The following is a 72,089-nucleotide window of genomic DNA, read 5'->3' as shown; positions in this document are numbered from 1 at the left end:
TCTTTGAGAATTTCTCCCAAAGCATGAGAAATCCTTGATGGACCTCTATCAATACATGGATATCATCCAATTAGATACATCTATTCTAAACAATCAGGAAATCAACAAATCAAGTGATGAAAGTCACAAAATTGATGAACATCTGTTCAATCAATCAAGCAATCAATCACATCTCATATTGAAATTCAATCAACAAGCTTCATATCAGGCCTCATTTCAAAAATCACATACCATTTTAATGACCAAGTTCCATATCGAAAATCAATCTCAAAAACCAATCAAACAAGTTTTAATCAATCCAGACTCATATCGTAGATCAATCAAGCAATCAAATCAGTCCCATAATGACTTTGACCCATATCGACCAACACCAAACAACCCATATCAAAAACATACCCATATCAAAAAAATAATTTACTCATATCGAAATAAGACCCATAACGATATTAGTCCCATAATGAATTTGACCCATATCAAAAATTGATCCATATCGACCAACACCAAATAATCCATATCAAAAACTTGACCCATATCAAATAATGACAAGTTGACTCATAACGACAAATTGACCCATAACGAAGAGCAACAAAAAACTCATATTGAACATTGACCATTATCAAAACCAAACTCATATCGACTTTGAACCATATTGACTTTGGCCAAACTTGATCCAAACCAACATTCGAACTGACACAACAAACTCATAATGACAAAACATCAATTATAGACCAAAATCAACACATTTGATCCAAACTGACACTTTGACAAGGTGTAAAACTTCACAACGAATCCAAAAATCAAAATTACACATGTCAAAACTTTTCCAAAAATTAAATATTTCCTCATTTCATATGCGCGATAATAGTCATAAAATGCATAATTTTATATGTGTTATTTAATCCATCATATGCGCAATCAAAATCATCATATGCACTATAAAAACATTCAAATGTGCTACGTGTTTCACGAATGCACTAAAATCAACATCATATGTTCTATTCTACAAATCAAATGCACTATCTAAAAAATCCTATGCACAACAATAAAAATCAAATGCGCTACGAAAAATTTCAAAAGTGCTAAAAGAAACATCGTATGCGCTAAATGCAAAATTGTATACGCGACAACAAATCAAAAAAGTAAAAAATGCGAAAAAACCCTAATTAGCTCGAAAAAATCAAAATCCACCAAAAATGCCTAAAAACTAAATTCACAAAGCGGGTTAGAACATCAACTCACCGGTGGTCCATACTCTGTTGGCCTCTCAAATCGGCAAACTCACTCAAAATAGTGATAGTGGTAGGGGGTTCCGTCTCTCCTCTCTTCTCCAAGCTCCAATTCTCTGAAGACAAGTGTGCAAATGAGGTGGAAATTGTCCCTTGGATGCTTATATATCCCTTGCTGACACAAGTGGTTGTAATGCCTCGGTGTACGTGTGGGGCATGTACATGCTATCCCCACATAGTCTTCACCCCATTTTTCAATATCATTTTTAATAAATCCATTGGGCGATAAATTTTAAAAAGTCCAAACAAATCAATTTAAAAAAAAAAAATCAATTTTTTAAAAAAAAATCCCACAATTGCACAAATTTCTACAATCGCACAAAATTCTAAACATCGTCGTACTTTGTGCTGCCCCCTCAAAACAACATAATTTTTCTCAATTTATCGCCCGAGGGGGCATATCATCATTATCATATCAACATTTCTATATCGGCTTCATCATCAGCCTCATATCGACATTAGTTTCATATCAACATATTATATCGAAATCAATTTTCATATCCAGGGAATCAAATCGACGACTTTGGCAACATCATATTAACTTTTTTTAATGACAAATCGAGCATTTTTCTTTGAATCAACATGTGGGCACACATTAACTCAAAGAGGGGCAAAATGTAGACACCTAAAAGTTGCACAACAAATTAAGTGAATTTTAGTCATTTAATTATCCCTATTTCTTCAAATTAATTAAATTGAGATATAATTAATATCCCTATTCTTCTAATTATCCTATTAATCAAATTAAAGATTTGATCAATATTTCCCTTCTTCTATCTAAACCATTTTAATTAAATTTACAGTTAATTATATCCCCCCTCTAGCCATTTTAATTAAATCTCCCCTCTAGACATTTTAATTAAATTCATATTTAATTAAAATCTCTCCTCTAGCCATTTTAATTAATTCTACATATAATTAAAACCCCTTTTGCATTTAAATAAATTTAAATTTATTTAAATATCCCCCCACTTGCAAAATCCTACAAATGCAAGTTGCATCCCCTATTTTGGCTAAATCAAAACATTTTAATTTACCAAAATTACCTATTTTCCATCACCCACTTGCATTTTCCTAAACCTCCCACTTTCCTCCTAAACATCTTCTAGAGCCTTCTAGATTCTTCTAAGCCATCTTAATTAGCCTAATCAACTCCTAATCATGTCCTTTCCCTAAATTTGAGGAGGTCACTTGTCAAATTTGGAAGAAAGTCTTCTAAATGCATTTAAGGCTTTATTTTCTTCAACAAGCTAACTTGTTGAGTTCCCCCAAATTTGGAAGGACTCTTACAAATTTGTCCCCAAAGTCTTCCAAACCATTAATGGTTAACTCAACCGTCTAACTTAACCCTCATCTAACCCAAGGGTCTCATCAAGCACTCATGGCTTTGACCCTGGTTATCCTATTAACCCTTGCACAAGAGTTTATCCTTTGGGTAAAGGCTTTATCCACTGGTTATTAACTTACCTAACCACAACCTTACCTCCTAAGGTAACCACCATGTCTCCTCAGGAATTTAATGCCTCTTACATATCCTCTCAAGCCCTCTCAAGATGACACTTGTCAACTTGGGATTGGATTGAATCCCTCACATGGATTAATAAATTTCAATCCTATCCCTTCTTGAGATTATTCAATCTCAACCCTTCATTGCCCGATTTTCCCTATAAATAGAGCTCTCATTCTTCATTCTCATATCAAGTCTTTTGTGCATCTAATTTATAGTCTCATTTCATCAAGCATTGTTTTGATTAAGTAAAAATAGGTTTTTGAACGGAACCCAAACCTTTTACATATCAGGAAGAAGAGAAAGCATTTGAACTTAACAGAACCGAGCCTGATCACTCCATCAAAAAAAAACTGATCCCTCTCCAATCCAAAATGGGATCACAAAACACAAAGCACATAGATCTACATAAAGACAACAAAAAGAAAGAAAAAGGACAACACAAAGACAGAGACAGAGACTGAGACAACTAGATATTTTTTATAATGTCTTCAACATGAACCACCATCTGCATCATGTTGTTCGCAGAGTTCTTCAAATCATCCATCTCTTGTCCCTTGATGTCACCCTGGTTCCTGGTGTTGGCTCTAGTCCTCTTATCCAACTGGTCCTTGTTGCCCTATTTATCTTTGATGTTATCAAATCTATTAATTAGAATGTTCATGTTGTCCATAGAGGCTTTGAGAATCTGGAAATTCTGTTCTGCAATCTTCTTCACAATTTGTTCCATCTTGTCGACTCTTTTGCCCAGATTATTCATGGTAATTTTCAGCCCATTCGCCTCTCTATTTTGTTCCATTTCCTTGACCTTCTTTTCAGTTTAAAGAATTTTACTAACCATGTTTTCAATGGCTTCTGCATTATTGATTGCCACCGCCAATTCTTTAATGTTTTCAGAAAGGGGTTTGTTGCCTATCATGGTTTTTTTGATAACATTCATTTCATTCTTCAAACTGTCGATGTCTTTCACCATTCTGCTAACTATATCACAATATCCCTTAATACTCTCATTATCCCCAAGACAATCATTGGGTTTTCCCCTATTATCCTCTTGGTCATCTTTCTGCAGAACTTGAGTATTCAACTCCTCATTACTACTCACAACTGGGATTTCATCCCCCTCCTTGCCCTACACATTGTCATTTTTTCCCTCCTCTGCCTCATTATCAAAAGCAATCAAAATTTGATTTATATCTTTGTTAACTCCCTTGTTGTTGTTCTTCTTCCTCTGGGTCTATTTTCCGGTCCTTTTACCTTTCCTACTTTTGATGAATTTTCCATCGAAGGACTCTTCATCGAAATCTGAGATATCAGAATCAATCAATATCCTCTTTCTCTTCCCCTCATTCCTCCCCTTTTTGCTTAGCTCCTCTGACTCACCTTCAGTTTTTGAGTCAAAGTTGATACCACTATCCTCACTCTCCGTTTCCTCATCCCTGACATTTTTTCCTCTAATTGGTTTATCAATGCATTTCTCTTTCAGCAATTTATACACTAAAACCATAAGACCCTGATGAAGAGCATGGTCACACTTAGGGTATTTCTGCATATCTTTAATAGTGTGATCAATGGAACAAGCAAGATAACAAGGCAAGCTTACCTTTTCACCATGGCAAAAAATAGTTGAGCAAAACAAAATGGTGCTCGTAAGCTCTCGTAAATCTCCCATCCACATAATGTAGGTAATTGTAGCAAACAAAATGAGCCTCCATGGTCTATAGATGTGTTTTGGGGAGTGATAGGAATTATCAACCTTCACCATTTTCTTCTTCTCACCATCCGTGATAGGAAATTTGTCTGCTGCCTTATTAGAGATGCTATGATCTCTATATAACTTAATGCCCTCTGTCACCATCCCCATGGCTTCTGCAATAATATCCTCATCTATTGTCATCATCTGGGTGCCCACCAACACTTTGCCACTCTTCCAATTCTTTATAAAGTGCTTAGTGACAGCTGGATCTTTACCACTAAGCCTCTCCATGAACACACTTAAGCCCCCCTCATGTAGAATCTCCCAAACCTCTCTGTTCTTCTTCCAATCCGAACATGAGGTTGGTTCAAACCTTTTTTTGTTCCCTCCCATTTTTCCTTCACAATCTCTAAAATTACTAATCTATGCTTTGATTTTTCTTCTCTAGTTTCTTTTTTTGCTTTGAAAAACAACCTTGAATCCATGCCTAGTTAATATGATAAGAGACTTAAATAGATGCTCATCACTGCCACTGAGGGCCTTCATCGAAATAAGTGGGAGAAGCATTTAGGAATTATGATTGATGACACCATGTTGCCTCATCTGGATACGGTCTAGATCGAACAAGGATTTCACCTCACATGCAAGATCACTCTCTCCATAAATAGTAATGATTTCCTTAGTTCAACAGGCCAGGTTGGCTGCCCAGTCAGCACACGAATTATCTTCCCTGTACACATGTGTAAAAACACACATATCAAAGGTTTTGGTAATTAACTTCGCTGCTTTAATTGCATTGTTTATTGACCAAGAAGGCGGGAACACCTTATTCAAACAGTTTATGATATTCAACGAGTCACCTTCACACCAAACTCTGGTACACTTGGCTTCCTTTGCTAGCACCATCCCATGATAAGCCACCATAGCCTCAACAACATGATTAGTTTGATTTCCAATAGGAATACATTTAATTATTTTGCATTTTCCACATTCATCCCTTAAAACCACACCACATCCCGCATTACAAGGGTTACCCTTTGAAGTACCATCAAAGTTGATTTTCATCCAATCGTGGGGAGGAAATTCCCATTTCACACCTTCTCTAGGATTTATCTAAAATATATCTCTTCCCTTTAATCTCTAGTTTTTGAAGATTATATGATCATCCTTATCTTGGGGATTAGCAATTCCACCTATGATATTAATATTTTCCATAATATTACATTTTATTTTCTCAAAAACAATTTAGGCCTTAGAAACCTTCGCTCTAAACACTCTTTCATTTCTCTCTTTCCATATTCCCTAGCAGACATGAGGTAAAGCCATTTTCCATAACACAACTATAGACTTATTCCTTGAGGGATGATGCCAAGAATTAAAAACCTCTTGGATAGAATCCGGGAAATTCCAACTGATATTGAAGTGATCCAGACATCTTCCCTAGATATCAGCAGAGAAGGGACAATCAAAGAACAATTGGCTAGTAGTCTCCTCATTTTGCATACAAAGAAAACACACACTAGGCATACAAATACCTCTTTTCTAAGGTTATCAATAGTTAGAATTTTATCTTGGAGTGCAGTCCAAAAAAAGATATTAATTTTTGGAATTAGGCCTTTCACCCAAGCCTTAGCCCAGCAAGGACTCTCCATTTTAGAAAATTGCTGATTATAAAGAGAGGCCATAGAAAATTTACCATTTGAAGTAAGTTTCCAGATTAGTTGATCTTCATCATCCACCACCACCATGGAGTTCATAATTTTGTTCATACTACCAAGGGAGTGATCAACTTGGGATAATTCCTTCCATTGTCCATCATTCCAGTAGTCACCCACCATAAAGCCATATTTTTCCTTGCATTGATTCTGAAATTTACCCCAGTTAGGACTTTCACTCAACGGGGAGTCAATCAACTAGGAATCTTCCCAAAATTTAATGAGGTTACCTTTCCCCATCTTCCATTTCACACCTTTAGCAATAATATCTCTTGTTCTTGAAACATTTTTCCAGATATTAGAGCCTATTGGGATTTCTTCCGCATTGAGGAAGCTTAGAAGTGTAGGAAATTGTCTTTTATACTTGTTGTCCCATATCAATTTCCATTCTCCTTGGGTATTATAACCTCTCCAAATCTTCTTAGCCATAAGAAAATCATTCATGTCTCTTATTCTTCTAAGGCCAAGACCTCCCTTTCTTATGGGTTTACAAACCTTATCCCAAGCAATCAAGTTTATTCTCTTCTTCTCCTCAACCCCTATCCACATAAAAGTTCTTTGAATTTTTTCAATAGCCTCCACAAACTTGGCGGGAATTGTGAAAAGGCTGAAGGCAGAAAGAGGAATACTCTAAAGAGTAGATTTCAAAATCTAAACTTTACCAGCTTGGTTGAGAAGAGATCCTTTCCAACCAACTAACTTCTTATGAAATTTATCCACAAGAGCTCCCCAAAAAGTATCAGGAGGATCAAGCATTGTTAGCCTCTCTTTGATAATAGCATTTTAGATCATCTTAGCATAGATTTCACCATGTTAGTAATATCATGTTAGATTCATCTATATGTTAGTTTAATGTCATTTTAATACCATTTTCATGTTAGTGTTAGCTTTATATCAATATCTTGAACCATATCACCATCAAGTTTTATATCTAAATCATTCATTAGAATCATAGTTTCATTCATTTTGATCCTAAAATCCTCTAAATCTCGTTCTGTAGGTTGTCATCCAAGAGATCAAGTTCTCTTCCAAGTGAGGGTTACCTTGAATCTCGAGGATATTTAGAGATAGAGGAGCATGAAATAATTTTAAAGAGTTTAGTTTCATTTAACTTGTTTTATTGATTTCTAACTTCTAATGCAATGTTCCATGTATGTGTTTGAGTTGTTTCCCTTGCAATGCAGGTTGATCCCACATTTCCAGCACACATGTGTAGGTGTACATATATCATGGATTATGATATGCACGACATAAAAAATAATTCACATTATGGAGTCATGAACTATGGTAGAAAGAAGTGTATCATCGAGCTTAGCATCACTAGCTCTATGGGGAGTCTTGTGTTTGTACATCCCAATCAAGTTGTAATTGTGCTACTTTGATAATATTGTTACTTAGGAAAGGGATCAAACTCACAAATTGAAAGGATGCGTGTGATTCATTTACTTGGAAAAAAGTCAAAAGAATAAAAAAGTTATTTTTCTTATTTTTTAACATGACCCAATATATTTTTTATTGTTTTGTTTTTTTAAAACTAGAGCAAGGTTGTAAGGTAGTTGACCATGATATGGTTTAGGTGCATTGCTCTTCATGAGGTCTAGGGTTAGTTCTCCTATCATACTTCCTATTGTGATATAGGTTGTGGTTAGGTTTCATAATTTTATATTCTTTAACCAATCTCCAAGGGCCCTCTAAAACCCTTTGAAAAAAATTTAACTTTCATGCTTTTAGTTATGAGTTTTTTTAAAAAAGATTTCACATATTAATTGAGTCTCAATGATAGTATTTGTTTGGTTCAATGAGTCTAGTATACTCAAAATGTTTGACTAGACTTGTTGGGTATTGATGTCCCAAGTCTTTGTGCCTGCATTAGGACTCATTAAATATAGATTAGTATTGGCAATTCTTTTAATTATGGCAAAGTCTATGATAAATGAATCTCCTTGTGGCATCCATTAAGAAGGTCCAATACATCAAATTGGTGTCTCACTTGAAAATGATATAAAAATTGCCTTTACCTTTTAAAACATTTTAAAATATATTAGGTTAAAGGAGTAAAGTAGAATTTCAAGGGGCCTCAAAACCCTTACATAATGAAACTATAGCCAAACTATAATGAAACCAAACAAAGGGACCTCAAACCCATAAATAAAAGAATAAAATGTCAACAACATCCAATATCAACAAGCAAACAACCCTAAACAATGCTTGTCATTTTTCCATAGATCCTCTCCCCATAAACCTAGGAATGGATTCTAAATTTGATTAAGGAAGGCCTCTAAATATAGTTTTAGATGTTAATAGTTACCTTATATAAAGGATTACAACATAATAAAAAAATGATTTTTTGTTTTGTTTTGATTATTAGATTACTTATATGTATGGAAATGAGATCCTAGCCTAAGAATGCAAACTAAGATCTCAAAAAGACATTATATAACATTAGGAACCATAAAATAGGCTCAACTATACTCCAAAAAGAGATTTGAACATGATAGCTCTGAAAACTGTTTGCATGAAATTTTCAATTTTAAGCTCAAATTTTGATTTTCTGGTTTTATTTTAAATTCTCTGTCAAGGTCCAAGGTCTAGGGTTTATCAAAGTTTTTTATGTTTTGTGAAGAAAACCCTAGCAATGATATATTGCGTGATTACCTTTTTCCCACTTAAAGCCAAGGGTTGTTTACCATGGGCGGGGCCATTTTATTCCTTAAGTATTAAGTGGTGGTCAATTGGTTTATGAAATATAATTTTCCTAAGTCCAAAAGTCCTAAGTATTTCGGTCGGTTGCTAAAGACATGATGAATTTGATGGTGCACGCTTCCCCATGGTCAAAAGTGCAAGGATGATAAAGACCGCGACATCACGAGATGAAGCCATGTGTTTTCAATGGAAAATGACAAGATGGCAATGTAATCGGTTGAGGCATTGTGTTACCGGTTCTCAGGTGGTAAAAACCAGTTCACTAATAGTCTTATCAATTTGCACGTGTTCAAAATAAACGGTGATCTTATGTCCTGAGGTAAAAGGTGCTCGATTTTTAATTCTGGAGGAGTTAACGGGCATTGTGCAAAATAGTAAAGCGTAAACAGATTTGATGACAACCATATCCCCGCGATGGAAGTTGCAAGGAAGTTACAGACCGCGACATCATGAGATCATGCCATGTGTCCTGGGTTGACCAGGAAGACTTACAGTGGGGCCACTGACAGAGTCTGGTTGAAAGATGATATGGTGTTGATTAGTCGGGACTTGGTGGGTTCGCAAATACAGAAGAAGGGTTCAAATTTTTGGGGAATGCTTTGTAGGTTCAATTTTTCTTTGTTCCTTGGGGTTTTTCCTAGTCCGTTTTTGGTTGTGAGTCTAGGTGAAGCTAACAAGTTGTAAAGCTTTTTACAAAGCAAATAAAGAAATATTTTTGTGTCAAGTTTTGCACAGATTCTTGAAGGAGTTATATGTAAATTTTTATCTTGTGATAGAGATAACATTTTGTTTAAATAAAATAGAATTCTGAGTCTTTTTTCTCCATTGCATGATTCTATCAAATTTTAAAGGAAATAAATCAAGGGTTTATTTCATTTAGTGCATTGTTATGATTTATGTAGCTTTCTATTTATGTTTCGGCCCAAGGGGTCAATTAAATTGCTAAAATAGAGTTGCAGAATGATAGAGTTTGTGCAAGGATTCTAGATAAGTAGTTTTAGGTTGGAGTCACAAATGAGATATATTGTAAAGCAGTATCATCTTAGATTTTATGTTATCAGATCAAATCATGTCGCATTTTCAAGTTTATGTTTTATATCTTTCAGGTGTCCAATGGATTAAAGCACTAATCTTGATGCTTGTAACCGGATTTATTTATCAGCCTTGTTTTACTTTCTACTGATGAATCTCTACAAATATTTTAAAATCTCAGAATATCTCATTGAGTTTTATGTATTTTCTAAAAGTTATCCCACCCATCTCATGCTCTAGCCCGAGGTCGAGGTTCATTGAAGGATTTTCCATCCTTGAGCATTTTCCCTTTCTGTTGAGTCCTTTTATGAGATAATTTGCTTTGTTTTCAGTAAATTCCTGAGTATCGTTGTAGAGAGCAGGAAGTTTACTAAAGGGATCACCCTCCCAGGTTCTGCAGAGCTTGAAGTGTAGAAGGATCTTGTATCCTTGTTAAAGTTGGTCCAAGCTTGATGGATATTGATAGTTGGAGGTGGCTTTCCATAGATATTTGGAGGAATCAATTTGGTTTTTGTCTTGTGGCAGTGTAAACTTGTTCATTTTTGGGAACCAACAAAAATGGCGACTCTGCTGGGGATGTTGCATAAAGTTGTCTGGGTTTTATGTGATTTGATGGTTGAGCATTGCTCCCTCATCACATGACTAAAATCTTGCCCATAGAGTGAAGAGTTTATTGACCCGTTCCTTGTTGGTTTGAGTCAATTCTCATAAATGTTGGTGGAGAATCTACTACAGTTCATCTTTTGTAAAGAGTTTCATCCAAATCTGTTCGTTTTTCAAGATTATTTGTAATACCTCACAAGTTGTGAGTGGCGACTCTGAGACTTTTGAGATCTATGCACTAGTGTGCATCTGTGGAAAGAACCAAGGAATTTGTAGAAAAGAAGAAACATACTTGAGCTTTTATGATGAAGTACCTCGACAAGTTAAGGACGCAATCTATATAATGCCATTTTGATGATAAGGGAGTGTTGCGGTACTGTGTTGAAACAAATCTGACCAGTGAAGGAATTCCAGTTGTTTGAGTATTTGTCCTCTACAAGGAGGTGGCGACTCTATCAAAGCTCAACGTTAAATATTTAAAGGATTGAAGGTGATTTTGCAAGTCCCAGGTTAAAGAAGGCAGCAACAGCTTCAACATTTTCAGATATTATGATTTTCATGAAAATTATGTGTGAAAAAATGTTCCCTAAAAAGTGAAAGAAGCACTAAGGAAGGGATTATTTTATATACTCTTGTGATTCAGTTTTCATAGTTTGTGTGAGATTAGATGGAGTATGTTTTGAGCCATGTAATGTAATAGTTTAAGATTTACAACAAAAGGAAAAGAAATAGGGAAATGGATGAAAATATGTATTATGTGCCTATGCTTCCATATGAAATGTAAAATATAAATGTGTAAAAGATTTCTTTATGGAAAGGTATAAGCCATTGAATTTTAATGGTATCCAAGGTTTCCCAAATCCCGTTCCTGTAAAGGTTAGGGAACAATTACCAGAATTCAGTGGGAAAAGGTCAAAATCAACACGACAACATTTGAAGGAATTTTCTTAATTAATGGAATATTTTGAGATAAATCAAGAAGATGTTTTCATGAAGTTGTTTGTTCAGTCTTTGAAGGAAAATGCCAGAGACTGGTTTTCTTACATGCCAGTATGTTCTATCTCGTCATGGGATGAGGTAAAGCTAGCATTCATGGAATAGTTTGGTGAAAGAATTAATCCAAGCTCAGTTATGAAAATATTCATGGGTATCTAGAAGGAAGAAGATGAGTTAGTACCTGCTTTTAATCTCAGGTTTGCTAGGGCATTGGATGACATTCCTGGCAGTTATAGACTAAATGATGTAGTGTGCTTAGTTGTTTATTTGGCTGCATTTGATGAGGAAGAGAGGTATTTGCTGAGAGATAAGGATCCTAAAACCTTGGATCAGTCTTATAGGATAGCAATGGATATTGAAAATAACTTGAAGTATAGAATCCCTAAGGGTTATATATTTGCAAGGGTATGTTATCCTAAAATATTAGAGGTTAAAGAAAGGAATGAGTTAGAAGATAAAGATCTGTATCAAGGTCTTTACGTCCCTGTTTATCACATTATCCCTGTTATTGATTATGATTTAAATAAAAATGTGAGTGAAGAGAACTTGTCTCAGATAGTGGTTATTCCTTATATTGATGAAGAAAAGGTTAATGAGAAATTATCTGACATATTGGATATAGAGATGGATGTGGTGTCAATCACTTTACTAAAAGATAGCAACAATAGTTGCTCCAGGAAGGACATCTCACAAGATATTTGTCTGCAATCTTATGTTTCAGATAGATCCAACAGTGAGTATGAAGAATTGGAAGGTGTTATGTCTGGTATAGATGCAAGAATGCAAGATTTTGATGATACGAATTCAGTCTCTCAAGAATTGGTTATATATGATAATGAAAATTTAGATGATAAGATACCACCAATTTTAGTGAATAATATTATTGGGATGAAAAGTTGCATGATGTGTACAAATGAGGAAATTGTCTTAGAACAAGCCATTTCTAACATTGAGGACCAGACTGTTTTAAATTTCTCTCATTACCAAAATGACCCAGAATTGACTTGTATGTTTGAGAGGAATCTAGTTTAAAAGAATCAGAATAATCATGGTAGCTTTGCTGGGGCTTATGAACACCTTAACATGGAATATTCATATTGTGAGGATTATATTGTTGGGTGTTGCTCCAGTTTAGATTCTGATTCCTTGATTCTTGATGAGCCTGAAGATAAGATAAGTAATGGTTTTAGTGAAAATATCAATGCATTATTTGATGAAGATGCAGATGAAGATCAATTGGTGCTTTGTTATAATGTTTTTGAGAAGGTTTTTCATATTGTTCTCAACCCTTTGTATGAAGAAACAAGTGAGAATCTGGACACTATGGCATCAAATTTTGAAATGGAATGTTATAAAGATAAAGGTATAATACTTGAAATAATGATAAGTAACAATGATCAGTTTTCTCCTGTTGTTGATATTATTGACATTAAATTGGATACAGAGCAAGAGGGTGAAGTATTTGTTCGGTTTGATGATTTGCAATTACATGAAGGGGTTATCTCTGATCCTTTTCCTCCTCTTGATAATAGTTTACTTGTTATGATCAGTAAGAAAGTGGATTTTTCAAGGAGTCCCTATTTCAATAAACAGGCTGATGTTGCAAGTGAGACATGTTTTCTCTGTTACATGCCAGAATATGAGATTTTCCTTTTTCAACTGGATGATGTCTTTACAAAATGGGATATTGGTTGTAGTCAGGATGTGTGCTATTTTCAATACAACACATATGTGTTACATAATAAAAAATATTCTATATCATTGCATAAGTTTTAGATTTTTAGCAGTAATTGCAATGATAAATTTAAGCATAATGGTTGGATGAAAATAGCCAGCAGGTTTGAAAAAATGGTTTCCCACTTATGGGTGAACTCACAATACTGGTTCCCACTTTTTGAGCAACTTTGACACTTAGATGAACATTTTGCAAAAAATCTTCACTTTTTGACACCTATAACTTTTAAACCATTAATAATTTGAGGATGATGTAAACTAGTGATTTGTAACATCTTTTTTGTAGATTCTAAATATAGTTTTTTCAATTTTTTTTGAATAAAATTTTATTGATTTTTCCATCTCCCTGAAAAGTAGTTTTTTATAGCAAACAACATTTTTTAAGAGTGATGAGCATCCCGAAACGTATAAATTTTTTTCTATAAATGATAAAAACTTATCTCTTTCAAATTTTGGTTTATAACATCAATACCCAGGGCTTTGAAGTTTGGTGAATTATAATTTAAATATAGGTGTACGTTTGAACACATAACTTGTTCTATATATATCAAAATTCAGTTTTTTTTTTGGTTAGAAAGAAGACATCAATACCTAGTGCATAGATATTTTTCAGAATTTTTTTGAATTATTTTACTATTTTTCCCAATGCATTGAACAAAGAAGTTCATGTTCAGTGAAAAAATTACATTCATGAAAAATAAAATAAAAATATATTAATGAAATTAAATATACTAAAAATTATACTATTTGGAAAGCTTATAATAAGGACTAAATCCTTAAGAAAACAAACCTTCTAAATGAATTCATTTGACCCCTCAAAAGCTAATGTAAAATTGATTTTTTATCAGCATTTGACAGATGCAAAGGAGACTCCATTGCAATTATGATTTAGAAGTAGAGAGGTTCTATCCAAGAAATTTTGATTTAAGAGCCTTTGATCTAACTCTCTTCAATTAATTACTTCAAATGGGACCTCTTAAAGCTTAAATCATTATATTTTTTTAAAAATGTATGATTTCAGCAAAAATCAGGATGTACCAAAAAGTGGGAACCAGCTTTGTGAGTTCACCCTTATGTTATTAAATTACATTTGATGTTTTCAGAAGAAAATCATGTTTATGACAGAGGAAAGCACTGGTTGACATTGGTAGATGGTATTGGGCCATCATATGTGGTTTGATCCTACAGGCCACAAATATTTTGGGGTAGAGTAAGTTCTTTTGACTATATGCCCAAGGGAGTGATTAATAATTTTCCTCTTGAATTGTCTATTCATGGATAATTTTTGAGGTTCTACTTTTCTTAAAGTAGCTGTTATCCATGAGCATTAGTTAGGTTTTCTTTGGTAGTGTAGTTTCCTTTTCTATTGAAGTTACCCTATCCAGGTAATTTATTTTTGGTCTACTTCTGTGGTTGGTCTGCTTCACCCAAAGATTCTAGTTTCTCGCCTCATTCTTGTGAAATGAGCATCCCCAACTAGAGCCATTGATAGATCTGAAAACTGATTGCATGAAATTTTCAATTTTAAGCTCAAATTTTGATTTTCTGGTTTTATTTTTCATTCTTGGTTAAGGTCTAGGGTTTAGGGTTTATCAAAGTTTCTTATGTTTTGTGAAGAAAACCCTAGCAATGATATATTGCATGATTACCTTTTCCCACTTAAAGCCAAGGGTTGCTTACCATGGGTGGGGCCATTTTATTCCTTAAGTATTAAGTGGTGGTCAACCGGTTTATGAAATATAATTTTCCTAAGTCTGAGTCACAAATGAGATATATTGTAAAGCAGTATCATATTAGATTTTATGTTATCAGATCAAATTCTGTCACATTTTCAAGTTTATGTTTTATATCTTTTAGGTGCCCAATGGATTAAGACACTAATTAATGCTTGTAACTGACTTTATTTATCAGCTTTGTTTTTCTTTTTACTGATGAATCTCTACAAATCTTTTAAAATCTCAGAATATCTCATTGAGTTTTATGTATTTTCTGAAAGTTGTCCCACCCATCTCATGCTCCAGCCTAAGGTCGAGGTTTGCTAAAGGATTTTCCATCCTTGAGCATTCTCCATTTCTGTCGAGTCCTTTTATGAGATAATCTGCTTTGTTTTTAGTAAATTCTTGAGTATTGTTGCAGAGAGCAGGAAGTTTACTGAAGGGATCTCCCTCCCGGGTTTTGCAGAGCCTGAAGTGTAGAAGGATCTTGTATCCTTGTTAAAGTTGGTCCAAGCCTGACATATATTGATAGTTGGAGGTGGATTTCCATAGATATTTGGAGGAATCAGCTTGGTCTTTGCCTTGTGGCACTGTAAACCCGTTCATTTTTGGGAACCAACAAAACACTTGTGGGTTTATGATTCCTTTTTGTGTTGCAATGGATTTGACATTGTATATGGAGGTCAATGATAGCAAATGATAACTTTTAGCATAAATAATAAGATACAAAATTGGAAATCAATGTAATAGCTCAGATTTGGAAATGGGAGATAGAGAAGAACCTGTAGTTACAATTTGAAGCAAAAAATGATAGATAGGTTTGGAGGGTGCCCCGATTTGAGAGTGTCTGATCCAACAAAAAGTTCTAGATTCCCAATTAAAAGGATTTGTAGATATCTCTTTGTAAAAAATAGCTAAAAGGTATCAGACATGGTTTGAGGGTTCCCTTGTGCAAGGGTTTCCACCTATTCAAAGTTTGAGATCATTTGTTGTTGTCTACTCTACACACCTATAACACTCTTTGTAGACATATTTTTTGTGTTGTATAGGGGATTGCCTAAGTCGAACCCTGTGTTGGTTTTTCCACCTTCACAAAAGTAATGTTTGATGGAAAGAGAGCTTGTCCTTAGAAAGGACAAAGGTTAAAACATTAATGGAAATGCTTGAAATGGCATATGTTACCATTGATATGAGACCTTTGACTTGAGGTTTCACATAAGGCTTTATATTGATTAATTGATGCTAATGCATGCCTCATGGAGGAACACATAAAAATTGATCATGATTGTTTAAACTTGAATACTTGAATCCTTGATTGAAGACCTATACTCAATTATTCTTGATAGGAATTGATAATAGCTTGAAATGAAAGAGGGAGTTGTAGTCATAGGGACTTTTTTGCCACTTGAAAATTCGATTGTTCTTATTTTGAATATAGAGCCAAACTACTTGGATAGGGGCATTAGGCACCCTAGTCCACTAGGACATGGGTTTTGGGTACCTTATTCCCAATAGTTTGAGCTAGAACAAAGGTAATTGAGTAGAGGATTGCACAAACCTTCCAAAAATGATCCTAAAATTGAGCACAATTAGATATGAATCATGTACATAAGGCACAATCATCAACGTTACATTTTCATCTAGTAGTTTACATTTTTCTCGTCTTTTCTCTTATAATTCTAGCCATATTTTTTCTTAATTCCATAAATTCTTCTTCATGTTCATTTTTCTCTTTCTTAACTCTTTATCCTATTTTCCTCATTGAGACGAACAATTTAAACTCACCTAGGTCGCTTGATTTTTTTATAGCTCTATTTACCTTCCGTCTGCAACTTCACACGCCTGTGTTCTTCAAATTCTTTTATTGTAGTAACTGTTCCTTCAATAGCTAAAACTATTATGTGTCTAAATATTGTGTCAATCATTAAATAAAACAAAGCAACACATAAATGAGACAAATATTAAAATAGAAAACAAATTAAAGTTTAAGAAATGCAAACTTTGCTCTCTTTGTGATGTCTCATTTTCCTCTTATCCCAAGGACTTTGTGAATATTTTGATGTGGCCCTCAGTAGTAGCATGATCACAAAATGACTACCTAGGATATGAGTAGCTACATGGTATTATAATTCGAATGTAATTATAATTTGTTTAATTTTTTTGTAATGTCTTTATTTACAAATTTTAAATTTGGTTTTGATATTTAATTATTTTTATCAACGTATTTATGCAGTGGTTTACATTCCTTGAGTTGCCATTGACGAGCTAGGAGACCCTTCCTCGATCATTTGTCTGCCTTTGATGGTTGACCTACATCCCTCTCACACTCGACAAGGTCGTCAGATCATTATGATAAAAATAATATCAAATTTCATCATCACATAATTAACATCATGTTAAAAAAATGTCGTTGACATCATTAAATAGCTTCATAAAAATCACTTAATTAACATCATCACATAATTAATATTATATTAAAATGTCAATCAACATGTCAAAATTCATCATATTAAAATGTCATTAATAGCATCATAATGTCGTCATACACTTCAAATATCAAAATGTTGTCTATTTTAAGGTAAAATTACTAATCCAAATTTTGGGTCGTGACAATTATACTCATTAATTCTAGTAATTAAGAATTTTACAATTATATAAGTTATTGAATCATCCCAGAATGGTAGGAACTCTCTTTGAAAATCAAAACCTTTGCAATCCTAATCTTAAAGTCATGTAATTTCTACAGTCCATAATATTAACAGTATTGATTTCTGAATTGCACTATGTCAAATTTTTCATCATCAACATTTCAGATCATGCTACATGATCCTAGCTATTGCTTTCTTCCTGATGATGGATCATATAATATGATCCGAAACGTTCATTATGAAAAAATTGACACAGTGCAATCCAAAAATAATATTGTTCATCCTAATTTTAGGAAGAATTATTAGATCGACCAACTAATTGATCTAGTTAAGTAGTCAATAGATTCTTCACCATTCGAGGACTTTACCATTGCATGCATAAATAGCTCCATTCCATCAACACGGGATTTATGCTTGGCTTCCTTCCTTTGACATTAATATATTAATCTGTGCTTCCAAGAAAATCAATTTGAATCCATTTTTATGTCCTCAAAATTAGTCCACACTACAATCTTTTTGAGCGATTTGGAAGAGCGCTGATCCAACCAAGCGGAAATGTTCGCGGAAGAGTGGTCTTCTGTCATTATGGTCCGGCCTAGACATACCTTGCAATTTCGCACAGGACGCAAAATTTCCGCACTTCTTCCCTTGATTGACAAGTCCAACTTTCTTCCTGTGTTCGGCGATACATACAGAGCATCCATTCACCCAGACCAAACGTAAAGAAGAGAAAGGAAGGAGAGAAAGCCATTGATTTTGAGTATTGCAGTGCATATCCAATTTTTCAAGCTTGTCATGGCTTCTGTGTTTGCAAGGTTAATAAATTTATGACCATTTCATTTCACGTCTTGATGTTTTTTGCAACCCTGTACGAAAGTTTTTAGATCATAGATGTTTCAATTATAGTTTATGTAGTTTTGACTTCATTAACAAATTTGTGGAAAATTTTGATCTGTAACGTTCTAAACAAGAAAACCCACTTGGATAGATTCTGTATCCAGGGGGCTTCTGAGTCTTCCTTTGTCTCATATTAGTATTGTTTACTCCTTTGTATTTATTTCTGTTGAATTTGTTCTTGTGGGTGTTGAGTGCAGGTTTGGAGGACCAGAAACTATCAGGAGGGCAAGTTGTGCTGCTTAAAACAATGCTAATGGATATGTTTCGCAAGATTTTGCAAATAACAGAGTTTGCGTAGCCTTCTCGGGTTCTCTAGATTCCAGTGCCTTTGGTCGAATAGACAATAAATTTGGAGTTTGCAAGATCAATGAGAATAATGATTGTTTTGAGTCCATGGTGGATGGGACTACAAGAAAGGAGCCCCGGGAGCGAGCCACTGTCTACAGCGAGGCTCTCACCAAATTTTTAGGTCTTTGGAACAACATCAAAGCCCAGATTTGTATATTATTTCTAGACTGGATCGATCAGATCTGACTACGAAGGGGAATATAAATGTATTAACGTGTTTTGAGTCTGTAAATGTGAAGTCTAAACTCACGTCTAAGAAAAATTGCAGCTTTTAGAAATCTACCCAGCTTTAGAATCTGTTTGACATGTGTAAGTGGAGGGTTTTGAAAGCTGGGGAGGTTTCTCTATGGATTTGGGCTCTCTGGGCAGGAGAAAAATTCAACCAATCAAAAGTTTGTATTTGCTCAGTTAGAATCTAAGATAGAGTCCACATATTGTGTTACACCTGTGCAGTTCTTATGAAGGGGCGTTAAAAATTGAGGTCTATCCCTGTTCTTACGGAGGAGAGCAGTCAAAGGAAATTTTCCCTCTGCTATTGTCCTCTTTTCTCGATAGCTGCTCGCTTTTTTGTGGTTTTCTCCTGTGGTAATTAAACTGTCTGGGTTTTTGGGCATCATTAAAATCTCCATCTATTTATTCGCCTAAAAGCCTAACAGGTCTCAGGCCTGTTATGTGGATTTATTTTTTTCCCTTGTCTTACGCCAGGCCTATCTGAGAATGAATAGACTTGACTGGGCTAGATTATCGTTACTATAGATCAGTTCATATTCAATCCTACCTGTTTTCAGTAAATCTACTCAGGTTCATCCATGTGCCTAAGTAGTCTGATACGTTTAGGCGAGGAGGAGGATTACCATACCATCAGCAGGAATCTTTACTTTCTCCTAACAGAATAGAAACAGAGGCTAGGAGGAGGATTACCATACCATCAGCAGGAATCTTTACTTTCTCCAAACAGAACAGAAACGGAGGCTATTAACGTTACAATGAGGTCTTGAAGGGTTCCAAAATCTAAGTTTTGCCTGACAAAACTGATGGGTCAACGTGGATTTGGGTGGTTCTCTGGAGAGTCAGAGATGGTAGACTATACACAGACGCAGCCAAAGCCAAACCCATTTTGATTCATATTCTTTAATCATGTATAATCTATCTATTGAGCCAAACCCAGGAAGGAAAAAGGAGGAATTTTGGAACTATATAAACAAAAAGCCCTTTCACTTCCAGATCTATAAATCTAACACTCTCACGTTGGTTGAGTGTCCTTCGTCCCTGAGAGCTCTTAGATCTCAAAATCCAAGAGTCCCCCTTTAGCCATTGCGTAGCCCTCCTTCGAGACAGGGCCTTTTTAAAGTGCTCTGTAGTCAAGGAGCCTTTTATGTATCTATTCGGCCAAACATTACTTCTTATTTTATGATTTATATTCAGTGTTAGATTCCATGTGGTTTTGCACTTGAAATTAAGAAACTCTTATTTTGTTCTTGCAGGTTGGAGAGGCACTTGGAACAGGAAAAACTGTTGTGTTTACAGGCCATTCCATTGGAGGTGGGATTGCTACTTTGGCCACACTTGCTAGTTTGGAGAAATCTGGTAAGGGCGCCTCTGTTTTCGCCATCACATTTGGTTTTCCCCTGATTGGAGATGAAATTCTCGCCAGAGTAGTTCGTAGGCAGGGGTGGGCCAATCATTTCTATAACGATGTTTCAAAGAATGATGTTTTTGCCTGAAGCCTGCAGTGAAGTTAAGCCCTTACAGGCCATTTGGGTACTATTTGTTCTGCTCAGAGGAGGGAGGTTTTTTTGTTGAAAACAATGAGGCTGTGCTGCCCATCCTATTTTATTCCTTGGCTAGTGCTCAAGGTCAGGCTTCCAGTCTTCAATTCCCACACAAACGTCGTCAATTTGGAAGGGCTTCAAAATCTTCCATTGTCTCAAGGTGCACCACAATCTTCTGCCATGGAAATCCAACTGAATGCTCTTGGAATCGGCATTCAGGTAAGCATATTAACATCGCTCATCTTAGTTTTTTATTATCCAAACAAAAAAACTATATATTTTTATATTTTTATATATTTTATAAAATTAATTATAGATTGATTAAGATCAATTTCGAAGAGCATGTTTATATAAAAATAATGGAATTGCGTTCCTCTTAATTTTTTGTGCCTGCCTAAACTTTTAGGATCGATTCGTACATCTGTTCTATTATTAGTTATATAGAAATTAATTGTGTCTTTTTATGAATAATTTTTTTTATTAAAAAATCTATATGAATTAAAATGTTTTTACTGATATTTTTCATATATTATAATTTCCAGTTTAATATTTATTTATTTATGTAATAAATGTTGAATTATCTTACAATATAAAATATTTGAATTAAGGTTAATTAAATTTACATAAGATATCATACTCTTTAGATTATGTAATAAACTAATAAATAGTACTGATATTCACTTGCTTGGGTCAACTGAATAATAGAATTTAAATATTATTTCACTCAGCTGAACACTACAGATTACTTACCAATAGATTACTTCAATTTATATTAGCTATCTTAATAATCATTTTATAGTAATGATATTATTTAATTTATATTTTTTTGAATTTTTTTAAAACTTAATTTAAGTTAGTTTAATAAAAAAATCATTCGTTAAAATAAGAAAATTTTGTTGATTTAATAAGAAATTTCTAAATTTAAATATTTTAATTCAAGAAATTAAAAATAGATATATGATTGAATATACTTTTAGATAAGGATAATGATGTTACATAGGTAAATATAAATTAAGATATTGATAAGTATAAATAGAGAGTAAGAAATCTAATTTTTAATAAAATTCAATTTATTTATCAATATGTTTATGTACTAAAACACTACGAATAAATGATAAATAATATAGGTATGCAAATTTCATATTGCATTTTGTCTCCACCTTATGGTATATGTGAAACCTAAAATGATCATTGTAGATGTATACAAATGAACATACTCCTAAAATGAATATTTTATGTTCATTCCTCTATTTAATTAAATCTAATTTAATTAAAATTACCTACATTCTTCTATTTTATTAAGTAAATTATTCAATTTACTTAGTTATATTCACTTATGTCATTTAATTGACTAAATCATTTATTCAATTAAACCCCTTCTCTCTACTTTTAATTAAATTTATATTTAATTAATAGTTTACCCCAAATTGCAACTAAATTGAAATAAAACATTTTATTTTAATTAAATCATTTTATTCCTCATCCACTTGCAAAATCCTACATCTCCCACTTGCCTCCTAAACCCCCTTCTAGACTCTTCTAATCACTTCTAAATTAGCCTAACCCATCTCCTAAATATTGTCACATCCCTAAGCAAGGGGAAGTCACTTCTCAAACCCTCAAAGTCTTTGAAAACCATTAAAGGCTTCAACAACTTAATTTTGAAAGTCTTCCAAACCATTAATGGTTAACTCAACCCTCCAGCATGATTAGAAAATTTCTCTAAACTCAACCCACATCTAACCCAGGGGTCTCTTCAAGCATTCATTGCTTTGACCATGGTTATCCCTTTAACCCTTGCACAAGAGTTTATCCTTTGGGTAAAAGCTTTATCCAATGGATAATCTTAACCTAACCTTAACCCTTACCCCCTAGGGTAACCATGAGGTCTTCTCAACCATTTAATGCGTCCTACCTCTCCTCTCAACTGGTCTTATGTTGACAATTGTCACCATTTCATTGGTGAAAATTGTAAACATGGTTTGCCAACTTTCAAACTTGACCCTTGATTAACTCTTTCAATCTTGGCCATCCACTGCCCTATTTTCACTATAAATAGAGCTCTCCTTCCTCCATTTTAAGGATCCATGCAAGCTTTAGTATCTCATTTATGCTCAATTTTATCAACACATTTAGCCTCTTTTGTATTAGGAAATAATCTAAATAAGCATTTTTAGAGTATTTTCTTTATCATTATCTTAGAACATCAACTAGTATATCATGTTAGGATAGTGTTTCTACTAATCTTGTCATCTTATAATCTAGTTTGTTGCATTTGTAGAATCATGCATACCTTAGGATGCATTTCCATAACTAAATCAATCTAAAGCATCCCTCGTTCTTGCATTAGCCATCCCTAAGTCACTTTTCTTAGTGATCTGAGAGCAAAGGCATTGAATTGAGGGATCTTGTGAGATAGAGAACTATGGAACCAACCTTGGGAAGTTGAGTCATTCTTCATGACTCCATAACTTGCACCAAGATGGGTGTGTGAGCAAGCCTCTTTGAGACCACTTTTTCACATTTTGAGTTTCATAGACCTGCTTTTCCCACACACATTTTTGGTGCCCACCATGGGGCTCAAACCCATGATTCCATTAATCAAATCAGTTTTCAAATATAAGCACTTTTGCAGGTATGCGAGAAACAAGAATCAGCGCATGGAGAATATTATTTAGCGCATCTCGCTAACATTATAGCGCATCCCGTACACTCTTTAGCACGTGGGGTTTATACTCTAGCGTGTCAAGTACTTAGTTTAGCGCATCATCTTAACTGGCCTTTTGCTATAGGTCTCAGCGCAGAAGGAAAACAGAGCAGCGCATCCAGAAAACAGAGCAGCGCATTCGAAAAACAGAGCCACGCATTGGGTCTATTTGATAGCGCATCCAACTCATCCTGTAGCGTGTACAGTTTGTCCCTATAGCGCATAACAGATAAAAAACAAAAATGAAATTGTAACCGAACTTAAATTTAGACTTGTAGAAGTCCACCAAAACCCAGATTTTTCTAACTGTTTGATTGGAACTTTTGCAGGACTCTGACAATTTCTTGTAGGTAGAGCTGGATTTTATTTGTAAAATTAAAATAGTTTTAAATTTTACTAACTTAGTTAAGTTAGTTAAAATTTAGAGTCATTCTTTTTGTTTTTTTTGGATAAGATTGAACTCACCTTACTTTGGGCTGTAAGACAAACCACAACAACAATCTTTTGTTGCTTTTCTAGGAGAAAAATTCTCAAATTGGGTTCTAAAAAGAACAAAACAAATTTTCATTTTTGCAAAATCAAAGGGCTTAAAAAGAATTTCACCATCCTTTGGTGTATAAAAGGATCCATTTTAGGTTTTAGCAAAGTAAAGAATCACACAAAGTCCCAAGGTCGTTTGCAACCAAAGAGGGAAGATCTTCCCTTTTGGATCGATTTATTTTGTTGACCAACAATTGATTTATTTTGTTGACGAAATGTCGGATTTACTTTGTTGACCCTTTCTTTTCAAATAGATCAGAAAATCATTGCCATGAAAGGTTGAAATAAACACCATGTTTTGTGGAGCAACATCTCCATTTAGATCTTACAAAATCATTGACTTGAAAGGTAAAAAGAACCTTGTTTGCCTTGTCTCGAAAGTAGAAGGTATATGCTCTCCCCTTAATTGGGTGATCAAAAAGCCAGACTACTCTTACGCTTTTAGTCACACAACATTTAAATCCTTTAGCAGGCCTGCCTTCTCGAGGGGTTGAAAAACTCTTAAAGCCATTTTTGGCTGGTGTAAAGGGAATGACCTAAGAGGGAAATGACTTTGATGCCAAGTGTTCCAACCCACTATAATCAAATGTGGAAAGCGACGAAAGTCCTTTTCAACGGTTGTGCGCAACAATTAGCCTTCCCCCAGTATCCTTAAGATACGTAAAGTCTTTGTTCTAAAGGTTGGGAAGCCTCCTGAGGCAGTTTATCACTGACGGCTGAACAGGAAGCTTGATTATGAATCTTAGCATAGAAAATTTGAGCCGAGTTAGTAACCAGAAATTTGTAATATCATAGTGCAAGGGTGGAGAAGAATCCGCCCCCAAAATCACTCACCATATATCTCCCAAGATAACTACTCAATTGTGAAGCAATTCACTTTGAGTTAATTTCTGGCAAAAGGCAAAAAAACGGGCGCCCCCTAGGGGGTGACACGGCTGTTTGAGCTGACGGAGTATTGAGACTAGTGGGCTATGATATTTATTATGGCCTTTGAATAAAGAGTCTTTTTGAAGTGTATTCTTTGTATCCGAAACCTGTTAAAAACATTGGGGATTTGAACACATCCTCACAGAACATACACTTATTATTTAGATTAAGAAAAAATGGTTGTCTCTTTGGTGTCGTGCTTTCATTTGTTATCTCAGAAAATCATCTATCACTGAAAAACTCAAGGCAAAAACTCTAAAATTGCATAAAACAACCAAGTCAATATTTTCAGGGCAGTTTTAGCACGTAAGAGCAACTTCTTAACGCATAGGAACCATCTCTTAGTGCATAAACCATTCTCTTTAGCACATCAAGTCTTAATAGTGACGCTGCATCAAAAATCTAAACTCAAAAGTGTAGCGTCGTAAATTGTACACACTTGCTAGGGTGGTACAATTTCACACCTAGTTTAGCACCCGCCTTAGCGCATTTTGCATTTTGCATTGCATTTCCCCTTTAGCACTTAATTAATTAAATTAATTAGGTCTAAGGTCCTATTTTATCATCTCCCACATCATAAAGTTGGGCCCTTTCATTAAAGTGTGCCCTTTTCATTTTATTCCTCCTATACATCATTTAATCAAAAACCCTAATTAGGTCCTATTTTGAACTTGGGGGCTTGATTTCGAGGGTCAAAACATCTCAAAATCACCTATAACTTCGGGATTCTCTCTAAAATCATCATATCCGACGGCCCTGAAAATTTGGTGAAAAGTTGTCGGGACCATGGCGCCCAGAGAGGACCATGGCGCTCGGAGTGCACATGGTCCCGGACATTTTTCCTGAAATTTTAGGAGCACGATCCAATCATAAAATAAAGCTTAACCCCAAGAAATTGGCGGGATATTCAATCTCTAGGTCGGCCAAAAGTCGAAATTAAGACCTAGGGTTTCATATATAAGAGCTCTCTTTCTTCATTTGAAAGGATCCGAATTTTGGCTTTCGAGGACCTTCTATGCAGCGAAAGAGCAGATCTTTGAAGACTTCAACAACATTCAACATCCATCTATCAAGCATTTATCAATTTCATTCATCTATTTAGGGCTTGGAAGACATTGAAGAACAATAGGAGATTACCGACTGAAGATTGGCTTGTACTCCTCCCTTGGGGGTTGGGTATGATTTCATGTTGTTTTCATGTCTTTGCATAAGATTCAATATATCCTTTATTCATGCTTTAGATCACTTTGCATCTTGATTTAGAGCATTTACATTATCATTTACAAGCAATTAGGGTTTACTTTCTAGGTTGCTCTAGTTTGCTTTCTTGCATTTAAGGACCTTGCACACACACTAGGTCTGCACACACAATACATTTTACAATACAACTTGGCTATTCGTGGAGGTGGAAATCACTGAAGTGGGGGTTTGACTAAGGCAAAACCCTATATAGCCGCCCACCACACCTTTTTCAGATATAAGTGCAGGTTTCAGAATTCGGACGACGCCGCAAGTTACAGATTCGGAAGAAGCAGACGGAGACCGAACTTCACACCAAATTTCAGAGCGAAAGACCAGGACAAGGGCATGGGGCGCCTTGGTCCTGCTAGGACAGGGGCGCTGGGTGCCCTGGTCCCTGGGACAGGGGCGCTGGGCGCCCTGGTCCTCCTGACAGACAGCATCTTCAGCACTTTTTGACAGTTTTCTAGGTTGCAAAACAACAGTTTCCAGAGTAGTTTCAGGTGCAAAATCAGGACAGTGGTGCCTGCGCCCCCGTCTCGAACATTTTCAGTCAGATTTTAACTCCGGGTACGCATTTGCATTCTTGTCTTGTCCTTGTGTTTACAACTTTCCATTGTTTAAGTTCAATTCTGCAATCTTGTTATTAGTTCATACTTGCACTTTGGGGTTAGGGATTGAACTTGCATCATTTCATCTTTCAATTGCAACAAAGGAATAGAAATCCTAATAGGTAGCCCATGGCTCTCTCTTTCACAAGAAGAAGTAGCCAATTGTGTGACACCTCTAGGCTCTTTCGTATTCCACAAGTGTGTGGTTGAAAGTGAGATTAGGGCATGCTTGCTTAGTCTCGCTTTTTCCCCTACACAAAAAGTAACAGTTAGCACGTTCTGAAAACAGTGTAGCGCATGGTAGCATTAGCTTAGCGCGTTGAAGTCAACCTTTAGCGCCTAAAGTTTAACTGTTAGCACGTAGAAGGCCCATATTAGCGCATGACCATCTGAGCAGAAACTGAAACAAAGTTAAACAGTATAAATCAGTTAGCACGTAGAAGGGGGCATCATAGCACGTAAGATCTTTTCATTAGCACATTGAGAACTTTCTATAGCGCATCGTGTCTCAGTTTTAGCACGTGACAAAAACTAGGAAAACAGGGGGCAAAATAGAGGTCAAATTGGAAAATTTTGAAAACATTTTCAGAAACCTCCTTTCATCAGCCTGAGCTTCGTCAAATCAGAATACAAAAAAAAAATAGAGTATCAAAAGTTATTTCCAAAGTAAGTTTCTCATCAAACAAAAGTCATCCAAAATCTAAAAATGGTCGCACGATAAGCATATCTATCCTATCAAAATCAGGAAACCTCATCGTAGATATCAAATAGGTCTTTCAATCAAATGAATTTTTATCCCAAAACATAGTTGTTCTAAAAACTCCAAGTTGTCAAACTGAGTTTCCATATTGGGAAAGCTCGTATTCCATATCGTTTGACACACTTTGTCGTGAGGGGGCATCTAAACCTTCACTTGATAAAGTAAAACTTAAGTTTCCAAAACAAGATAAATTGAATCCAAAACAACTCAAAGGAAACCATTGGTCGCTTGTGCAAGACTAATCCTCATATTCTGAGAAGAAAGAATATTTATCGTAACATTAAGTTGAAGAAACGACAACCTAATCCATCAAAACTTGCTAGAATAAATAAATTTTTATACATCAATCGTCAACTCTTCAAGTCTCATTGAAATTTCCTTCATCATGTGCGATTATATATTCAGAAAAAATCAAACAAATTTGACAAGGAACCTTTGAAGACTAGAGTATTTTGTCAAAAATCCGCATTCAGTCAACAAATAAATCGTGGAGGAAAGATTAATCCAGCATTCTTTCCTAACTAGTGCATCACTTACAACATCCCCAGATTTGAACCACAAACCCCTAAACAAAACATTGAAGAAGAGTTCATTCCTTTTGTCACAGAGAGCTTCTACTAGATGCCTGTTGTTACTCGCTCTCAACAAAACAAACAAAGTGAAATGCAATCAGAATCTAGCATGAATCGAATATTATCAAATCCTTTCGAGCATCCAAATCTAGAGGAAGCCTAAACTTTTGAAGAAATTCTTCAAGAATGTCAAGAAAGTGTTTAATTTCAAAAACTTGTGGAAAGACTCATGGAAAATGATAAAGAAAAATATCTACTCATGCTCACAAGCAAAGGGGTTAAACTTCCTGAAGACTTTGACACAGACATGTTTAGAACAAAATCTCAACATTACGAATATCAAGAATGACAACGAGAAGGAGAAACACGTGACCCTGAGCAAGATATCCTTGAACAAAACATACCTGAACAAAATGCACTAGGACAAAACATCCCTGAGCAACACATCCCCGAGCAAAACATGCTGTTCTATACACCATTTCAACCTAGAACTAATGCAAGGGAAGAACTCTTCCCTTGGCAAAATAATGCACCTTTGATTGCCCTTACTCAACAAATGCAAATGTTACAAAGACAAATGCAAGACATACAACAAGGGACAACCGTAAGGTATTCATTAAATGAAATTTGTCCTTATCCATTTGATAGAAGATTGAACATGATACCTTTTCCTCCAAACACAAACGTTCCCAAATTTGACAAATATGATGGAAAAGGTGATCCCCATGATCATGTTTGAGAATTATACACAATGAGTCTTGAATTCGCTCATGATGACACCTATTTGATGAGGTTATTCCCAAGAAGCTTGGGAGGGCAAACAATGGAATGGTTATCCAAAATCACACCTCCTGTCAGATCATTTGATGAACTAGTCAACAAATTCATAACTCAATATTCCTATAACATTCAACACGCTATCACCATGTTAGACGTCTGTAATACCAAATAGAAAAACAATGAAACATTCATGGTTTTCCTTCAACGATGGCGGTGTATGGTTTCAAGATATCCTTGAGATATCCCCGAAAAGGAGAAAATGGAAATTTTCATCGACAACTTGAATGGTGAGATGAGTTACAAACTCAAGCTCCAATGCATACCATCTTTCGCTAAATTGATTGAGAATGGAATTCAAGTGGAAGAAGCATGTGTCAAGAAAGGAACGTTAAAATTCTTCAAAGAAGGAACAAGTTCATCCCATTACAATAACCAAAACAACAACAACTTGGACAAATCCAGATTCTGGACCAGAAACAAAAACAATGGAAATGAAGGAGGCAATGAATCAAATGATCCAAAATATAAGCAGCCCGTGCTCGCATTATCGGGTAATACTCAGGCTATAAAGAATCCCAAAGGTGTTAACCCATACACTAATACTTACACACCGAATACCAATCAAGGTCAACCCAACACCAACAATGCCAACAATGCTCAAAACAATCACACAAATCGAGGGCCTAATAACAATTCACGAGGTAACACCAACAATTTTCAAAAACATGTTTACACACCACTGGGACAATCACTGGAGTTAGCATTCAGAGAACTCTTGGCAAACAAAATTATCTCTTTACCAGAAATGAGCAACTATGAACCACAAATCAAACCACCTTGGTGGAATGACTCGCACTTTTGTGATTTTCATCGCAACAAAGGTCATCAAACAAATGATTGCATGAGACTGAAAAACATTGTTCAGGACATGATTGATAGAGGTGATTTAACAGTGGATGGTCTCAAGACAAATGGTGACCATGGAGCCTTTAAGAATCCTCTTCCAAACTACAACAAGGATGGAGCTTCAACCTCAAACGATACATGTGGAGCTCGTATCAATCACATCTACAATAACACCATCAATCATATATCAGCTGAGGACAATCAAGTCAATGTCATCACAATCCGAGATCAACGTGATCATGAATCTGTCAATGTAACAAACAAAGCTCAAAAATATGTCTTAAAGGGACATACATCGACAACAAACACTGTACCCAAAATTCAATATGATCTAGTAAGCCAACTGCACAAAACTCCTGCTCAAATATCTACACTAGAGTTGTTGAAACTTTCGCCAAAACACAAAGACATATTGGAACAAGCGCTATTAGAAACGAATGTACCTCAAGATGTGGATGCTGACAAATTCCAAGCCATGGTCGCTCATATGATAGGGCCTCATAATCTCACTTTTTCTGAGCACGATAATATCTCGTTGAGTCATCAACATAATACTCCTCTCCATATTGAAGTCATAGTCTATAAACATCGAGTAAAATGAGTATTAATAGATGGAGGAGATGGACTTAATATATGTACCTTAAAACTTATCCATGCATTAGGCTTCTCGGAGGAGTCTATTGATCCACGCAAAAAGATTACTATAAAGGCATATGATGATGAAGAAAGATCCTCTAAAGGAACAGTGGTGTTTCCAATTCAAGTCGGACCGATACAAAGAGATACTATGTGCCAGGTCTTAGACATAGACCTCACATACAATATCTTATTAGGTCGACCGTGTTACTACTTATCAGATTGCCATTAGTTTTATGTCAAAGTTATACTATATACTCTAGTCAGTTATCTATTACCGAAATATTCAGTCGGTATGTACAGTCTAGTCGGTTACAGAAGAAAGTAGTCACAGAACGCAGTATATATTGAGCTGTCTACCGAGTATCATTTCATGTCTACCGAGCAGCAAAGAAGACACATCGAGTGAAACATGTTACCAGATTCAATGAACCTAGACATGCATATGAAAACGTGTTACAAGATCGAGGCACATCTAACCATTATCACATTGGAAATTGCACATAAAGATTGTGTATGATTTTGAGGTTATCTAACCAATGAAATATTCTACATAATTATTCATTCAATAAATCATGTTTGTAAGATCAAAACAATGAATTGGATCACCATCATAAGAGATCTATTTATACAGCATGAGTTAAGAGTTAAAGGTGTGTGCATGAGTGTAAGAAGACTGTTATAGAGACATAGAGGTCACCGAGAAGGTTTTTAGAGAACAGTCGAAGAACTGAGTAAACAGAAGGGTTTACCGAGTTACTATATGGGTTACCGAGGTATGCTATAAGCAAGGTAATCTATTCTGAGCACATAGAATCTGCTATAACATTTCAGATGTAAAGTTGCAGATATTTGTAATGATTTTATTGTAATATTGTGAAGTTGAAAGAGAAACCTTTAACAGGGTAAAAGACTCTAATCAAGTCTATAAATTGTAAAGCCTCTAACCAGGTGCAACATTTAGATGAAGTGTTGTAAAATCCTTTAGCAAGGTAGATCTAACAGATCTTGTTACTCCTAATAGGGTAAGCTATCATAAATAGCTAAATATGTAGCTCTAATCGAGCACTCTTTATTATTGTAGTAGTGAAGTTGTGGGTGCCATCCCCACTGCAGTTTTTCTCTCTAACCAAGAGTTTCTGCGTAACCAAAATATATGTGTTATGGAGTGAATCATGTATGATTGTTATCTATTTGTTTTAGTTTTATATTATGTTATTGCACTATTCAGTTTATGCATAATAGTAAAGATATTGTTGAAGAAATGTTTTGAAGTACTGATTCACCTCTCCCCTCTCAGTACATTAGCTTTCCATATTGGGCCTAACAATTGGTATCAGAGCTCATATCTTGGAAAAGGGTTTAACTGCCTAAAGAGAAAGATCTTATCAATGGAAGGCTACAAAAAATCTCAGAGGATTGTGTATCTGCAAGAAGAGCTGGATCATGCTAATCAAGTGATCGTAGACATGCAAAGGCAAATGCAAAAATCTCTGAAAGTGAGAAGAAGATTATTTGATGATTTGCAGGACTCTCTAGAGTTAGTGGAACAAATTGAGACATCATTTGAGAACAGTATATCTGAAGAAACTGAAGAAATGATTGGAGTATTGAAAGAAAAGATCAAAGCACTGGCTAATCAACTAAAAGCAATGAAAAGAGAACATGATCATTTCAGCACACAAATGACTGAAAATCTAGATGCATTGAGAATAGCTGAGGATAAAGTAAGAGATCTAGAAAGAGAGAAACAACAACTTGAAGTCTTAGTATCTGATAAGAATGATGAAATCACAAGGTTGACTGGAATTCAACAAAACCTATCAGATCAACTAGGTTATGCACATCATGAAGCAATTCTGAAGAATGATGAGAATCAAGCATTGAAACTTGAAGTATCAAAGTTAACCGATGAACTTGAAACAAAGAAGAAATCCAAAGAAACACTGAAGAACAAAGATGTTGGATGAGCAACTGAACACAAGACGACCCAACAAAGATGCAGGACTCGATTACAAAGGAAAAGACTCTACCGAGAAGGGAATTCATACTACCGAGAGAGGAGAATCATCAAAGCAAGCTGGAAACAGGAATAACATCAAAAGAAAGAAGCCTATTTGCAACTACTGTGGAAATCAAGGTCACACTGCCAACATATGTCAAATTAGAAAAGGTAAGAAACCAAATGTCACTAAGTCCAATGATTATTGTTACAATTGCAATAAATATGGTCACACATCTAATCAATGTAGGACAAAGTTTGTTAACAATTATCAGAAGACAAAATTCAAAGGGTTTTGTAAAAACTGCAATAGATATAGACATAGTACCGAGAAGTGCTGGTTTAAGCAAAAGAACTTTATGTGGTATGCATACTGAGCAAATGCTAGAGGTTATCGAACTCACACAGATCCTTACTGACAGTATTCTGCAGTACCATGGGATTACAATACAAGGATATGGTATGAATATTGTGGAAGATATGGACATATTAGTGCTAACTGATTTATAAGGTTTGGAATGAACAACCAAAGATCATGGAGAAATCCTGGTATGGCATGTTTTTATTGTCACAAAGTGGGACACTTAGCTGGAGATTGGAGAGATCAACTAGAAAAGACACTGAGGAAATAAAAGAAAAATTAAAGATGATTTGGAAAAAGAAGGAAATTGTGTCAAATGAAGAAAGAACCTTACCTATCGAGTTAGGTGCTCCTATTCCAAATTAATCAGTAAAGGTATGAAGGGACTGCATTCTCTAAAGGTTAAAATCTTAACAGTTCCTATTCTATTACATACTAAATTCAAAATCTGCATAGTTAAGATGTAATAGTAAGTTTGAAATTCTATCAAAGTCTTTGAAGCACTTTACAGGAAACCTGTCAAGTCGGTAAATGAAGGAAGTTTGGTTACTCAGTTAAAACAAAAAAAGGAGAGTAAATTGGTTAAAGGTGAACCAAGTGCATTTAATGTTTTTGACCTAACCCGCACAGAGCCCAATAAGGTATTTTGTGTACTTAAAAGCATTTTCGCGGTCATTTACACTTACCAAGTTTTCGAGAAAGTAGAGCAAGCAATTCAAAGGAGATCAAACCTCCTACAAAGAAAATTCAAGGTATTTACATCAAATCTCAACACATTGTTAAGCTAGTTTACCAAGCGTATCTAGTTGCCATTATCTGCTAAGTATAAAGCATCTATCGTTTGAAATCCTGAAACCCTAAGGACTCTTTGTTAGTTTTTTATCTGAAATCTTCAAATGGCGCCCAAGATCCAAGATCCCATAGTTGTCAAGAATGTAGAGAAGCCCTCACTAAAATACTCTTTGACTCCTAAAGTCGCTTCTGAACCGGATGACAAAACCGCCTTTTCACTCATCCTGGACAGAGTGTTACTAGTCGAAGATGTGAGATTCTTCACCAAATGTCGTGTTGAAGAACTCAGTCATGTTGAAATTAGAGACACCTATGAGGAGCTATGTACAAATAGTATATTGAACAGCAAGTATGAGCACATCAAAGTCAAGGGATTAACTAAAGCCCTAACCTATCCTCGTGTGTTCAAGCTCCAGTGGGTCAAGTTTGTTTTGAGCAGAGTTCACGATGATTTCATGTGGCTAGAAGAGCAACCATTCAAGATTACCAAGAAAATCATTCATCTGATTACCGGTTACCATATCTATGATCATGCCCGAGCCCAGAAGATGATATCACAGAAGGAATTGATTAGTTTAACTAGAGTGGAATTTGATTGCAGAGGATTGAAACTGAATAATGTCACTGATGAAGAATTAAAATTTGCCATTAGAGTAATAGGCTACTATTTCTTCCAATCGGCAAGAGAAAACAGTGATCCTTGTGCAGCAGTAGACTTGGCATACAAAATTGTGAAAAAGGGAATGAAAATTGACCTTTGCGAGGTATTGCTGAAGAACCCATTTGAAAATCTGAACACCATCAGGAAGCTGAAGAAGAATAACTTGGCTAATACTCTAAAGTTTGGATCACTACTGGTATGCATATTTTTCTACTTTGAAAAATTCTTTCCATTTGTCGGTAAAGTTGTTTGGCAGCTACATCGACCAATCACCCATCAGATTAATGACTTCATTAAGAAGTTAGGAGATAATTTCAATGATATCATGGATGATTACTTCAATAAATTTCAAGAGAAAATGCATAACAGATATAGGATACCACCCTAGCTAGTAGAAAAATACAAAAATGATATATGTTTCGAAGTTGACATCGATTATTGTTATGTAAATGCTGTGGAACCGAGGACTCAATCTTTGTCACCAATGGGTTACGAGATTGATTTTGACATCACTAAACAACAGATTGATGCATTTCTTACATTGCCCATACATGCTACTGAGCTAAGGTATGGTACCTATGAGGAAGTAAAAGAAAAGGTAAAGATGAATATTGTAGTACCCAAAGCTACAAGAAAGGCAACAAAGATGATTAAGGCATTGTCTGAGAAATTCGGAGAAGACTCTTCCTCTACACCTGTCAAAGGCACCATTGCCATTACCGAAGAGGAATCTGAAGCCCAAGAGGTAGCTATAACACTGAGTAGTGAATTGCCTAAGGGTAAAGTGTTAAAGAGAAAGAAACGAGACGCATCAAAAGTCTCACCGACTCCACCTCCAGTAAAACGACCTAACACTAGAGCATCTGCAACCTCACCGAGTAAGAAGACAAGGAGTGTTATTGTTCCCAAGGTAACAAAGACATACAAGAAATCTACTCGGAGACTCATTTTGACCAAAGAGTCTAGTGATACCAAATCAGAGGATGCAAGCAAATTCCAGATTGTCAAGAGCAAGAAGGTAAATGTACATAGTGTTGAAAACTTCTGTGCTAATCTGAAAGAATATGGTGGATTTGGATGATTTAGATATGTTAAGTATGAAACTAGGAACAATGATGAAAAGAGACAAATTGAAGAAGCTATCATCTGCACACTTCTAAAGTTTTGGTTAGCTCCATTAGAACTAGTTAAGTCACTTCCAAATGAACTATATCTGCATATTGATAATAGCTAGAAGTATGCAATGGACTCAGAGAAACAAATCAGAGAAAGAAGTCTAGTCCATCTCTTTCCTGATATGTCAGTAGCTGAAATAAAGGAACATCTGACAACCTACAATTCAAAGTTTCTTGTCAAACAAAGAGCCTTAAAACTGATGAATGGGCTATATATTGACGTAGAAAATGAGACAAAAGCAAAGTGGTAGGAAATCTTCAAAATCAAGGATGCCGGTGAGCAAGCTACAGTTGAAATCGTTGATGTCATTGAGCACGATCCTGATGTCACCAAGCAAGGTCTTGATGCTACCGAACAAGACCCTGCTGACACCATTCAAATAGATGAAGATGTCATGGATACAGAAGCACAAGAGCAGGAAATGATAGAAGGCACTACATATGCAAAAAATGTATCTAGTGAATCCGTCTTGGAACAAGTTCACCCTTATCCACCGATCAAGCAACCTGTCTCAACCGAAACTCCTCAAGATACAGATCAAGGCACCGGAGGTCACAAATCTGCAACAGGAGAAGGTACTACTCAAGAGCAGACATCTCAAGAACCTTATGGAACTAAGAATGTTGCAACTGAGACACCAAGTATCAAGACACCAAAGGATTCTACAGAGACTAAAAGAACCGATCAAAGTGTTGCCTCTATCGAGCAACCTACCGAGGGTAATCAAGCCTCACAAGATATTGTCTTAATTCCATCGATGAAAGACAAAGAAAAGAAAGTGAAGAAGCATAGTTTTAAACTTGATTTGTCAAAACCAATAGTGTTTCCCAATGTTGATATATCAAAATTGAAAGGGCAAGCATTCATTGATTTTGGTGAACCGTGCAAAGCAAAGGCCGAACAAGAGAAGCAAAAAGAAAAATAAGGTACTTCAGAAGGTAAAAGAATTCCTAATAGATATGCTACCTGAAGCTATAGTATCAACAGATGCAACCATCCACATTCAACTGGATGAACTCCTAATAAAGATAGAAACATCTAGAGTAGATGCATCAGGGTATTTGAGCAAGCTGAAAGACAAAGAGCTCACTGCCAAAATGGTAGAAGAGGTACAAAAAGCTATCGCTATTGGCAAAGTTAAACTTGTCAAATTTATTGCTGAGTTGACTCCTCAACTCAAGCACATTCATTATTTATTTCAGAAACTCTGCACATTTTCTTTATTCATTAAAGACATTAAGAATAAAATAGAGGCAATTGAGAAAGAGATCACCGATCTCTCAAGCAACTTGACCACATAGCCAAATTCAATTCAGAATTTTTATACAAAGCTTCAACAGCTCATGGCTCAACAATTGGACTTAAGAAATGAATAACACAAGATCCAGATGGAAATAATGACACTTTAGACATTATTCCTTCCACATCTTTCATCAGTCCAAGAACATATCAACTAAGCCACATACCTATCTACTACTTAAGAGGGAAGCACTCTAGATGGCTTAATATCACTATTGGCTGATATTCAAGCACAAAATTCTTTAATGGACAGTGTAAAGGATGCACTCTCTGTCGCTCTCATCGATGCCCGGACCACATACAAATCTATTTTTGACCAGTTACTGCCCCCGGATGGAAATTAAGTCCTGATGTTTGTCAAAAATGGGGAGTAATATGATAGTCTTGGGGGAGCAATATGATATATTTGGGGAGTGATACAGTTTTGATACAGTATTGAGAGAATGATATAGTATTCGAGTATAGTATATAGGGGGAGTATACTGAGCAGAATAAGAAGAGTATCCAAGAGCAGTATACAAAATAGCAAGCAAAGAACAAGAATAGATCACCAAGCATGCAAAATCAGAGTTATGTACAGTATATCGACAAGGGGACTATATCTGATATATTATTTTATTGACTATTGTATATACTGTCAGTATAGTCATTTTGCAAAGTATATAGATTTTTGAGTTATAACTTTGAAAGTAGTTTTTGTCAAACATCTCAACTAATGTCAAAAGGGGAGATTGTTACTACTTATCAGATTGCCATTAGTTTTATGTCAAAGTTATACTATATACTCTAGTCGGTTATCTATTATCGAAATATTCAGTCGGTATGTACAGTCTAGTCGGTTACAGAAGAAAGCAGTCATAGAACACAGTATACACCGAGCTGTCTACCGAGTATCATTTCATGTCTACCAAGCAGCAAAGAAGACACACCAAGTTGATTTACACTGAGTGAAACGTGTTACCAGATTCATTGAACCTAGACATGCATATGAAAACATGTTACAAGATCGAGGCACATCTAACTGTTATCACATTGGAAATTGCACTTAAAGATTGTGTATGATTTTGAGGTTATCTAACCAATGAAATATTCTACATAATTATTCATTCAATAAATCATGTTTGTAAGATCAAAGCAATGAATTAGATCACCGTCATAAGAGATCTATTTATACAGCATGAGTTAAGAGTTAAAGGTGTGTGCATGAGTGTAAGAAGACTGTTACAGAGACACAAAGGTCACCGAGAAGGTTTTTAGAGAATAGTCGAAGAATAGCGTAAACAAAAGGGTTTACTGAGTTACTATATGGGTTACCGAGGTATGCTATAAGCAAGGTAATCTATTCTAAGCACATAGAATCTGCTATAACATTTCAGATGTAAAGTTGCAGATATTTGTAATGATTTTATTGTAATATTGTGAAGTTGAAAGAGAAACCTTTAACAGGGTAAAAGACTCTAATCAAGTCTATAAATTGTAAAGCCTCTAACCAGGTGCAACATTTAGATGAAGTGTTGTAAAATCCTTTAGCAAGGTAGATCTAACAGATCTTGTTACTCCTAACAGGGTAAGCTATCAGAAATAGCTAAATATGTAGCTCTAATTGGGCACTCTTTATTATTGCAGTAGTGAAGTTGTGGGTGCCATCCCCATCACAGTTTTTCTCTCTAACCAAGAGTTTCTGTGTAACCAAAATATATGTGTTATGGAGTGAATCATGTATGATTGTTATCTATTTTTTTTATTTTTATATTATGTTACTGCACTATTCGGTTTATGCATAATAGTAAAGATATTGTTGAAGAAATGTTTTAAAGTATTGATTCATCCCTCCCCTCTCAGTACATTAGCTTTCCATATTGGGCCTAACAAACCCTAGATACATGAAATGCAAGCAGTGCCTTCTACATATCACAAGTGTGTCAAATTCCCCTATAATGGGCAGGAGATTTCTATATCTGCCGATCACAATCCATTTCAACATTGTAATGCAATGGGGGCATCCTAGTACAGTTTGGTTCCACATAATAGAGAGAAACAGAATTCCTTAGCACCAGATCTTGAACAAGAGAAGTCTAAATCATTACCTAGAGATTTCAAGCAGAAAATGAAAATCATGGAACAAGGTATGGGGGAATACTCTTTGGAACCCATGTGTTTGAATAACTTACCCACATCACCTAGATCTCATGGATTATCTATAGCATCAACACATCGAGAAACTCATCCCATCCATGTTCGATGGCACATTCATTCAACTCGACACTTTAGCACATGAGAGGAAGAAGACAAAGCAGCTATTGTGGAAGTAGCTATACCCACACACCTATATGGAAAAGGCTACTTAATCATGCAGTAAATGGGATACAATGGCAAAGGACTTATTGCTAAGCATCAGGAAGGTGTCACAGAACCATTGGATCCTCCTTCACAATTTAGTAAAGACAAAAAGGGATTGGGCTTTGAATTCACTCTACTACCAAAGAAGGTACCATGCAAATATCAAAAACCTCAGTGGAAAGCAAAGAAGAAGTACAAAGAAGAATCCTGGCAAGAAGCACTATTTGAGTCAGCAGAGACAATCTGTAAGGAACGTGAACATCAAGAAAGGAAGCAACATCAAGGGGAGTCCATCATTCACAAGAAGACAACATCTACAGAAGTCAATCATATTCAAGAACATATATCCAACAAAGCAGTATCATCTCCTGATAACATCATTCCTCCCCAAGGAGGGACTGTATATGAACAAATACAAAAGGTCGAAGCAGGATCTGACACAGAATCAGAGAAAAATATCAAACTTATCTCAATCATCAAAGACCTATTTTCACCATATAACATACCAGTTCACAACACTAATAGAATCTGGGATGATACTTCTGAGACTGATTCCAATAAATATGAATGGGGTAGCTGCTCAAATGCTACTAAAGATACTATTGAAAATACTAGTTCTATATCCCTTTCTCAAGAAGAACATAGCACAAGAATTAGGCTACTTGAATCTGGACCATAGAATATCTATGATGTTAAGGAAAGTGAGCAGCAACATTATGGACAAGTCTATACGGAAGATGATACCATCAGAGACCTCAACGGAATCCTTGACTTCTTTAACACCCAAACCAATCACAATGAAACCTCTATCCTAACACTTACAGCAACAGAACTTGATCCACCAAACGGTTCCTTACCACTTGTCTTTCCGAACCTCATAGACTGGGATGAACCCAAAATTCATGATATACCAATTTTCCCGAATGATGAATCCATTATCCATTACTTATGTACCATCAACCCGGAAACAGACTCTACCAGTGAATGGAATAGTGATGTCTGCAATCAGGAGGGTGCCAAGTCTCTCAGTTGCAAAAATAAACCAAATAAAGGATTTGATGCTGAAAACCAGTCAATGGCAACTCTAGATCATAAAAAAGTAAAAATAAAGGACGCATCTGAGGGTGAAAATCTTTTTAAGGCACCTAAAGATGGGAGACTTGACACTCTTCCTGAACATTATCAGGAGCGATCACCCATATTGATTGAACCCACTCAATCAATCAACATTGGTACTACAGAAGCAGCCAAAAACATACACCTGGCAGATTCTCTAACAAAGGAAGAAAGATCAGAGTTTATTAAATTCTTCAAAGAAAAGCAAATCAACTTTGCTTGGTCATACGCAGATATGCCTGGGATTGATCCATAATTAATCATGCATCACTTGTCTATGGCTCTAGGAGCTAAGCCAGTTAAGCAAAAACTATGAAAGAATTATCCACATGTGGCACTAATGGTCAAAGCTGAACTAAAGAAACTATTAGATGTCGGATTTATTCGACCTATTGACTATGCTGAATGGATTTCAAACATTGTGCCAGTTTCAAAACTAGATGGCAGTATCAGAATATGCATAGATTTTAGAGATTTAAACAACGTCTGTCCAAAGGATGACTTTCCTTTACCAAGTATTGACATAATTGTAGACCTCATAGCAGGCCATGCAATGTTATCACTAATGGATAGTTTTTCAGGATATAACCAAATCAAGATCGCTCTAGAGGATCAAGATAAAACAACATTCACCTGTCCTTGGGGAACATACTATTGGAATGTCATGCCTTTTGGCTTAAAGAATGCTGGGGCAACTTATCAATGAGAAATGACAACAATCTTTCATGATATGATGCATACCTTCATGGAAGACTATATGGATGATTTACTAGCTAAATCCTTCAACATAGCAAAACATCTAAGCATCTTAGAAAATATTTTTGAACGATTGGAAAAATTCCAAGTTAGGCTCATCCCTAAGAAGTGTGTCTTCGGGGTTACATCAGGCAAACTGTTAGGCTACATAGTCTCAGAAAAGGGAATTGAAGTGGATCCAGCAAAGGAACAAGCCATCATGGAAATGCCACCACCAAATAATATCAACCAACTTAGATCTCTACAAGGACGACTTCAATCAATTAGGTGATTCATCCCTCAGCTAGCAGATAAAAGTCTACCATTCAATCATCTACTACATAAAAATGTACCATTCAGATGGGAAGCCAAGTGTGCCAAATCCTTCTATCAAATCACGTAATATCTGATGAACCCACCAAATCTAGTACCACCGATAGCAGGAAAGCCACTTATTCTCTACATTTTGACAATAGATAAATCTCTGGGGGCACTATTAGCACAAGAAGATCAACAAGGCAAGGAACGAGCAATATACTACATCAGCAGGACATTGAACGACTATGAGCTCAATTACACATTTATTGAGAAAGCCTGTTTCGCTGTGATCTTCGCCTCTCAAAAATTCCACCACTACATGCTAGCTCACACAATTAAGCTAGTCGCAAAAATTGATCCTCTCAAATATTTACTCAGCAAAGCAACTCTTATAGGCCGATTGGCTAAATGGGTCATGATTCTCAGTGAATTTAATATCCACTACATGGAGCAAAGAGCTATCAAGGGACAAGTAATAGAAAATAAACTAGCAGAAGCACCACTACCTGGTAAACAACCAATGGAGATCAAATTTCCAGACAGGAACGTTCTTGCTATCTCTACAAAACAATGGACCCTATACTTTAATGGATCATTTACCCAACACAGCTCAGGTGCCAACATTTTATTCATCACTCCAGAAGGACACACCATACTAAGATCCTACAGACTTATGTTTCCATGCACAAATAACATTGCTGAGTATGAAGCACTGGTCACAGGAATCAAGATAGCTGTGAATGGAAAATCACAGAACTAAAGGTCTACGGAGATTCACAACTGGTTATCAATCAGATCAATGTTGACTATCAGATGAAAGATGAAAAGTTGCTACCCTACAAAAGAATGGTGGATGACTTCAAATAGTACTTTGTACACATCAGCTTCACACAAATACCAAGTTTGGACAACAGAGCAGCCGATGCAATGGCTACTATCGCTTTACTACTGCAAATTCCAGAGCAACAATCTTGTTATGAATTCCTGGTAGAGCAACTGTTTTCCCCAGCCTATGACAATTCCGCATCGCCGATCATCTACGCCTTAACTGGTTTAGAGTCCCCCTTATATGGAATAATATATGAGTATCTTAAGTCCAATATCCTACCCATTGACTTGTCCCAAAACCAAAAACCTAACTTTATCCGACAAGCTACCCATTATACCCTTACTATTGATACTTTTTATCGTCGAGGTCTAGATGACACTCTTCTTCGTTGCCTTGATCATAATGAATCTGACTCTGATTTACACGAGCTTCATGAAGGTATATGTGACACACATTCCAGTGGTACTAATCTTGCTAAAAAGCTTCTAAGAATGGGATATTATTGGCCGACAATGGAAAAAGATTCTTATCACTTTGCAAAGAGTGTCCTAAATGCCAAATCCATGGCAATCTTATACATGCACCAGCATAGGAACTGCATCCATTCACAATATCTTGGCCCTTTTGTCAGTGGGGACTAGACTTAGTCGGCAAAATTCATCCTTCATCGTCAAATGGGCACAAGTTCATTATCACTACAACAGAGTACTTTACCAAGTGGATTAAAGCAGTCCCCATGACCATAATGAATGGGAAACAAATTGCCTCTTTTATCCTTAATTATCTGATCTGCAGATATGACATTCCAAGTTCCATCATCACAGATAATGGGCGACCTTTCAAAAATCAGGATGTGAGAAAACTATGTGAACGATTCAAAATCCAACATCATTTCTCTACACCATACTACCCACAGGGAAATGGTCAGGCAGAAGCATCCAACAAAATGATATTGAAAATTTTAAAGAAAACAGTCAATGATGTAGGCAAAGATTGGCATGTACAACTCAATCCAGCACTTTGGGCATATAGAACTAGCATCCACACACCGACAGGAGCTACACCATATTCATTGGTGTATGGATCAGAAGCAATTTTACCTTTGGAGGTAGAAATTCCATCTTTCAGAGTCTCTTTGAAAGGCTTAATCCCAGATGAAGAATATCGAGTTAACCGACTACAAGAACTTTAACTTCTAGATGAAAGATGCCAACATGCCCACACTCATCTCAAAGAATATCAACAACGCATGTGCAGAAGCTACAACCACAAGGTCTTCCCTAGAAACTTAAAAATAGGTGATCTAGTACTCAAAGAAAATCCTAGAAATCAATAGGATCAGGAAAAGAAAGGGAAGTTTGAACCTAACTGGTTGGGTCCATATGTCATCATCTTAGCCTATGGATCAGGCACCTATCAACTAACTATTGTTGAAATGTGGTGACTGATCAGCAAAGTACTGTACACTCAGCACGTATCCTTGCCAGGGTTCAGGGGCGGCAGCCCCTGAGAAAAGCGGGGGTTCAGGGGTGGGAGCCCTTGAGAAATTTTTATTTGGGTATTTTTTTGATGAAAACTGACATTGTAAAAAACCCTAAAAAGGCCAACTTTGTTTTTGCCCTAAAAACACATGTTATAAGCGGTTGGGATGCTTAACGCATTGTAAGGTTGATGTACTATTTTTGCTGGATAATAAGAAAGATTGGACGGCTGTGTATGGTGGATGTAACCCATTCTGGGTGAACCATGTTAAATCTCTGTGTTATCTATGTCCTAATTTATTCCTTTATCTTTTGTATTTAAATATGCATATAACTGTTAGTTCATATTTGCTTCGGATCTATTTGAAACCCTAACAATTGGTATCAGAGCGAGGTTTTCTCTAAATTGGCAAGACTCTCAGATTTGAGTGGGAGCAATGGAGGATTCCAAATTCAAGGTCAAAAAGTTTAACGGCCAGAACTATCAGTTATGGAAAATGCAGATGGAGGATTACCTATATCAAAAGGATTTGTGGTGGCCATTGGAAGGAAAGGCAAAGAAAGTGACCACAATGTCAGATGAAGAGTGGGACATTTTAGATAGAAAGGCACTGGGATCCATTTGGTTGTGCCTTGCACCGTCTATAGCATTCAATATAACAGAAGCAAAAATGACTGTAGATTTGATGGCGACATTGGCAAAGTTGTATGAGAAACCCTCGGCTTTGAATAAGGTATTTCTTATGAAGCGTTTGTTTAATTTGAAAATGAGTGAGGGAGGATCTGTAGCAGAGCACTTAAATGAATTTAATACAATTACCAGTCAACTATCTTCGGTAAAAATTACCTTTGCAGAAGAGGTTAGGGCTCTCTTGATTTTATGTTCTTTACCAGAAAGCTGGAATAGCTTGGTTATGGCTATAAGTAACTCTGTCTTTGGTAAAAATACTTTGGTATTTGATGATATTGTTGGTGTTATCCTAAGCGAGGAAATGTGAAGGAAAAGCATAGGTGAGACTCCAACATCATTAGGTAGTGTTTTGAACGTGGAGAACAGAGGAAGATCAAAGGAAAGAGGAAAAGGCCCTAGGAATGAGAAGTCATGAGGGAAGTCAAAGAAAGGATGCTCTCAATCTAGAGGAAAGAAAGATTGTTGGTACTGCGAAAAGCCTGGTCATCTAAAGAAAGATTGTTGGTCTTGGAAAAACAAAGAAGGAGACAAAAATGAAAAGGATAGCAAGGAAGCTAATATTGCAAGTAATACTTTACAAGATGCTTTAATCTTATGTTTGGATAATGTTAATGATTCCTGGGTAATAGATTCTGGGGCTTCATTTCATTCTACACCCCATAGAAAATATTTTCTAGATTATGTTCAAGGTGATTTTGGACAGGTATATTTGGGTGATGATGAGCCCTGTCAAATTGTTGGAAAAGGAAAGATAAAGATCAAGTTGCAGAATGGAAATGACTGGTTTCTGCAGGAGGTAAGACATGTTCCTAATTTAAGAAGAAATTTAATTTCTACTGGGCAACTAGGTAGTGAAGGTTGCATAGTTACCCTCTCAGATAGTATGTGGAAGGTCAGTAAAGGATCATTAGTAGTAGCTAAAGGTGTGAAGGTAGGCACATTATATCTGTGTACTGGTAACACTTACTCTACCTTAGCTACTACATATAAAGTTATTGCAGGGACAACAACAATAGATGTTGCAAGAACAGATTTGATAATGTGGCACCATAGGCTTGGGCACATGAGTGAGAAAGGGATGAAAATCCTTCACTCCAAAAATCTATTGCCAGGACTAAGGAAGATTGATTTAGAGTTCTGTGAAAACTGTGTTTATGGCAAACATAAAAGAGTCAGATTTCTCAAGGTTGGGAAAGAGAAGAAGAGTGAGAAGTTAGAGCTTGTGCATTCAGATGTATGGGGACTGGCTCAGGTATCATCTCTTGGTGGCTCTTGTTATTATGTTATTTTTATTGATGTCTCAACCAGAAAAACATGGGTATATTTCCTAAAACAAAAATTAGATGTTTTTGAAACTTTTAAGAAATGGAAAGCTTTGGTTGAGAATGAGACAGGGAAAAAGTTGAAGTGTCTCAGATCGGATAATGGAGGTGAGTATTGCAGAAAAACATTTGAAGATTACTGCTCCTTAAATGGGATTTGAAAGCAGAAGATAGTTCCAGGAACTCCACAGGAAAATGGTGTGTCGGAGAGAATGAATAGGACTATCATGGAACGCGCAAGGAGCATGAGATTGCATGCTGGGAGCATGAGATTGCATGCTGGATTGCCCTTACATTTTTAGGTAGATGTTGTACATACTGCTGTCTATTTGATAAATAGAGGACCTTCAATCCCTTTAGATGGTGGTATTCCATAGGAGGCATGGATTGGTAAAAAGGTAAATTATTCTTTTCTGAAAACCTTTGGTTGTGAAGCTTTTGTCCATGTTGATAAAGAAAACAAAACCAAGCTTGATGCTGAATCTTAGAAATGTACCTTCATTGGATATGGGATAGATGAATATGGCTATTAGTTATGGGATTTTGAAAATAAGAAAATAATTAGAAGCAGAGATGTTATATTCAATGAGAAGGTCATGTATAAAGAACAAATGCAGGAAAAGAAGCATGAACGAGACAAACAAGAATATGCGGTGTTGGATGAGATTCCTGAAAATGAAATGCCACAAGTACCTGATGCTCAGCAACAACAGATTGTCCCACAAACTCCTACAAGTGTTAGATGTTCTATGAGGTCAAGTAGACCCCCTGAAAGATTTTCTCCTTCTTTGTATTCTATTTTATTAACGGATTCTGGTGAACCAGAAGAATATGAAGAAGCAATGCAGGTAGATGCCAAACAACAGTGGGAGCTAGGCATGAAAGAGGAGATGAACTCCTTGATGAAAAATAAGACTTGGGACTTCGTCCCTTTACCGGCAGAAAAAAGAGCGTTGCCTAACAAATAGGTTTATAGGCTGAAGGAGGAGGAAGGAGGTCAGAAAAGATATAAGGCCAGACTTGTGGTAAAAGATTTTGCACAGAAAAAGGGTATAGATTATGATGAAATATTTTCTCCAGTTTTAAAAATGACTTCAATTAGAACTATACTTAGTCTTGTGGCTACAGATGATTTACATCTTGAACAATTAGATGTCAAAACAACTTTTCTCCATGGAGATTTGGAGGAGGAAATTTATATGTCGCAACCACAGGGATATGAGGTCAAAGGTAAGGAGAACTTGGTGTATAGGTTGAAGAAAAGTCTGTATGGCCTAAAGCAAGCACCCCGACAATGGTATTTAAAATTTGATAGTTTCATGGCTGAACACAGTTATCATAGATGTCATTCTGATCATTGTGTATATTTTAAGAGATTTGATAATGGCAATTATATTATCCTGTTGCTTTATGTTGATGACATGCTTGTTGATGGGTCTAACATGCAACATATAAATGATCTTAAACAAAAATTAGCCATGTCATTTGCTATGAAGGATTTGGGTGTAGCTAAGAAAATTCACGGTATGAGGATTACACGGGACAGGAAAAATAGAACCTTGAATTTGTCCCAAAGTGAGTATATAAAGAAGGTGTTGAAAATATTTAACATGTAGGATGCAAAAGCAGTTAGTACACCTTTGGCTAGTCATTTCAAATTGACTAAGGAGATGTGCCCAAAGGCACAGGAAGAGGTAAAGAAAATGTCTAACATCCCATATTCATCAGCTGTTGGCAATCTGATGTATGCAATGGTATACACAAGGCCAGATATTGCACATGCAGTGGGAGTTGTGAGCAGGTTTATGAGTAATCTAGGTATGGAACATTGGAATGTTGTGAAATGGATTCTTCGGTATTTGAAAGGAACTACTATGAAGGCATTATGTTTCAAAGGATCTAATGTGCTCTGAGTGGATTTGTTGACTCTGATCTGGCAGGTCATATTGATTCACGGAGGAGTACTACAGGGTATGTTTTTACTATAGGGGGAACTGCAGTCAGTTGGATTTCTAGGCTGCAAAAGGTTGTTGCACTTTCAACCACTAAAGCTGAGTATGTTGCTGCTACATAAGCCAGCAAGGAGATGATTTGGTTACAATGTTTTCTGGAGGAATTGGGTTAGACACAAGAGGATAGCCCATTGTATACTGATAGCCAGAGTGCCATTCATCTTGAGAAGAACTTTGCTTTTCATTCAAGGACAAAGCACATTCAGCTCAGGTACCACTTCATCCAGACTATTTTGGAGGAGGGTCAGTTATGGCTTGAGAAGATTCACACAAGTGAGAATCCTACCGATATGTTCACAAAGGCAGTTCCACAGGAGAAGTTGATTTCTTCATCAGTTTTTGTTGGTCTTCTTGATTGATAATTGTGGAATTTATACCAGTCGAGTCCTAGTGTTTTATCTAGTGGATGTTGCATGTACAGTGGTGTCATGTAGTATCAGTCTCCAAGTGGGAGATTGTTGAAATGTGGTGACTGATCAACAAAGTACTGTACACTCAGCACGTATCCTTGCCAGGGTTTGGGGGCGGCAGCCCCCGAGAAAAGCAAGGCTTCGGGGGCAGGAGCCCCCGAGAAAATCTTTTTTGGGTTTTTTTTGATGAAAACCGACATTGTAAAAAAAAACCCTAAAAAGGCCGACTTTGTTTTTGCCCTAAAAATGCATGTTATAAGCGGTTGGGATGCTTAAGGCATTGTAAGGTTGATGTAATATTTTTGCTGGATAATAAGAAAGATTGGATGGCTGTGTATGGTGGACGTAACCCATTCTGGGTGAACCACGTTAAATCTCTGTGTTATCTGTGTCCTATTTTATTCCTTTATCTTTTGTATTTAAATCTGCATATAACTGTTAGTTCATATTTGCTTCGGATCTGTTTGAAACCCTAACAACTACCTTAGAAGGAGATGTGCTCGATGAACCCACCAACAACATCCATTTGAAGAAATACTACACTTTAGTAGTCTAAATGCACGAAAAAAGTAAAAATACAAAAAAATCAAAAAATTAGAAAAAACAAAGAAAAAGATGCAATAAAAACAAATAGTGAAAACCTGGAAAACAAGCACTATTGTGAGAGGACGGATCCTCCATCTATTTTTATCAAAGTTTTGTATCCATGCATCCAAGTCCTATCGGCCATTGACCAACACCTTTATCAAACTAAGAATTATCCAGGACATACTTACCGTAGTCACTGTCCTTGTTTATCACAAATCATTCCATCATATCCCACCATGGCTTGCTAATCATTGTACATATCCATGGTGGGCAATACCTTTATCTAGGGGCAACATCGATCTGAATCCTATGCTATCAACATATCACGCATTGCAGCAGACTAGGCAAATCATATCAAGAACAAAAATTCAACAAAACATGAGGAGAATCAAACACGGATACATTTAACGGATTCACAACACATGATGGATGATTTTCTGAAGTAACAAATGTTTGCATCTTGCATGAAGTTTTGACTATTTTTGCATTTGAACTCTTTTTGAAATATTGGATCCTTTACATTTTCTCAATGATGCATCAAGCTAGAGAAAGTAACGAGGACTCCAATATATTTTTAGTCTTTTGTCTGGGAGGTGATCACTTGTACTGTACAAAAACTTGTCTCGAGACGTGATTCAAAGCACATCACTGAAGACATGATTCCACTTTGCACATACAAATGGTTTAATATTGTTTGTTTATCCGCAAGCAACATTCAGGTCATCTTGGTTCACTTATACCTTGACGCTTATGCTATCTTGCAATATCAAAAAATCATGTAAATTTTTCTCAGGTCATTATGGTTCAATTATACCATTATGCTTGTATAAATTTTCAACATATCCCAACTAACCAATGCTCAATGATGATACCTCCAAAAGAAAGCAAAACATGTGACTATATTGGGATGACCAATGCAGAATGAGGATGCTGAATTAGTTGCATATCATGTTACAATTAATTGCATATCATTTTACAATTAGTTGCATATCAGATTATAAATTAATTGCATATCATGCATCTCATTTTCAAGATACATCTCATATCATATCATATCCTACGTCTCATTTTCAAGATACATCTCATACATCCTGCATTATCACATCATATTCATCACATATAAAATTGCATAAGCATTGCATCATAATATAAAGCATCATCCATAACACATCACATGAGGATCAAAGAAAATGGTGTCATATATATATATATATATCTCAAAATGATCAAATATACAAAATATGTCATGTCTATGCCCAACACAACAAAATAATCAAAATACAATAGAGACAACATCTCTTAGGTGTGACTATCTCCAGATGGTGATGGTCTCGCAACAGATGTCCCAGCACCTAGATCTCCAGGTGGATCTTGCCGAATAGGCCCTGTCACACCCCTGCTCTCTGTCCTCGACCCCATCTCTTGGGATCAACTCGATCTAGAGGTTGTATAACTCGGAACTTGGCGCTCCCTGGGCACTGCATCCTCATAGTGCCTCCTATAGTACTCTGCTTCCTTGGCTCTCAAAGCTAGCTCTCTCAAAGTGTCTCTCATCGGGCCACCTATTGTCGCTCCATGCAAACTCCCTGCAAGCTCCTCAACTCAGCCTAACCGCTCCAAAACTGTATCCCACTCTGTGGTCAGCTGTGTGATCTGTCGTTGTTGTGCCAATAGTTGTGCCTGCAATTGCTATATTGATAGCTGTAGGGCCTTAATCTGCGCATCCTTCCGATGAGTCAAGATCCAAATCTGAAGGGGCATCTAAGAAGAAGTACTCCCCATCCTTCCCCCTGACCTCAGTACTGGTAGGGGTAGCACATCAATCCTCCTCCACTGAGCTGACCGTCTCAGCTCATCAGTCCCTCCCATCATTTCTATCACCTCTCCTACTCTCTCCTCACCCCCTCCATAATCACCAAGCCTCCTCTCCCTCTATCCATCACAGCTTGTTGTACCACTCTCTCCACCCGAATCCCTCTATCCCTCCACCTCTACCTCTGTCTCCTATCCTCCCTCGATCTCCTCTCCCTCGTCGACCTCAGCCCTCTCCCCCGTCATCTCCCCCATCATGAAAACCTCCATCACCACCTCCCTCCTCCTCATCATCATCAAAAGCGGGACGCATCTCCATTGGATCTAATATCCTGGCCACTGCACGAGCTGCAAACAATTTGGTGAACTCCTCTGTCATGCCTACATCTAATATCTCAGCGGCATAGTTCCATATCTAGCCAGCTAGCTAAACGAACTCCTCTACCTCCACCGCACTATCAAGAGTGGGTCTCCAATCCGGTATATCTTGCCTCCATCGAGCATATAAGAAGGTCCCCTATGGTATCCCCTGCTGTCATCCATACTGTTGCAAAACTCGAGTGACTAGAAATATCTCTATAACAAAGGGCGTCCGCCCTATTAGATATCCGATCATGAAGATATAAGGCATCTCCATCCCATCCTCTGCCCATACCTCACAACCTATATAGGGTCACTAGACGACCATATCAATATCATCTAGAACCCTCCTCTAGTGCTCTATCTTGCCCAGCTTACGCTGGACAACTATCCCTTGATATCCATACGCATACGCACACCCGACAAGCCTATCTCTATCCACCAGTGGCCTGGCTACGGGAATATGCTCCCAACACCATACCTGTAACAGTGTCACTCCCATTGATAAACTACCATACCCCAAATATACCACCTCATGCAAATCCTTGTATAAGTGGGCCAGCATAGTCGACCCCCATGCAAATCGGCGGCCCTGTGTCACCATCTCCTCCAGAACTAATCCCCATCCTATGGACAGTCCCTTCGACCTCCGATCGGGACATAAGAACCCACCTATGAAACCTGCCAGTACTAATGGAAGAGGAGCATAATCCAAATCCAAGAACTCCTGCCAAGGGATCTCATATCCGCACACTATATCATCCTGAAAGATCCAGCATAGTGCCTATGTCCCACCCTCCTCCGACTTCTCATAGGGTAGCAATGAACCTACCACAGGAATCTGAAGAATCCGATAGCAATCCTCTGGCGTCACTGTAATCTCGCCTGTAGCCAAATGAAAGGTATTCGTGTCACTGTGCCACCTCTCAGCCAGTGCTGTCAATAACCCCCGATTCACAATAAACCAAGGCATATCTAATAAGGAGGTCAAGCCACACATATCAATAATGTCTCTGTCAGCCTGTGTCAATCATGGTATCAATGCCCATGGTCTAGGAAAATGCTCATGCGACTGCACCACTCCAAGACGCTCCTGTCAAAAAGAAAAACAAGTCCAATATCAGTTTCCTCATCAAAACATAGATATCAAAATCACATTCATATCCAAAACTTGAAAACTTTGAACAAATCTAAATCAAGTTTCACATCATATCAATCCATCAAATCATACCAACATGTAATACAACTCAAGTTTTAAATCATATCAACTTGTAATACAACTCAAGTTTGAAATCATATCAACTTGTAATACAACTCAAGTTTTCAAATCATATCAACTTGTAATACAACTCAAGTTTTTAAATCATATCAGCTTGTAATGCAACTCAAGCTCCACAATTCATATCCAATACATTCATATCTAAAACTTGAAAACTTTGAACAAATCTAAATCAAGTTTCACATCATATCTAAATCCGCATCAAATCTATAATAACTTGAAACATCACAAATCCAATCAAGTTATGTCGGAACTCATATTGGACAACTTATGACAATAGACACACAGACGGATAATTTGCACCTATGCTAGCAGAAGTAACCTCCACTTACCAATTTTCTTCATCGAAAAAATCACACTTTACCAGAAAATTTTTCCCTATGTGCTAAACAAACTTGTCTACCTGCTAAAAATATACTCATGCGCTAATCTGTACTCTTCATGTGCTACCCAACCTACGCTATGCGCTCCCCATTTCTTCCAATGCACCATCCAATCTACCCTATGCGCTGAAACTACCCCATGCACTACCCTATCCCTTTTTTACGCTACCTATCTAACCCTATGTGCTAGGGTACACCTACGTGCTATCTGGCTCTACCCATGCGACCTCCTCATCCCCCTATGTGCTAGGTTTATCTGATGCGCTACCCGTTTTACCCAATGTGCTACCCTGTGCACCTAATGTGCTAAACTACTATTATGCACTAATCTAGTTGACCTATGCGCTACCCTATATCTTTCGGACGCTACCTAACTTGACAAACCCTATGCGCTATGCAATTTATTGTATGCGCTACAAAACAACCTCAATGCGCTAAAACGTAAAATCCGCATGACAAAATTAAAAACATGATAAAAAATGACAAAATCAAAAATCAAAAACGGGTCAAAAAGGTTGACTTACTGGTGGTCCATACACGACAGGCCTCTGATACCTCCGAACGCACTCGAATTGATGAGAAGAGAGGGGAACTGACATTTTGTCTTTCTCTCCAAAAGTCTCTCTCTCCAAGGTCAACAAGCACAAATGAGACAAAACAATGCACTTTTCCCCTTTTATAGGGTGAATTGAAATTAAGGTTTGGAGATGGGGCATGTATCTTGCTCGCGGTCTCCGTCTAACCCTAACAAACATTATTATCGGGAGATGAATCAACTTTTCACATTTCACATTGACAAAATTTTAAAATGGAAACAAAATTATCAAATTAAATCAAATTTTCCAAATTTTGATTCATCTCCCGAGGGGGCATTATCAAAAATCATTTATCAAATCTATGGCATCACTTATCAAATCCGGGGCACGACATGAAAATCTTAAAATGACATCACACTGATCATAATCAAATTTTGATGACACATCATTTTCTTTGAATTAACATGTGCACACACGTCACTTCAAAGAGGGGGAAAATGTAGACGTATAAAAATGACCATATTCCTAAAATGAATATTTTATGTTCATTCCTTTATTTAGTTAAATCTAATTTAATTAAAATTACCTACATTCTTCTATTTTATTAAGTAAATTATTCAATTTACCTAGTTAAATTCACTCATGTCATTTAATTGAATAAATCATTTATTCAATTAAACCCCTTCTCTCTACTTTTAATTAAATTTATATTTAATTAATAGTTTACCCCAAATTGAATAAATCTAATTTATTCAATTTCCCAAATTGCAACTAAATTGAAATAAAACATTTTATTTTAATTAAATCCTTTTATTCCTCATCCACTTGCAAAATCCTACAGCTCCCACTTGCCTCCTAAACCCCCTTCTAGACTCTTCTAATCACTTCTAAATTAGCCTAACCCATCTCCTAAATATTGTCACATCCCTAAGCAAGGGGAAGTCACTTCTCAAACCCTCAAAGTCTTTGAAAACCATTAAAGGCTTCAACAACTTAACTTTGAAAGTCTTCCAAACCATTAATGGTTAACTCAACCCTCCAGCATGATTAGAGACTTTCTCTAAACTCAACCCACATCTAACCCAGGGGTCTCTTCAAGCATTCATTGCTTTGACCATGGTTATCCCTTTAACCCTTGCACAAGAGTTTATCCTTTGGGTAAAAGATTTATCCAATGGATAATCTTAACCTAACCTTAACCCTTACCCCCTAGGGTAACCATGAGGTCTTCTCAACCATTTAATGCTTCCTACCTCTCCTCTCAACTGGTCTTATGTTGACAATTGTCACCATTTCATTGGTGAAAATTGTAAACATGGATTGCCAACTTTCAAACTTGACCCTTGATTAAATCTTTCAATCCTGGCCATCCATTGCCCTATTTTCACTATAAATAGAGCCCTCCTTCCTTCATTTTAAGGATCCATGCAAGCTTTAGTATCTCATTTATGCTCAATTTTATCAACACATTTAGTCTCTTTTGTATTAGGAAATAGTCTAAATAAGCATTTTTAGAGTATTTTCTTTATCATTATCTTAGAACATCAACTAGTATATCATGTTAGGATAGTGTTTCTACTAATCTTGTCATCTTATAATCTAGTTTGTTGCATTTGTAGAATCATGCATAGCTTAGGATGCATTTCCATAACTAAATCAATCTAAAGCATCCCTCATTTTTGCATTAGCCATCCCTAAGTCACTTTGCTGAGTGATTTGAGAGAAAAGGCATTGGCTTGAGAGACCTTGTGAGATAGAGAACCATGGAACCAACCTTGGGAAGTTGAGTCATTCTTCATGACTACATAACTTGCACCAAGAAGTCCTGTGGGTGTGTGAGCAAGCCTCTTTGAGACCACTTTTTTCACATTTTGAGTTAAATAGACCCGCTTTTCCCGTACACAATCATAGCTCAAAGTAAATAGCATAGTTTGAAGACATGTTGATTACTTGACAAAACTTGCCAAACTTGATAGAATCTGAGCTAGCCAAGCTGAGTCAACTAGACTCTCAAGTTGGGTCTAGGTGAGTCTTGGAGAGTACTCAACCAAGTCTTACTCCAAGATTCCCAAGTCTTGGGCTTGAAGTCCTGAGGCTTGATCTTGGACTCTTTTGGCACCTAAACATGACATACATAGTGACTAAAATTAACATTGAGACTTTGAGGGTCAAATGATATATACATAATGTTTGAATTATGACAAATTGATAGTCAAATTAGGCTTTTATGTTCTCTAAATGCATTGATTTCTTTTTGTGTGTAATTATGAGATATTTTTTTGTCAAATCTATGTCAAGTCTTGAGTAGAACTCAAAATATTGGGTTGCCAAGTCAAGTCCAAGTTTGAGTTTTTGAACTATATTATAAACATACATGTAAACATTCAAATACTCAAAGGATATTGCTATAAGTTGCATATAAATTATTAGACTTGTTGAGGAGAGGATCATGTATTATTGTCTTTTGTGTATATATCATCCATAAGATAAACTCTTTATAAGTGCTTGCTATAATATGCATATCTAAATATAGGAAGGTTAGTGATAGGATGTGTTGCCTCCCTCTCCCTTGACAATTTGTCATATCCATAGGATACAAAGAATTAATAGAAGAGGGAAAAACAAAAAATGATTAGTAAATGTATTCTAAATCATACAAGCATATCATGTAATTAGAGAAGCATCTAAACCTTGGGAGCATCTCTATAGGGACAATATCATATCATTTTAATTCTTAGTTAAATTTATTTAGTATTTGAAAAAAAAAATAGCCACATTATTAGTTATTTAGGGTAGAGAGAGGTATTAAATTAGATTTTTTTTCTTAGCCACTGGGGATAAGATATTGGAAGGGGATGGGGGTTGGGTCTAAGAGTTAATAGGTTGGGTAAAAGTTTATAAATTTTAATTTATATATAATCTTTACCTTTAGCTTTTTGAGGCCACAAATAAGAATTGGTCATGCTATTTACGCAAGGATTGTATACAAATTTAGTTAATCTTTAATGGGTGAAATGATGGTGTCATTTGTATGTCATATAAGAGATACAAGCTTGTTTTAAAAAGATGGTTTTTACCTATGTATACCTTTTAGTATGATACATATTTACAAGACTCAAACTAGATTAAAACTTATCAAGTTGATTTTCAACTTAGAATCGGACTTGGTAATGTAGACTTGACAATTGAAAACCATGAAATATAGTTTTTTTAAGAATTTAAAACTTTTACTATGCACCCTTACATAATAAATTTATCAATTGGAAGCTACTTTGTTTACATATACAAGAATATTATTAGGAAATACTGCATGACATAGTTTAATATTTGTGTTTGAGATAATAAATAATGATAATTATAGCTTGAATCTACATAGAAAATGGTTTACATCATCCTTAATTCTTGGTCATGTGTTCCCTATAATTGACATAGATTGAAAATTGTTGGTTTTGAGCATCCTAGTTGGGTTAAAAAGTAGAACACATTATTGTGGGATCACCTCTTCAAGATTGAGTATTCAAGAGAAGACAACAATAATATACAAAATTTCACAATAGAAGAATGGTGGAAATGGAACCTTCAACAATGTCAAATGAAAGTTGTATATGGTTTGGAAAGGCTCCTCAAGGGTGACATAACTCATTATTTGGAGCACTACTTTGTCCTATTACAAGCCATTTAAATGTTAGCATATCTATTCTAAAGCCTCTTCAATTGCTCCTCATCTCTCAAGGAAAAGGAAAGCACTTTGTCCTTGTTATGCCTTCTCTTTTAAGAAACAACCTAGTAATTTGAGCAAAAATCCTTCTCTGAAACTTAAATCTCAATCCTCCTCATCTTCACCACCTTGGAGCTCCTATTCTTCACAAATTCCATAGAAAGGGTGGGTTTGTACCCATTAATCCTTTTTATAAATGTGGTGAGCCTACCCCTCTATGAAATCTTCTAGAACTTGGAATTTTTGTTAATTAATTCATAGGAGATGGACTCCTCTATAACAATCTCCACCCATGAATTCTAAGCTTTAATCCAACTTGTAACTTTGTATTTATTGCTTTATCTTGACAACAAGGGTCCACATCATAAAGTTGTTTAAAATAAGCTTATCTCTAGGAAGCTTCCACCAATATAGGATTTGAAGCTTTTCAAAAGGCTATGAATCTTCTTCATTACACATCTTAATGTTTATGATTCTAGAGTAAGGGAGGTGGAATTAAATGTAACAACATCCAAATTTAGACAATTCATGGTTGAATATTTTTTCAACTTTAATAGGAAGGTTATTGCCCCACCCATCTTGAGTATCCCTCATGGGAGACCTCCCAATTTGTAAAGAAATCAGTCATAGAGTTTCCCTCATGAAAAACATGCATGATTTTGACATTAAGAATTGAGTCCAAAGTACTTAAGAATCAACAACAAGATGACTAATAGTAGCAAGAAGTACGCACCTTCAAAAGGAAATCAAAGATATTTAAAGAACCAACTTAAACTTCTGAATGTGGATACCCAAATTCTTCTCAAAGAGGATCCCTTGAAAATTAGTTGTCTCCTTTGCAAATTGGTTGGTACAAACTATAACTTTGGTAGAAAAAGCACCAATTGCTTGCTTCCCATATGATTTCTTATCACTATTCCAATCCTCGAAGGACCTTGGTTGTGTTTGAAAGCTCCATCAAAATTGTACTAGTTGAGTGCAAGGCTTTTGAAAAGAAATCTTAAACTCGACCCCATGTTCTAACCATCAACTACTAGCGAGTCCTTTATAGAAGCCAAAATAATCCCAAAATAATGAGGCCAGTTCTTATAAACTATCAAAATGTTCTATTTAATAGCCAGCCATATTTGAGCTGTTGTTGAAGGTTGATGTGAAATGTATAAAGTAGTAAATTGGAAGGAAAATATTAGTTTTCTTCACAGGATTTAATGGGAAGTCTTATTAAATATGCTAACTATATAGATTGCTCAGTATTTTAACATTTTTTTGGATTTTGTTTGATACAAGAAGAAAAACCATTAGTTATTTATGTTTTGATTTTTAAAATTTTTTTATTAAAAAGAGTGCATTCATTTAAATTAGGAATTTGAGATTTTTCATAACTCATGTCATATGAACAATTGTAATTGTTTTAGGACTCAATTTCAAATCTTTTATTTAGGAGAAAGTTTGGTAATTTTATGTGCAAATAAAATCTTTAATTCTTGTTTATTATTTTGAAGGTATTTTTTTTCATTATTTGATGTTTCTTTCTTATTAGTTTTTTTTTTTTTTTCCATTTATTAACTTTTTAAAGATCATTTTTAATCTTAATTTAACTTGATTTTGTGGAATAAGATTCTTTTATGTATATTTATTAATTAAGATTATATGTATTTTAATAATCAGATATATTATAAAGAAATTTTTTAATATATGAAATACTACACATTTGACATACATACTTAAAATTGTCCTTTATGTTTCTTAATTTTGTTGGCAGAACACAAGAGCTAGACTTGCACTGAGAGCTGCAGGAGAGGCGGAACATAAGCTGATAGACAACCGCAACAAACTAAAGGATGAACTGGCAAAGTTGTTAGAAGGACATATGACAAAAGTGAAAGAGTATAGAACCAGATGTTTGAACAAGCACGTTGGATACTATGACGCTTTCAGGGAACAAAAGGAGAAAGAAGATTTTCATGCCAACCTTAACAGGCTTAACCTTGCTGCCTTTTATGACAAGTTAGAAGATATGGTGGAGACCCACCAGGTGCCCGATGACTTCCAATTCATTGAAGAATTGATAAAAGATGGAACAGAATATAGGCTTTATGTGGAGCCTCTGGACATCGCAAATTACTACAGGTTGGGCAAGCATGAGGATTCGGGGCATTATATTAGAAATGCAAGGCCTCGTCGTTATAAAACTCTTGAAAAGTGGTTGGCAGACATAAAACCCGAAGAAAAGAAGGTAGGCGTGCTTGATAGTATCCCAGGTAAAACAAAGGACTCCTTATTCTGGGCTCATGTTGAAGAAGTTTCATGGATAATGAGTAATCCAAGGGAAAATCTAGAGGTTAAGAGGACCAGGTGCAACGATTTACAGAACATTGTGAGGCAGCTGTTGGAGAAAAAAGAGTTATGTAAGGAGGAGGTTGTGATGGGAGAATCCAGTTTTGTGAAATGGTGGAAGAAGCTCAGCCCACAAGACCAACAAATCTCCCCAATGGCCTCTATTTTTCAAGGCTGAAACTAGTGCTCCTATTATCAGATCTTGAATTGCTCCTCTTAAAGACGTTGTTAAACTATGTTTGTGTTTCAATTAAGCGTTCTCCCTGGAGAATGGTACATAAACTTATATTTTACTTTTGTAGGTTGGTTTTGTTTGGTTTGTTTTTGTTTGTTTGTTTGTTTTGTTTTTGTTTTATTTTTATTTTATTTTATTTTATTTTTTTCTTCTCGAATGTAGATAGCTTTATTTTATACTCTTTTGTAATGCAGCACAGTAATGTTTTCTCTGGTTATTCGAGAATACTAATGTAAATTCTCTCCATGCAATTTGAATGGTTGAAAAAAAAAATGTGGGACTTTTGCTTTCTAAAGTTTACTGTATTATGTCTGGTGAAGTTATCTAATATATTGTAGTATGTATTGTTTATATTGTTTGAAATTAACTCATAACTAAACTATCTTCAGATGGACGAGTCATCTAGTATTGAACGTGTCAAAGTAAGTTGAAGATGGGTCTTTTATATTTCAGTTCATTGTGTTTTGGGAAATTATAGAAAGATGTTGAGTTATATTGCAATTAGAAATATGTATTGTTTATGTATAAATCAAAGAGTTCTTCACAGTTTCATTTTCTGTGATTTTGTTGCTGTCATATTTCTAATTATATTGTATATTGTAATATAATTTTTTTTCTTATTTTTACGATGGATTATAATGTATTCAAAAGCACAGCATTATGTGATCTACTGCTGTATTGTAATTTTAATTGTTAATTGTAAGATATTTGATTTGCTTTCTGCAAGTGGTTTAGTTATTTTGCATAAGATGTGCAGTTTTGAGTGTTGAATTAGCTTAAAGTTTGAATTTAAGACTATCGTTTATTATTGGTGTAGCTCATTTTCCAACATCCCCTCTTGAACCATGTTATGGATGCTCAAGTTTCTTAGCTTTGTTCCAACTCTATTACCACTGTTAGGCCAGGATTAAAAAGCAGGACAGAATGGAGTTACTGTAAGCAAAGCATAGTGCAGAAGATGCTCTCCTAATGTCAATTTGCAGGGAAAATAAAATAAGTATGTATTAATTTCAATTTACAGAACTTAAAGATGTGTACAAACAAATGGATAAAAAATCAAACAGACAAAACATGACAGAGAGAACACAAGAGTTACGTGGGAAAACCCTTACGAAAAAAAACCCACCACCTAAAGGAGATCACTTTATTTCAGTAAACATATGAGTACATTAAAGTTTCGGATATTTCCTTCCAGACATTCACTCTCAGAAATCTTTTCACAGACTAATAGAACAAAACCAGTATGCCATTCAAAAAATGCAGAACACAACAAGAATAGCCCATCTTATTTCGGTTCCCTCTGGGAACATATACTTTTGAAACAACCCTTGTCTGTTCAACTGTGTGTTCGTCCAACCGTCTGTTCATTCATAAACTTGTGAGAACGTATTATCCCACATTCACTAGGAGGCGAGTCGGTTCGTATTCTTATACACCAGTGCAACCACATTAATTGTCTGCATGATAAAACTTTTGACCATTGACCCATGTGCACACTTGTGGTAAGTAACCGCTCATCGAGAGAACTCCCTCTATCGGCAAGAGCAGTTTCGACTTACTTCGACACCCGATGAACAAGCAATGTGGCTCCATCGGCATAAGACCCTCAATGATTACTTCGATCGCCTGATCGTCAATAGGCAACTTCATCGGCATAAGGCACACCGTCAGCACAACACCCTCAACGTGTACCCCGATCGCCCGATCGCCGATAGGCGACTACATCGGCATAGCGCCCCGCTATCAGATAGACCTCCATCATGCTACTCCGATCCCCAATGAACAAGCAATGCGGTTCCATCGGTAGAGGCTATGCCGATCAGCGCGAACAAAGGGTCAAGTGAATTCGAGGCACTTTTCCAACAAACTCCCACTTGACAAGGAATTCACTGGACTGCTAAACGTTTTCAGACGTTACTGAGAACCATGGGTACTAAGACTCATAGAATTAAGAACACCAGGGAAAGTGCAAGGTAATGAGTCACAAATTTGCAAAAGTCTGCACATTGGAAAACATGCTCTTCAAAATGGGGGCCCGTTTATGCTTCAGGCCCCCAAGCTGAAAGGTAACGGGGGTTCGAAGCAAACATAAACGGGCCCCCATTTCTAAATCATATTTTACCCTTTTTTTTGGGGTGAATTTTTTCATTTTCACCTTGGAACTGAAGTGTGAACATGAGATCAAAAACAGACCCCCGTGCTGTGGATTCCATTTCAAGCCTCCACCACTATCCCAGGTACACATTCAATCATCTATTTTCACATTTTGTAATTTTCTTTTATATTTTTCTTGTTTTTTGTGTATTATTTAGATTTTTTTGGTATTATTTTAGTTTTTTTTAAAGTAGCCTATAAATAAATTTGTTTTTATATTTGTAAATTCTTAATTTTGATCTGAAATATTCTTCAACAGTTAACCCTAAACTCTAATCAACAAATTTACAAATCAAAACCAAACCTAGATAGTTAACAAAAGAAAATATCAAATTTACAAGATACAAGATATCTCATAAACATCAAAATGAAAACCAAATCGAAACAAAACTGAAACTAAATGGAAATAAAAATGAAAACCAAAACCAAATCGAAACAAAATCAAAATGAAAACGAAAACCAAATCGAAACAAAATCAAAACGAAAACCAAAACACAACCGAAACTAAATGGAAATCAAAACCAAATCCAAACCAAACCAAACCAAATGAAATGGCACAATAGGACCGTTAAATGTTTCTAGGCATTATTTTTTTAGGTATTGGGCCTTTCAACCAATAAACGAAAAAATTTAACCACTTCTAGTAAGCCACCATTCCAATTCCTTAAATTGAACATATGTACCAAAATAGTTCTTAATCCTCATTAGGCAATACAAAAGTTACCACTATTAGTATAACCTTAAAAGTAATTAACATTACTCTTCAAATTTTAGATATCAAAGTTTAGGCTTAGGTTTATGCCATGTCATGGCATAAAGGTCCTATTATGTCATGTCATGGTATAAAAGGACCAATTATGGACACATTATTCTATGTCATGGCATAATTGGACACATTATGCCATGATGGCATAATATGTTCTATTATGCCATGACATTGCATAATAGGTCCATAGTTGGTCCTATTATATCATGTCTTGGCATAATAGGACCTATTATGCCATCCTATTATGCCATGATGGCATAATAGGTCCTATTATGTCATGACATTGCATAATAGTCCACCTATTATGCCATCATGGCATAACAGGTCCATAATAGGACCTATTAAGCCACAACATGACATGATTTTCTCGAATTGGCAACTTCATCATCTAATTCATCTCCAACACTGAAACTGTGCTAATTCGACATGTTTACTTAGTATGAATAGACCAATTATGGACCTATTATGCCATGATGGCATAATATGTCCTATTATGCCACAACATTGCATAATAGGTCCATAGTTGGACCTATTACATCATGTCATGGCATAATAGGTCCTATTATGCCATGACATTGCATAATAGTCCACCTATTATGCCATGCCATGACATGATTTTCTCGAATTGTCGACTTCATCATCTAATTCATCTCCAACACTGAAGTACTAATTTGACATGTTTACTTAGTATGATAGGACTAACTATGGACCTATTATATCATGTCATTGCATAACAGGACCTATTATGCCATGACAGAATAACAAGTCCTATTATGCCATGACATTGCATAATAGGTCCATAGTTGGTGTCCTATATTTTTTGGCTAGGATTTTTAAAAACTTATAAATATCATGCGTATCATTTAACATATCCACACCTAAAGGATTTGGTCTTGCATAAAAATTTAAAAAGAGAGAAAAGTAAAAATAATTTTTTTATTCATGGGTGAAAACCATTCTTATGACACTTTGGACAAGTACCATGATGAAGACCAAATTCTTGCATCATGTATAATCTAATTTTTAAAAGTACCCTACACTTAGGAGTATACCATAATCCATTCACATTCTCTTTATTCTCAACCATCCTTGTCATCATCCATATCATGTATCTCACATTCCTAGTTTTTGGCCTTGATTCAAGTGTTTTAATCATTTTGAGACATGTTTTAGGAAAATTCTAATATATAAAATCCTCTTTACAAAGAACTCTTACACAATTTTAGAAATTTTAAACAAAATTTATTAAAAAAATAGAAATTAAAGAAAAAAATATCATGTACACAAACATCCATACAAAAAAAATTAGAAGATGAGTAACATATATCCACATCTCTACCAAAGTAGGGAGTATGAGTTGAACATGTGATGCCTACCTAGGTAGATATCTACCCAAGTAATCTTATCCTATCCTAGGTGCAAATATGCAATACAATAGTTAGCTAAATACAAGAAAATAGTTATGCACCAACAAAGTGAATGTACACATTGAGGTGACACATAACATAAAAGAGAAACCACTAGACATGAGATATTAGTTTATCACCTAGATTTAACTCTTACTTTTCCTGCATTCATAATTTATCTTTCATATTGTTCACTTTTCACATCTACTTTATCTTTTGGTAGCTATTTATCTCCTTTATGTCTTATCTCCCACTTTGGGAACATATATTTTTAATTTACTATTTTATGTTTACTTCATATTCTATTACCCCACTTGTAGGGCATGTGTAATATTTTCTCACTTGATTTCCTTTCATGATTCCTACTTTTACTTCATATGTTTTATCTCCTATTTTTACATTATCTAATCTTTATTAATAGCTACTAATTTCCCATAATGATTTATGTCTTATACTTTAATATTTGTTCTATCTTATGATCTTCAAGACTATTTGCTTCACATATGTTCATATAGTGTTTTTTTTTATCTTATTAAAGCATTATCTTATGTTTGTATATTGGTTAATCTATCTTCTTAAAGTATTATCTTATGTTCATACATTGGGCAATTTATCACTTTAGATCATTTTTGTATATCCTTCCATTTATATATAATTATATCTAGGTACATTGATAATTAGGTCTATATGATCTCTTACTCTTATGTCTAGTTACTAAAAACATGTTATTTATTATTTTTCATCAACGACTTATCATCATTATTTTTTTTTTCAACAAGAGCATGCTATTTACAATCCTTTATTGTCATGCCTATTATTTTAGATAATATAATAGATTATCACTATTTTATCACGCATTTTTGCATCTTAGTACCATATGATTGTGCCTCACATGGTGATCTTGTATTGTTATTATCTTGCATGATCTTATGATCGTATCTTGGTTTATATAGTGTAATGATCTTACATTTCAATATCTTATTTTAAGCACTTATCATCAATCCTTATATATTCTTACACTAAGGAGGATCATCTTATTTCCCACTTCTTTATTGATCTTACATTGGCATATCTTATGAGCAATCCTACTTATATCAATATTATATTAATTATTATATCACATAGCTTGATCCTACATTAGAGGCATCATGGTACTCCACTATCATGCATACTAAATATTTTAAATTAGATATCATACTTATCATATTATCATAATTTGTATATTTGAATATTTGTACCATTGTTGAGCTTCAAATCATTGATCACTTTTGATCCTAACTATACTTTTCTATCCCATCCATCATATTGATCCTATCACACTTCATTTGAAAGTATTGAGTCTTTTGCTAATGAACCTACTTGTCCTACTAATCCTACAAGCAATATTTGATCATACTCATTGATATCAAGTTGGACCACTTGTTTTAATTTCATGGTCACTTTTGCCTATATGATGTGTACTACATCACCATTATTTTGACCATAAGTTGATCTTATTTGACTTTTTTTACAAGTTCATATATGGAATATTTTATATTGATTTTAATATTTGATGCATTTTACAAGAAATGAATGCATTAAATTGAATATATAATAGATTTATGAAGTTTCATTGAAAGTTTTTATTAAGTTTTGTGCGCAAATTTTATATTTAAAGATTCAATAGTATGTACATGTATATATTTTTAAGTTTAATATTATATTATATTTCATGTGTATCTCATTCAATAACATAGAAATGTTACTATTTATAGATGTTTTTTTAAAAACTAAAATAGATTCTTCTTTGACATAGAGTTGTATATAATTCATGTATATCTTTATATATGCAAGAGCTCTTTGTTATCATGGATGTCCTTGACATAGATGAATTATTAGGTCAAAATCTCCCACCGCAACCCCCTCCTCCTCCTCCTCCTCCTCCTCCTCCACCACCACCACCACCACCACCACCACCACCACCACCACCCCCTAGATTGGATGAAATTAGTTTAAGAGAACGAATTAATGAAAACCTACAAGTGATTGAACAAAATATTACTGCTATCCAAAATGAGCCAATCACGTCATCCCATCTTCTAGAGTTTGCAAAATCAATGCAAACTGTTGTCGAGTCAGTTAGATCTATTGATTCTCAATTAGATCAATTTCATAGATGGTGACGACAAGAGTTGCGTGATTTTTATGCCGATGGTTTAACTTATAGGCAAATCACTGATCTCAAAATAACCAAAGCTCATTTATGTCCATATTTTACTAATCCAAAAACAAGAGAACCAATGCAACCTAGCCAGAAAAGAATTTCAATTAGGTGGTGTCTACATCCAAAAATGGCTAGACACCTTTGGGATAGATGGTGAATAGTTTTTGATTATCCACCACATCGTAATTATGAGGTCCCTTTATATTTTTTGAAGAAATTATACTATGAGTTTGCAATGCACCAAAAACCAAATTATTTTGATATTTAGCCATTCCGGGGTGTTGGTCATGGAATGCCACAACATAGATTAGGGGCACAGAGTAATAATCCCCTACTAGATCCACCCATAGTTCCACTTGTTGCTCCATCGATTCCTGCATATGTGCAAAATACATCATTCATTTCGACATTAGATGCTTTGACTTCCCTCATAGGTAACCTGAGTGAGCAAGCTTCTCACATGGCATCCGCTCCTCGATGGATGCCACATATGTGTTCGAGTTGTCATGAGATGTGTGTAGGTCCTACTGCTAATCTAGGATCTTCTTTAGTTCGAGCTGAGCATGATGCAACAGATGATAGTATGATGACATCATATATGGATTCTCTTTGCTTTGATGATCATCTCAAGCAAGTATAGATATATATACATGTACATGTCAATGTTTAAATACTTCATTAAATATAGGTATAAATTAAGTGCATGTTAGGTATAAATTAAGTGTATGTCTTTTTTTTTATACAAACTAATACTTCATTAAATAAATATGGTTTATGTAGATAAGGACTACACCTAATATTAGAGTCAATATTGCATCTACTGGAACACAACTCGGCACACCTTATGGGGTATAGTATCAATTTCTATCTGGACATTGTACTAGCCTTTTAAGTTAATATGTTATCATCGTATACTATATAATTTTCATGTTGATACATTGAATGCTTCTTTCTCCAGGATTTAGGTCACGAGGGACCCTCTACATCATACCGAGAAGAGGGTGTGACAACTGTGACACCATCTATGGTATATATCTTAGAATTCATAAATTAAATATGAACTCTTACAATATTGTAACTTAACTTGAAATTATTTAATACACATATATATATGTTCAATAAACATGATTTTATTAAATGCATGTTTGCAGGTGGACACTACTACCAGGATAGGTTATCCTCATAATTTTTATCAGAGCCAATTTGAATGCACATTGACATCCTTTGAGGTCTTAATATGTAATACTTAATTTGATCTTATTTTGACTCTTAATTTAAGATTTAATTGGACACTTTGAATTTGGCCTTGTACAAGACTTAGCTAGCACTACATTTGGCATTGATACTACACAAGATACTACTAGAGGAGATGAGCAACCTTATGTATGATATTTTATTATATGATTATTTTAAAATCAAATTATAAATGTTCTTTTTTATTTAATAAAAAAATAAACATGTGTATGTTCTCATGTTCGTTATATCATGTTTCTTATCTTGTATATAGGATGGCACAACTATCGAGCATATAGTACATGTAGAACAAGTTATTGGAGTTGATGTGCACACACATATGGTAAGTTTCTAACTTAATTTATGAATTCCAACTATATTTGATAAATGATTCTTTTAATAGTTAATTTCAAGTATTTTAATATTATTTTTTCCTTGTACAACATGAGACAAGTGGATCAGGTCCACGTCGTGAGGAGAAGAGACCACGAGATGTTATTGATGATAACACTTAGACTTTACTGTTTATTTGGCTCTGATATGATGTACATGTACTATTCTATATGATATGTACTTTTTTATGGACTTTACACATTTGTTTACACATGTAATTATTTTTTAACATTGTATATATTGTCTTGGATGTGCACATACTTTATATATATGGATAGTTGCATAATAGGATTAGATCATATATATTTTGTGCATACTTTATATATTTTGTGCACATTAGATATTATGTGGAGTTCATCATGTTACCATCCAGATATATATATGGATTAGATATTGTATGGATTATGTGGACTTGAAAGTTTATTTATGGAATTTGTGCTTAAATAACTTTATATGGATTATGTGGACTTGAAATTTTAATTTTGGAATTTTATTTAAATAACTTGTGATTAGATAAAGTACAAGTGTACGTTATGAGCTAACAATGATGATAAGACCAAAGTATCAAAACATATCTTATAATTATAACATATTCTAAATTAAAAAGTATTAATCATCATAGATAAGAAAAATATATAATCAAATATATAATTACCATTACAATAATAATGATGATAAGAGAAAAGTATCAAAACAAATATATTGAATAAAACTTGATTAAAACATAATTATCTCATTCATAAATTTGACCAATAGTCTCTCATTTATTTATATTACACAAAGTGTAATCAAGAAGACCTATCTAAAATAAAATAAATAGTCTATTTAAATTATAATAATAAGGATTTATATCTCTCAAAATACAACATAAAGTATGCACAAAAAATAGTAGTCATTGAGGCCAAGTCTACTCTGAGAGACCAAGAAAAAATTTTACATATGATTAGTTTTTATAATGAGGATGCATTGAATTTAAAATACAATATAAAGCCAGGATATTGGTTTTGTACATTCAAAATAGGCATGGCAAATTCTTATAAATATATATTAAGATGCTAATATTGTTAAATTGTCAATATAAAGAAAGAGTTTTGAAAATGTTAAAATGATTTAATTAATAAATTTCTCACAAAATTTGAAAGGGTGATAAATCAAATAAGAATTATAGGTAATAACTTGTGTAGTCAACATTTGAAATTGAAGATATTTTAAGAAGTTTACCTCTAAAATAAAACAATATTATTTTTACAACATAAAATTTCATAAGATCTTTTTTTTTATCAGTTTGATATGAGTTGTGGACCCACTCCTATATAGCAAGACATATCACACAAAAGAAAGCTTCATACCCAAAACGAGGAGCCAAAATATAGAGAAAAAAGGAACTCAAACTACTCCACAAAGACTCCATAAGGAGATTATCACTAGCACTAGGATTACCATCTCAACAAACTTCACTTGAATTGTGAGATTTCAATCTTTTCTTTTGCTTCTATTTTCTCCCGGTGAGGAACACTTCCACAATTCATTTACTATTTTCATCTATAGAATCCAAGACTTCCAATCTTATTTCTTTAGCTTAAAATTTTCTTCCCCGATGTTTGATGTTCTTAACAATGTTTGGCTTTGAGAACTTACTTGTCATCTGGGTGATTGTGTGAATGTCAAAGAAAGCCAAGACATCCACATAGTCCAAAAGATCATACTTACCCTCTGAAAGAGAATACAAGAGATCCTCATCATTAAAGGAAAGGTTATTAACAAGTTGAGCAACATCAATGGGAGCTTACTGTTTACAATGAGTGCCCACATTCACATCTTTAGAAAGGGCCAAACTCTTAGAATCTTGTCCAACTACCCCAACATTGTGGGAGGCAAGCTAGAAAGGTGATCCATGAACATCTCATGATTTCTCCACATGAAGTCAGCATCAAGGCTTCCATATTTGTAGACCCATCTTTTGAGGTCAAGAGCACAAAGACCGAAGGCAAATTTAATTTGACATCCAACAATATTCTACCCAGGGTGGTTATACTTGAAGCAATTCTTAGGAAGGCCTTCATAATTTATATATTGCATCCAAGAGCAATGAGAGGAATTGATTTGGATCATCTGTGATAGTGGTTTGAAAATGTCAACCATAACACGCACTTTGAGGAACCATCTTGGAGTAATGAAAGAGCCCTCCTCAACTGTCATGAAAGTACCAACTTGATTGATGAAGGATTCAATGAGTCTTGAATTCCTCAAAGCTAAATGTAGAGTGTAAAGATGCATTTAGATTAGAATGGTAGTGATTTGAACATTTTTGGGATCAAAGAAAGGAGACTTAGGAGTCCTAAACAAACCAAATCTACCAAAAAATGAAGGTCCATTATCTAAAATAAATTTACAATCATCAGAATTATGGAAGGTGGCATGAAAGAAACTATGATGAAGCATCAAGTGGTGTATGAAATGGACGATCGTGCCCCCGTGGCAGTGGATAGAATTGGGGTAAATGAATTTATTGGCTTTCACTCCACTCCAATCCTCGTTAGCGTTGCGCTCAGAGGTATAATATTATTTTCTATTTTTCCCTCCCTCAATTTAAATCCCACAAGGGGGTAAGGTATGTATGCCTCATTTGTAGTATAGTTAGGTACCTTCCACAAGGAGTATGAGGTAGTCCCATACTACTCTAACCCATTTGTAGACCCATACATAGATGACTAGCATGGTCGACTATAAAAGCCCCTTTCCTTTCCTATTAGAAAACTGGTTGTTGTTCACGGGAGGTCGGTGAAATATTATGATTTTTTTATAAAAGAAAAATAAATTTAAAAACTGTTAGTTTGAAATGTTTCTAAATTTAACAATGCATGTATAGTCTTAAGAATATTTTATGATCTATTATCAAGATAAAAAATAATATAAGAGAATGATGATTTGAAATGTTTTTTTTTTGTTTTTTTTTTAATATTTTAAATTTTAATTTTAAAATTTTATATTCAAAGCTTATGTGTGTGTGTGAAAAAGTGAACCTATAGCTGTAAGCACAACACTTCAATTAAGTCATTATATGCATGGTTAATAATCAATAATCAATAAGTAATAAACCATAACAAAGCGACCAATTGCCTTCTAAAAGATGCAAGTATAAGATTGCTCTCAGATTTTTATAAGCAATACTAGTGACTAGACTACACCAAGACGAAGGATCTAATCTATATGATATTAAGCTATATGGATGCAAGATGGATGAATAATTCAAGCAATAATGGATGGAAGCAATAATGAAAGGAAAATGGATGCAAACAATCTAAAAAGCACAATAATCTTCAATGACTCCAGAGTGAAATTAGCATGATAATAATCTCCAAGCGTGTTCTCAAAAATATCTGGGGTGAATTGGAATGAGAGTTGAAAACTGAATTTCTAGAGAATTGCAAGAGAAAAAGCTCAATATAGGATTAATTGAAAATAATTGAGAAATCAGATTCAGTTAACCTTGAGATAGATTCCAATTATAGTTTAATTGAAATGCATTCAAATTAGAAGTTCAAGCTCCATTGGAAAATAATAATAAATTAATTCCATGCATATAGGATAAAAATAGATAATTCCATGCATATATTTGATTTATTCAAGAAAAAGGTCTTTTCAATGCAACTGAACTTCTTTTTCTTAAAAGCTTTGAGTTCCAATTTTAGAGAATAATTCAATAATTCAATTTAATTGCTTTTCTGATTTCAAGTTCCAAATTTAGAAAAAGAAATAATATCTCAAGTTTGATTTCTCTCTCAATTCAATTCTTTTTTTTTTGTTTTATTTTCAATTCAACTCTTGCTTTGTAATTAATTTATCTTTTGTAATAAATTAATTCTCTTTGCACGATTAAATGGCAATTTATATTAATTAATTAAATATGAAAGGATATTTAATAAATTAAAATGGGATAACTGATCAAAATGATATTCTTGGAAATGATTCAATTAATTAAATAAATACTTAATTAATATTGAGTAGTTGATTTGCCATGTGATATTTGATGATTAAAGAATTAATAATGTGCTCAAGATTGATTTAATTACCTTTGGTTAAGACCTTGGTGATGTTGTCGAGATTAGGGGCCCATGGTTTAGATGACCAATTTTAGGGTATTACATTTGCCCCTCTTTGAATTAATGTGTGAGCAGCGCGTTGGTTCAAAGAATGTGTGATGTCTAGGAGATGCCGGTTCTAAACTTGATTGATCATGAACTAGATGAAGAGCCAAGTGTTTAGCTTGATTCGAAGTGACAAAGATGAATGAAATGTGATTAAAGTGATACTGATCCCAAACTTGATTAAACTGAGGAATGATAGAAAACAAAAGATACTAAAATTGAACTTGATTGATCAAGAAACAGATCTTATTGATCTAGAACTTGATTGAACTTAGATACAGTGAGTGATGATAAAAAATTGATCTTGAACTTGATTGATCAAGACATGATGAATGAAGATAAACTGTCCAGCTTGATCAAGAAATGAATACTGAACACCTGCTTAGATTGAGTGTGATCAAAGATACTCTTTAAACTTTTGGTTGAGTTTTAAATGAATAATCAACTTGATGTGAAGTGATGAAACTTATTAACGTTAAGAGATTAATTCAGGAGAAGGACAAATATCGGCTTGATTTGAAGCAATGAAATTGATATGCCCCTAGCGATTGATTTGATTCAGATGATTGAGAGATCTCAACTTGATGTGAAACGATAAAGCTGAGATGCCTCTTAGCAATAAGAATTGATTTTCTTTGGTTGAAAAGATTTTGCTTGACTTTTGAT

General features: G+C 35.2%; 1 protein-coding gene across 1 annotated transcript; it reads left to right on the top strand.

Annotated features, from left to right (window-relative positions):
- The first annotated feature begins 20,364 nt into the window (after nt 1-20,364).
- On the top strand, nt 20,365-59,413 carry LOC131039477 (protein EDS1L-like). The gene is made up of 2 exons (XM_057972251.1): nt 20,365-20,868; nt 58,311-59,413. Exons 1-2 carry the CDS (start codon nt 20,686-20,688, stop codon nt 59,061-59,063), a joined length of 936 nt encoding a protein of 311 aa, XP_057828234.1. The 5' UTR covers nt 20,365-20,685; the 3' UTR covers nt 59,064-59,413.
- The last annotated feature ends 12,676 nt before the right edge of the window (nt 59,414-72,089 follow it).

The sequence above is a fragment of the Cryptomeria japonica genome, chromosome 9, assembly GCF_030272615.1.
Source record: "Cryptomeria japonica chromosome 9, Sugi_1.0, whole genome shotgun sequence".
Lineage (NCBI taxonomy): Eukaryota > Viridiplantae > Streptophyta > Pinopsida > Cupressales > Cupressaceae > Cryptomeria > Cryptomeria japonica.
The sequence above is the reverse complement of the archived record's forward strand: the minus strand, read 5'-3'. Positions and strand labels throughout refer to the sequence as shown.

Coding starts and splice junctions, on each gene's coding strand:
- LOC131039477 (XM_057972251.1), top strand. CDS start 20,686: ATGAGGCTGTGCTGCCCATCCTATTTTATTCCTTGGCTAGTGCTCAAG. Junction 20,869..58,310: donor CTCTTGGAATCGGCATTCAG/GTAAGCATATTA, acceptor TTTTGTTGGCAG/AACACAAGAGCTAGACTTGC.